This window comes from Garra rufa, chromosome 16 (assembly GCF_049309525.1).
Source record: "Garra rufa chromosome 16, GarRuf1.0, whole genome shotgun sequence".
Lineage (NCBI taxonomy): Eukaryota > Metazoa > Chordata > Actinopteri > Cypriniformes > Cyprinidae > Garra > Garra rufa.
This window is the reverse complement of record NC_133376.1, coordinates 37,255,709-37,318,475: the sequence shown is the minus strand read 5'-3', so window position 1 is coordinate 37,318,475 and position 62,767 is coordinate 37,255,709. Positions and strand designations below refer to the sequence as shown.

At 33.9% G+C, this 62,767-nt stretch overlaps 3 protein-coding genes across 3 annotated transcripts; 2 read left to right on the top strand and 1 right to left on the bottom strand.

Annotated features, from left to right (window-relative positions):
* Positions 1 to 20,994: 20,994 nt before the first annotated feature.
* On the bottom strand, positions 20,995 to 22,099 carry neurog1 (neurogenin 1). Its single transcript, XM_073821227.1, has one exon. The coding sequence runs from the start codon at positions 22,097 to 22,099 to the stop codon at positions 21,473 to 21,475; it is 627 nt and encodes a 208-aa protein (XP_073677328.1). The 3' UTR covers positions 20,995 to 21,472.
* A 12,665-nt stretch (positions 22,100 to 34,764) lies between these two features.
* On the top strand, positions 34,765 to 38,354 carry polr2g (RNA polymerase II subunit G). The gene is made up of 8 exons (XM_073820939.1): positions 34,765 to 34,884; positions 35,156 to 35,265; positions 35,351 to 35,510; positions 36,323 to 36,373; positions 36,461 to 36,526; positions 36,606 to 36,677; positions 37,676 to 37,709; positions 37,901 to 38,354. Exons 1-8 carry the CDS (start codon positions 34,873 to 34,875, stop codon positions 37,912 to 37,914), a joined length of 519 nt encoding a protein of 172 aa, XP_073677040.1. The 5' UTR covers positions 34,765 to 34,872; the 3' UTR covers positions 37,915 to 38,354.
* A 5,860-nt stretch (positions 38,355 to 44,214) lies between these two features.
* Positions 44,215 to 58,886, top strand: eef1g (eukaryotic translation elongation factor 1 gamma). Its single transcript, XM_073820838.1, has 10 exons — positions 44,215 to 44,276; positions 45,647 to 45,805; positions 45,911 to 45,974; positions 47,746 to 47,888; positions 47,972 to 48,115; positions 51,422 to 51,551; positions 52,185 to 52,419; positions 52,502 to 52,674; positions 52,823 to 52,947; positions 58,601 to 58,886. Exons 1-10 carry the CDS (start codon positions 44,265 to 44,267, stop codon positions 58,757 to 58,759), a joined length of 1,344 nt encoding a protein of 447 aa, XP_073676939.1. The 5' UTR covers positions 44,215 to 44,264; the 3' UTR covers positions 58,760 to 58,886.
* Positions 58,887 to 62,767: the final 3,881 nt, after the last annotated feature.

Below are 62,767 nucleotides of genomic sequence, written 5' to 3'. Positions count from 1 at the left end.
TGTTTACAAATTTTATACATGTATTTTTCATATTTATCTGTATATATTAATATTAATTATTAACTACTTAAAACTAATTAATTATTTATCAATTAGTTGTATACAGTTTGTGTGTGTGTTTACCTAAATATATATAATTATTTTTATAGGCCTATGCACACACACACACACACACACACACACACACATACTGTATATACACACATCTACAGATATATACATTCTATTTACAATTTTTTTATATATTGTATTATATAGTGCATTATTATACATGTATATATTTATCATGTATTATATGATTTTTTTTAATTCTTAATTATTTATTATTACTATAAATTACTATTGTATTATATATATCTATATATATATATATATATATATATATATATATATATATATATACTGTATTCAACCATACTGTACTCATTTTCTATACATTTATTATATTTGTTAATTATTTATTAGTTATTATTATTAGTTGTTATTATTATTATTATTTAGTATTAAATTTTTATATTTATGTGTATATATTTAACTGATTTTACACACACGCGCACACACACACACACACACACACACACACACACACACACACACACACACACACACACACACACACACACACCACACACACACACACACACACACACACACACACACACACACACACACACACACACACACACACACACATGTTGGGTTTACATGTTTTATGGGGACATTCCATAGGCGTAATGGTTTTTATACTGTACAAACCGTACTTTCTATTGCCCTACACCTACCCTACACCTAAACCTAGCCCTCACAGGAGATTGTGCACACTTTTACTTCATCAAAAAAACTCATTGTACATGATTTATAAGCCTGTTTCCTCATGGGGACCTGAGAAATGTCCCCACAAGGTCAAAATTTACTGGTATTCCTATCCTTGTGGGGACATTTGGTCCCCACAACGTGATGAATACCAGGTACACACATACACACACACACACACACACACACACACACACACATATATATATATATATATATATATATATATATATATATATCAATGTATATTAGTATAAATGTCTGTTTTTTTATATATTTCTTTTAATTATTCATTAATTGTTAGTATAATGTATAAATATTATTAATAATAGTATAAATATTAATTAGTATAAATTATACTAATTATTATTTATTTTATATATGTATTATATTTACCAGTATATATTAGTATTAAATTTGTATATTTATGTGTATATATTCAACTAATCACACACACACACACACACACACACACACACACACACACACACACACACACACACACACACACACACACACACACACACACACACACAAACATATATATATATAATTTAATAATATAATAATATATAAAATAATAATAATATAAAATTGGTTAATTATGATTTTTTATTAATTATAAGTATGTAATTACTATATATATATATATATATATATACATACATAAACACTGTTTATTTTTTATATATTTTATTAAAAGTATTTATTAGTTTATATATATATATATATATATATATATATATATATATATACATACACACACACACACACACACACACACACACACACACACATAGAATTAACATATGCATATGTTCATATGTTACATGATTTCATTGGTTTGTCATATGGTAGTAAATAATGTTTTTTTTTTTTTAAAGATTGTGAGGATAATGGACAAGTCAAGTTTTTATAGAAGCCTATAACCTTGAATTTGAATTGTTTCTGAGTGCTATTATAGTCACCAGTGCTTGCTGAATGGCATTAGTCACAACCGACAAGTGATATGATCAAAATAGCCTGTTGCCACCAAATTGATTAATTGGATAGTTATCAGCGATTCCAGGTCAGCAGAGAGCAGAGTGAGACATCAGTCTTACGGTGGCATAGCGTTGGTGCAGGTGCAGGGTCACGGAGAGATGGAGGACGGGGGGAGAGGTTATCTTGCGTAGCGCTGAGAGGGGAAAAAATCACATCTGTTTATCCAAAGCTGTGGCTTGGATTGAATTTCCCTGATTTTTATCTGGCGTCTCGGAGGAGCTGCCTCTCCAGTGGGAGTGGGGTGAAAAAGCCATCTATTTAGCAGGGAATCAAAGTTTGCGTTGGAGCAGCTGCATGGCTTCCCTTTTGATTGACACTTTCCTGTCGCCGCGGGCTCCGGGGCATCGGGTTGTTCCTCCTTGCCCTGGAGGAGGATAGAGGGGGCAGGTGAGGCGCAGGTGACAGTGCGTGGCGATACTGGCGAGAGCTGCTCCTCCTCTACCGGTGACTCTGCTCTCACAGGCACTCCAGTCTAATCAGACAGCACTTAACACAGTCTGCGCCACTTGTAACCTGCTGCCCTCCACTTTAAAGCCACTTTGAGATGCATCCGTTTCAAGCACGCTGCTAGTGTATTGGCAAAGAGGACATATTATGATAAGATCATAGGACTGATAGCTAAAACGAGACTGCCGTTGTTGTGAAGTGAATCATTTTAAATGAGTGGAAATGCATCATTTATATTTATATATTTAGATTATACACTGCTCTTCAAAAGTTTGGGGTCAGAAAGATTATTATTCGGAAAGGATACATTATTTTCTACTTTTTATTTAAAGATTTATTTTTCAAATAAATAGTGTTCTTTTCAACTTTGTTGCACAAAAATGTATCAAGGTTGATTGATGATAATCAGAAAAGTTTCTTGAACAGCAGATCAGAATATTAGAGTGATTTCTAAAGGATCATGTGACACTGAAGACTGGAGTAATTATGCTAAAAATGTAGGTTTGATCACGGGAATAAATTACATTTTATGTAATTATTAACATTATTATTTTATTATTTATAAAATGTAATAATTTAAATTGCAATAATATTTCATATTGCTGTTTTAATTATATTGCAATCAAAAAAAAAATGCAGCTTTGGTGAACATGAGATTTTTTATTTATTTATTCAAAAGTCAACATTAAAACAATTTATAAACTGGGTCCATAAGCATCCAAATTTAATACATGCATTTTACAATATACATTTTTTTTTATTTTAAATTTGTATTTCAGAGGTATGTTAAATTAGTGGAAATGCATTATTTAGAAAATTTATGAGATTTTACAATACTGTTCAAAAGTTTGGTGTCATGATTTTTTTTCATCAAGGATGCATTATTTGAGCTTTTTATTTATTTATTTATTTTTTCATTTAAAGATAATTTTTTTAAAGAAATGGTGTTCTTTTCAACTTTGTTGAAAAAAAAAAAATAACGTATTGAGGTTTCCAGCAACAACTGTTTCCAACATTGATGATAATCAGAAAAGTTTCTTGAGGAGCAGAGTTAGATTAGAATGATTTCTAAAGGATCATGTGACAATGAAGACTGGAGTAATGATGCTGAAATTTCAGCCTTGATCACAGGAATAAATTACATTTTAAAATTGGCCAATATTACTAAATAAATAAAAAGTATTATTAATAAAATGTAATCATTTAAATTGCAATAATATTTAACTTGGCTGTTTTTATGATATTGCAATCAAATAAATGCAGCCTTGGTAGACATGAGATTTTTTTTTATTTATTTAAAAGTCAACATTAAAAAAATTATAAAATGGGTCCAAAAGCACATATGCAAATTTTATATATACATATGTTTTTATTTTAAATTTGTATTTTAGATGTTGAATGAGAGTTGAAAAATTTATATAAACGTACTATTTTATTGTATGTTGTTTAAATAATGTTTTATATTTAAATAAAATATATATTGTTGATGTTACTACATATAAAACCATATAAAAAATCATCATGTTGATATTATTAACATTTAAATACCGATTTTACTATGGGGATTTTATAGTTTTAAAAAACCTATATGTTCATCTACTTAGAGAATGTGCATGTGTGAAAAATACATACAGTTGAAGTCAAAAGTTTACATACACCTTGCAATACATTTGCAAAATGTTAATGTTTTTACCAAAATAAGAGGGCTCATACAAAATGCATGTTGTTTTTTATTTAGTACTACTACTGACCTGAATTAGATTTCAGGCCTTTTTATTTCACATAAAAGACGTTTACTTATAGTCCACAAGAGAAAACAATAGTTGAATTTATGAAAAATGACTCTGTTCAAAAGTTTACATAGGCCTACATTTGATTTTTATCCAGAAGGAGAAACAATGCATTAAGAGCAGGGGATGAAAACTTTTGAAATTTGAAGATCAGGGTAAATTTAACTTATTTTGTCTTCTGGGAAACATGTAGGTATCTTCTGTAGCTTCTGAAGGGCAGTACTTAATGAAAAAAAATATGATATTTAGGCAAAATAAGAAAAATGTACACAAAATCATTCTGTTCAAAAGTTTTCACCCCGGCTGTTAATGCATTGTTTTTTCTTTCTTAAGCATCAGTGAGTGTTTGAACCTTCTTTTTCTAGAGAAACACGAGTTATTCGACAAATTTCAGTCTGGTTTTCGCAAAAAACATTCCACAGAAACGGCGTTACTTAAAGTTTCAAATGATATTATGATGTCAGCTGACTCTAAAAAATATTCAGTGTTGGTCCTATTGGACCTCTCATCAGCTTTTGACACAGTTGATCATAATATTATGATTAATAGACTTCGTGATCTGTTTGGTATATCGGGATCAGTTTTAAAATGGTTTTCATCCTACCTGTCTGGTAGAAGTTTTAGTGTTAATATGAATCAGATTATGTCTGAAACTGCAGAGTTGTCGTGTGGGGTACCTCAAGGTTCTGTCTTGGGTCCTATCTTGTTCCTCTTGTATATATTTCCTCTCGGTCAGGTTATTAGTCAGTTTAGCGACATATCTTACCACCTATATGCGGATGACATCCAACTGTATTGTTCCTTTAAGGAAACTGAGTTGTCTAAATTGTCTTCTTTAGTTAACTGTCTGACCAGTATTAAACAGTGGTTATGTGAGAACTTTTTGCTTCTGAATTCTGACAAAACAGAAACACTAATCATCGCCCCTGAAAGTAAAATCCCAAAGATTATACAATATATTGGTGACTTAGGCTCGTCTGTCCAACCGAGCCTCAGGAATTTAGGTGTTGTCTTCGAGTCAGCTATGTCCTTGGAGCTTCATTCTAAACAATTAGTTAGAAACTGCTTTTTTCAACTGAGGAACATTTCCAAATTAAGATCATTTGTGACCAAAGGTGAGTTAGAGATGATTATTCATGCGTTCATCTCCTCACGTTTAGACTACTGTAACAGTCTTTTTACGTGTTTGAGTAAGAAGGAGCTTCATCGTCTCCAGGCTGTTCAGAACTCTGCTGCAAGGCTTTTAACTCACATTAAGAAAAGAGAACACATCACACCTGTTTTAGCATCGCTTCACTGGTTACCAGTTCAGTACAGAATTCATTTTAAAATCCTGGTTCTTACCTTTAGAGCCTTGCATGGCCAAGTCCCTACCTACATCACTGACCTGATACAGCTTCACAATCCTACCCGGAGTCTCAGGTCTTTAGATCAGATGCTATTAGTTGTTCCCCGCACTCATTTTAAAACTAGAGGTGACCAGGCATTCCAGGCAGTTGCCCCCAGGCTGTGGAATGCTTTGCCCCTTGTTCTATGTTGCGCGAACTCAGTTGATTCTTTTAAAAAAGAACTGAAGACTTTGCTCTTCAAGCAGGCTTTTGGTTAGTCGAGGGGTTTTTTATGGCTGTTTGTTGTGTTTGCTGTTTGTTTTTTGTGGAATGTATTTAAATTGTTCTAGTATTACATTTTACTGTGAAGCACTTTGTGATGTCTATCTGTGAAAAGTGCTATAGAAATAAATTTTACTTACTTACTTACTTACTTCTGTAATAGTTGCATACGAGTCCCTCAGTTGTCCTCAGTGTGAAAAGTTGTATCTCAAAATCACGCAGTCATTGCTGGAAAGGGTTCAAATACACAAAAATGCTGAAAAACCAAAGAATTTGTGGGACCTGAAGGAGACAGTTTAACTGTTCAGGACAAACAAGGGACTCATGAACAACTATCACTAAATAAAAAAAAAACACAGCTGTGGATCATTCAGGTAACAACACTATAAGAATCAAGTGTATGTAAACTTTTGAACAGGGTCATTTTTATAAATTCAACTATTATTTTCTCTTGTGGATTATATGTAAACATCTTTTATGTGAAATATCTTATTCAGGTCAGTACTAAATAAAAAAAATTTTTTTTTGGTAAAATAACTATGTATGTAAACCTTTGACTTGTAGGTAACATATATGGCAATATCGTTTTTGTGGTTTGGTCACACGTGAAAAAGTCTTCACAAAGGTACAAACGAGCATGTATGCGAGCATGTGTGTTTAGAGGCGGAGGCAGGAGTGTAGGTGTGTGTTGGCGGCTTTCCATTACAAATGAAGACAAGATATCTTTACATACTGCGGTCAGCCGCTTGGAACCGGCAGCCCTGGGGCAAGGGCCCTCTGTGTCTTTGTCCGCCTCTCGTTCTAAAGTGGCCTCCTCAAGCCCTAAACCAGAGGGATGGCCTCTTCCTCAGGTTATGGGTGACATATGCCTAATCTACCATAGAGGAACATCTGCACTCGCTGCCTCAGTACAGGTGTAGGTGCTTCTCAAATGACTGAACCAATGAGGCGACCACTGCGCCAATGCATTACGGTGTCGCCGGAGCACTAGATACACAAAATACAATCACTTTGCATTCGTGAGTGCTCACTTAAGACATAAGAGGCCAGCTGCTTGGAAAGTTTAGCCGTATTTTTACAATTGAACTCTTTGAAACCTAATTAGTAGATTAGATTTATGTACTTTCTGAATATAAATCTGAGTTTGGTAAGAGTTTTTAAAAGAAATAGTTTTTGAGTACCAAGCCTGAATAAAAATGTGGTGAAAACAGTACAATTTTGAAATATTGTTGCAATTTAAAAATAACGGTTGTCTATTTGAATATATTTTAAAATGTAATTTATTCCCGTGATGCAAAGCTGAATTTTCAGCATCATTACTCCAGACTTTAGTGTCACATGATCCCACAGAAATCATTCTAATATGCTGCTCAAGAAGCATTTCTTATTATTATCAATGTTGAAGACAAAAAAAGTAGTTGTGTATGAACAAATTAAATATTATAAAGATATACAGAACCTTAAAAAAAATCGAAATATTTTACCATTTACCCTTCTGAAATTATAACTATTTAAATATGTTCTCCCATTATTTAGAGATAGATAGATAGATAGATAGATAGATAGATAGATAGATGATAGATGATAGATAGATAGATAGATAGATAGATAGATAGATAGATAGATAGATAGATAGATAGATAGAACAAAAGTAAGGTAAAATGGTAAAAATTCTAAATATTGCAATTTAAAACAACTTTTCTTTTTGAATATATTTTAAAATGTAATTTATTTCTTTGATGCAAAACTGAATTATTATCAGTGTTGAAAACAAATGTGCTGCTTAATATTCTGGTGGAAACCATTATACATATTTGATAACATTATAAATTTCTTTATTGTCACTTTTGCTCAATTTAATCCTTGAATATAAGTGTTAATTTCTTTAAAAAAGTAGTTGTGTGTCTGAAAAAAGAAGATATTCAGAACTTTTATTTAATTTTATTCCTGAATATTTTACCATTTACCCTTCTGATATTACAATTATTTAAATATTTTCCTCCATTATATAGATAGATAGATAGATAGATAGATAGATAGATAGATAGATAGATAGATAGATAGATAGATAGATAGATAGATTTAATATTTTCTGAATATAAATTTGGGCTTGGTAAGGTTTTTAAAATGTTTTTTTTATTCTCTTATGCTTACTAATGCTGCAATTATTTGACGAAAATAAGGTAAAAACAGAAAAAATGTGAAATATTGCGATTTTAAAAAAACTTAATTAATTCATGTGATCAAATTCGAATTTTTTGCATCATTACTCCAGTCTTCAGTGTATTTAATAACATTATAAATGTCTTTACTCTCACTTTTCATCAGTTTAATGCATCCTTGAATAAAAGTATTAATTTCTGAAATATGAAAATATTAAATATTTTAAAAGATTTTACAATTGTTTTTATTTAAATATTTTCTTCAACCATTTTAAAGTGATTCATTTGGACATTTCCTTCCAATTAATCTATTTTAATGCAATTAAATGTAATTTATTATTTTTTTATTATTAAATCAAATAATATAGAAAAGTTATGTCCATCTGTCAAATTGATAAATCATGATTACTTGCGTCCAAAATAAAAGTTTTTGTTTAGATAATATATGTGTGTATGCTGTGTATATTTATTATGTATATATAAATGCACACACATACAGTATATATTTTGAAAATATTTACATGTACATATTTATGTTCATATAATTGATATTATATACACAACCAATCAAAGGTTTTTGAGCAATAAGATTTTTACATCAAAATATCCTGAACAAAATGTACTCAAATAATAATAATAATAATAATAATAAATGTTTTTTGAACAGAAAATCAGCATATGTGACCCTGGACCACAAAATTCTTCAGTCTTAAGTAGCACGGTTATATTTGTAGCAGAAGCCAAAAATACATAGTATGGGTCAAAATGATCTTTTTTTTTATTTATGCCAAAAATCATTAGGATATTAAATATAGGTCATGTTCCAAGAAGATATTTTGTAAATTTCCTACGACAAATACATTAAAACTTAATTTTTTGATTGGTAATATGCATTGTTAAGAACTTAATTTAGACAACTTTAAAGGCGTTTTTCTCAATATTTGATTTTTTTTACACCCTCAGAATCCAGATTTTCAAATAGTTGTTTCTCGGCCAAATATTGTCCTGTCCTAACAAACCATACATCAATGGAAAGCTTATTCATTCATTTAAAATTGAAATTTTTGACTGGTTTTGTGGTCCAGGTTTACATATTATGATTTCTGAAGGATCATGTGACACTGAAGACTGGAGTAATGATACTGAAAATGCAGCTTTGATCACAGAAATAAATTACATTTTATAATATATTCAAATAGAAAACAGTTATTAAGTTATAAAATATATTTTTTTAAAAATCTTCTTTAAAAAAAACTTAAAAATCTTACTGTTCAGAAACTTTTGACTGGTAGTTTTGACTGGCATAATAATACCTCACATTTCTCACAATATGAATTGCACTTCTCAGTGTTTGTCAAAGCACCAGGTCAATTTCTTCTGCATTTGCAAATCAAAGCGATGACCTGCTGGCATTAGCATCCCAAAACATGAGTGTTGATTTGAGGAAAGGTTTGTATGCTTAAGGCTAAATTCGCCATTATGATACATCCATGAGAAAGCAGCTCTTGCTCCTAGCAAGAAATAAAGCACTAATGGACTCATTTCCACCTTCATAAAGTTCAGGGGAAAGCACAAAGAGAGGATGCTCAAAGAGTATGGCAGCCTGTGGCAGAATACAGTCAGCTGGGATTGAATCCTCTGTCATCACACTGAGGAAGGCCAAGAGGTCCTTTGACTTTTGCCATTACGGGCACTTGGTGGTTCCACTTCGCGGACAAGAGAGGACAAAACAAAGGTTGAACTGTCGTAAAACTGACTGTAGGAGGATTCAGAGGGAGGGTCTGGAGAAGTGGGGCTTTAGTTCGAACAGACAAAGCATATAAAGTGGGTTTACAAATTGAGAACAATGTTCAGGAATTTACAGTGAGATCAATACTATCCCATTGTCCCCGCTCAAAGGAGCGACTGAAAGCCCAATTTCGATGCTGTAGTGCATCCCTAAAGTGTTTTAACTGGAATGTGCTTGCGTTAAATCTACCTGTTGATATATAATGTACTCAAAACTCTAAAAGATTATGCACTATTAAAGGAGTGGTTCACTTTCAGAACAAAAATGTACAGATAATGTACTCAGCCCCTTGTCATCCAAGATGTTCATGTCTTTCTTCAGTCGTAAAGAAATTATGTTTTTGAGGAAAACATTTCAGGATTTCTCTCCATATAATGGACTTCTATGGTGCCCCAGAATTTCATCTTCCAAAACGCAGCTTCAAAAGGCTCTAAATGATCCCAGCCGAGGAAAAAAGGGTCTTATCTAGCAAAACAATGGGTTATTTTCTAAAAACATTTACAGTTTATATACATTTTAACCTCAAATGCTCGTCTTGTCTAGCTCTTTGTGTACTCTGTGTAGAGATTAAAAAGTATATAAATTGTGAATGTTTTTAGAAAATAACCCATCGTTAGATAAGACCCTTCTTTCCTTGGCTGTGAGCGTTTAGAGCCCTTTGAAGCTGCATTTTGGAAGTTCAAACTCGGGGGCACCATAGAAATCCATTATATTGAGATAAATCCTGAAATGTTTTCCTCAAAAACATAATTTCTTTATGACTGAAGAAAGAAAGACATGAACATCTTTGATGACAAGGGGGTGAGTACATTATCTGTACATTTTTGTTCTGAAAGTGAACTAAGCCTTTAAACAGGCGTGGGAATCTCGATCCGATCCGATTCCAATTCTGGAGGTCACAATCCGATTCCAAAACGATTCTTGATCTACATTTTTTCCCCCAGTTAATTCTTCTGCTGTGCAAATACATCTTTACAACTTTACAATTTAACAAAAAGGAAAATTGCAGTTTCTATGCTTTTTGTTTATAGCTGGAATCTCTGTGTGTCAGTACTTAAAAGTAGTAAATCTTCACAATCTTCTTAATTACGATTTTCATTATCAACTAAATATCACGATTCGTCATATTCTCAGTTTTCAATATTATTGCTACATTTTCATATACATTTTATATCAAATCTATTTTGTGCAGAATTTACTTTATTTTTAATATATTTTTATATATTCTTATTTTTTATATATATATTTATTTATTATATGAGCAGACTTTTTAAAACAATTACTTATATAAAATAAGTGTTCTTTAAAGGAGAACAGATATTTACTGATAATGTAACCCCCTTGTCATCCAAGATGTCTTTCTTTTCTTCAGTCATAAAGAAATGGTGTTTTTTGAGGAAAACATTTCAGGATTTATCTCAATATAATGGAGTTCTATGGTGCCCCCGAGTTTGAACTTCCAAAATGCAGCTTCAAAGGGCTCTAAATGATTCCAACCAAGGAAGAAGGGTCTTATTTAGCGAAATGATGGGTTATTGTTTAAAAAACACTTACAACTTATCAGGGTTGAGGCCATTCATGAATTGAATTGAGAATGAATGGTAAATTCCAATTCACTTCCTGGAATGGAATTGGAATTGGAATTGCATGCAGCTGACAGGAAATGGAATTGGAATTGAATTGGAATGTCAGGAAACAGAATTGAAATCAAATAAATTCCTCTAAATTCCACTTGAGTTGCTAAATAAAATAATTTGACTTGATTTGCTTAATAGTTTATAGTACATTAAATATTGTAAATCACATAAACAACAAACATATAAAAGAAATACAAAGTACTGTATGTTTAGTATGTTAAGCATGATCATTTCATATGCCAAATTTCAGGAAAATGATGATAATTTGATGCAATAAAAAATGAATGAAATACATGAATGAACATGACTCATTTTTGTGAGTTGAGACATCCAGAAACGTATCACCACTGTCATTCAATTCTTAATTCATAATGTACAGTTCTCATTTTTATTTACTTGCATTTGATCAACTCTATTTCATACATGATATTTGTAAAGCATCATAAATAAAGTTCAAATGTATGTCTCTAAATGCAATCACAAATAAATGCTCAGAAACAGCAATAAACAGAATTCAGTGGAATTTCCCCGAATTGAATTCCACTTCCTGTAATTCCAATTCAATTCCAACTCTGTTTCCTGTAATTGTTGTTAAATTCCAATTCCAATTCCATTTCCTTCTTTGAATTGGAATTGTTGAGTTCATTCCTGAATTGACCCCAACCCTGCAACTTATATACTTTTTAATCTCAAACGCTCCTCTTGCCGAGCAAGCCAAGATGAGCATTTGAGGTTAAAAAGTATATAAATTGTAATCTTTTTAAGAAAATAACCCATTGTTTTGTTCTTTCCTCGGCTGTGATCGTTTAGAGCCATTTGAATCTGCATTTTGGAAGTTCAAACTCGGGGGCACCATAGAAGTCCATTATATGGAGAGAAATCCTGAAATATTTTCCTTAAAAAACATAATTTCCTTACGACTGAAGAAAGAAAGACTTGAACATCTTGGATGACAAGGGGGTGAGTACATTATCTGTACATTTTTGTTCTGAAACTGAACCACTCCTTTAATAGTGAAAAGTTTACAGACAATAGTTATTGTTTTTTTCTTTTTTCCTCAGCATTATTGCCATTTGATTATTACTGATGAGATTGGCAGCTCTATTTCACAGATCTATTTCAGATGTTGTCCTACTCTGAAAAGGTAGGACAAAAGGTACTCTGCAGCCGCAATCGAGCTTAAGGGTGAACAAACACAAAGTGCACATGAAAGTCTGTCAGTGCGCGAGTTTGGTGCATCTTAGTACTTCATTCCAAATGTCATCAATAAAAGCATGTCTGAAGTAAAACACGACGGGTGGAAGCACACACTGCCCATGTGTCTCACAGTGCAAATTCTGTGCAATGAAGCCCACCGCGTCTCTAGCACGCGAAAAAAAAAAAAAAAACAAGCTTAGAATCGATTCTGAAATATTTAGAATCATTTCAGAATCATTGAAGAGAGAATTGCGATGAATCGTTTTTTTCTCCCACCCTACTATTCAATCAGATCAGGATCTTCTTTGCTATTTTGGGTGTAGATGGTCAGCAAAGAGCTGTTTTTGACACCTGTCTCTTCAGTCTGACTTAAAATAATCCTCTATTTTCCAAACAAACCATTAGCTTCCCTAATGATCCTGTGCTGCTGTTCTCAGTGACTCTTTGGCTCCATCTGAGCACAGGGTGTGAAGGTTTCTGTTTAGGTGCTAAAGGGAAGGATTGCACTGATCTAAAGGTGAGTTTTGTGGAGGGCAGGACTATGGCATTTTCAGCACTCATCTGCTAATCTCTGTTTAGGATAAGGCCCCAAACAGAATTAGTCACAGATCTTCAGGGTTCAGGAGAGCAGCCTACAACCCAAAACAAGCAATCAGGGGTTTCTGAGGTTTCTGCTGCTCCTGAAGCTATGGCTTATCCATCGGTCGGCTTGGAAATTATGAATGATGTTAGATTTTTTAACCTATTATTATTAAAAGCAATGATTTTCGGAATGTACAATTCAATATGAAGAATACAAGTAAACAAAAAAAGATTTTAATATTTTTTAAAGACATCTTTTCTGCTCATCAAGGCTGTTTATTTGATTAAAAATACAGAAAAAAACTGTAATATTGTGAAATATTGTTGTAATTTAAAATAGTGGTTTTCTAATTTAATATACTTTAAATGTAATTTATTTTAGTGATGCAAAGCTGAATTTCCATCAGCAATTACTCCAGTATTCAGTGTCACATGATCCTTTAGAAATCATTCTAATATGCTGATTTATTATCAATCTTGGAAACATGTTGCTTAATATTTTTCAGGATTCTTTGATGAATAGAAAGTTAAAAAAAACAGCATTTATTCAAATAGAAATCTTTTCTTACAATATAAGTCGATTTAACAAATTCTTGCTTAAACAAACTATTAATTTCTGTCAAAGAAAGAAGGAAAGAAAAAAATTAACGACCCCAAACTTTGATGGTAGTGTATTGTTACAAAAGATTTCTATTTTAAATAAATGCTGTTCATTTTAAAGTTTTATTAATCAAATAATCCTGAAAAAGTATCACAGGTTCCAAAAAATATTAAGCAGCACAACTGTTTCCAACACTGATCATAAATCAGCATGATTTCTGTAGGGTCATGTGACACTGAAAACTGGAGTAAGACTGCTAAAAATTCAGCTTTGCATCACAGAAATAAATTTAATGTTTAAGTAGAATAAAATAGAAGACCACTATTTTAAATTGCAATAATATTTCACAATATTGCTGTTTTTTCTTTATTTCTAATCAAATAAACACAGCCTTGATGAGCAGAAAAGGCTTCTCTAAAAAAAATGCATTTTTAATTGTTGCTTTTCAGTAAAGGCATATTGTATGTATTATATTACATGTTATAAAGATTTTTAATCATTCAAATTTTTAAAATATTTTATTCTTTTTTATTTTATATTAATATTGAATAATATAATATCATAATAATAATATAATGCTGTATATTTTTTGTATGTATCTATCTTATTAATTATATCTAATTATAAATGTTGTCACATTTGCTCATGAAGTTAACCTTTTCAAAGCCAGTCATTGTAAATCGGTAAAAAAACGAAAACAATGCTTTGCTCAATGTGTCACGATGAGAGTAAGGGAGGTCTGGGTCCAAATGCAGGTGAAGAAATGATTTTAATATAATTAAACACAAATAAACAAACAAATCAAAACCAAAAGGCCAACACGGCACAACACGACATAAACTGAAATACTAAATAAACAAAACCAAGAACACGATCAGGAGATCCAGGAGCCAGAAACACAGAGACACACATACGAAGACAATGCAGCCAGGATGAGTAGTGGGAAATGAGTGTTCTTATAGACCAGATGTGATTGTGAACAGGTGTGCGTGTAATCAGTGATAACAACTAGACAGGAGTGTACAATTAGGGATGTGTGTGCAGGGAAGGGAAAACAGCGACCTCAGGTGGCTGAGGGGAGCCCCACAGCCCAGATCATGACACTACCCCCTCCCCACGGAACGGCTCCCAGACGTTCCACAAGTCTGGAGGGTGGAGGAACGGGGGAAGGCAAATCAGGGGGAGGGACGGCGGGCCAGGTCCGTGCAGCGCAGTCACCGCCGCGTCAGGAACAGAAAGCACGGTCGCCGCAGTGTCAGGAACAGAGATTGCGGTCTCCGGCGCGTCAGGCACGGAGATAGCGTTCACTGCCGCGTCCGGAGCAGAGAGAGCGGTCAACGCCGCGTCAGGAGCAGAGAGAGCGGTCAACGCCGCGTCAGGAGCAGAGAGAGCGGTCAACGCCGCGTCAGGAGCAGAGAGAGCGGTCAACGCCGCGTCAGGAGCAGAGAGAGCGGTCAACGCCGCGTCAGGAGCAGAGAGAGCGGTCAACGCCGCGTCAGGAGCAGAGAGAGCGGTCACCGCCGCGTCCGGAGCAGAGAGAGCGGTCACCACCGCGTCCGGAGCAGAGAGAGCGGTCACCGCCGCGTCCGGAGCAGAGAGAGCGGTCAACGCCGCGTCCGGAGCAGAGAGAGCGGTCACCGCCGCGTCCGGAGCAGAGAGAGCGGTCACCGCCGCGTCCGGAGCAGAGAGAGCGGTCGCTGCATCAGGCACAGCGAGAGCGGTCACCGCCGCGTCTGGAACAGAGAGAGAGGTCACTGCCGCGTCCGGAACAGAGAGAGCGGTCACCGCCGCGTCCGGAACAGAGAGAGCGGTCACCGCCGCATCCGGAACAGCGGTCTCCACCCCCTCCGCAAAGCAGGGGCGCTTCCGCACAGCCTCGGCACTGCGGGTGTCCATCGCCGCCAGGCAGGCGTAGATGAATTCGAACCTCTTGGCCGACGCCGCCTCGAACGACATCCCCGCCGTGTCGGGAACAAAGCTGGTGGTCGCTGCCCCCAGGCGGGGGAACGCCGCCTCCTCAAAAAAAAATTTCCTCCCTGCTGGACCCATTAGTGCTGGCTGCATTCTGTCACGATGAGAGTAAGGGAGGTCTGGGTCCAAATGCAGGTGAAGAAATGATTTTAATATAATTAAACACAAATAAACAAACAAATCAAAACCAAAAGGCCAACACGGCACAACACGACATAAACTGAAATACTAAATAAACAAAACCAAGAACACGATCAGGAGATCCAGGAGCCAGAAACACAGAGACACACATACGAAGACAATGCAGCCAGGATGAGTAGTGGGAAATGAGTGTTCTTATAGACCAGATGTGATTGTGAACAGGTGTGCGTGTAATCAGTGATAACAACTAGACAGGAGTGTACAATTAGGGATGTGTGTGCAGGGAAGGGAAAACAGCGACCTCAGGTGGCTGAGGGGAGCCCCACAGCCCAGATCATGACACAATGTATAAATATGAACAAAGAATTATGATTGCATAAAAACAAAGAAAATTGAATATAAAATAAATATAATAAAACAACATAAATATAAATAAAATAAGTTATTTATAAAACAAATGACTTTAAATTAAAAACAAATGAACAGCAACTAGTCTTCTTATGTTAGGAAGAATTTATTAATATACACACACACACACACACACTCGTCAGAGCTCAAATGTCTTGATTTAAATATCTCCTCCCATCTTATCAAATGCAATTCATTTGCTGCCCTTTTTATTAAAAATATCGCATTTCCTATAATCTAATATTTCCATCACGTTTTATGATATGATCATGATCTTTTCAGTCTTGTATCCCTAGGCTGTCTCTAATCTTTTCCACCTTCTGTTTGTCATTAACTGGCAGTTATAGTTTAATTGGCCCTTGCTTTGAGCTTTTTGTGCCTTCCTATGACTCTCTGGGGTCTCTGGTTAAGTTTCCACTGAAGAGCCTCGTCCATCTTCTGCCCATTCTTTCTCCTCCTGCCGAGTTGGGCCGATTTTCTCCTCTTAGTGATGCTTCCTCAGTCTTGAGCTTTACAGACAAGACAGATGCTGCACACTACTCTCCAAAACACTGAAGCACTCTTTATAAATACTTATAGCAGATTAAATCCGTGGCATACACTACCAGTCAAAAGTTTTTGAACAGCAAGATTTTTAATGTTTTTAAAAAAAAGTCTCTTCTGCTCACCAAGCCTGCATTTATATGATCCAAAGTACAGCAAAAGCTGTAAATATTTTTACTATTTAAAATAACTGTTTTTTATTTAAATATATTTAAAAAAATATTTGAAAATAATATCTTCCTGTGATTTCAAAGCTGAATTTTTAGCATCATTACGTCATTAAATCATTCTAATATACTGATTTGCTGCTCAAAACAAAAACCATTTATTATTATTATTAACTTGAAAATAGCTGAGTAGAATTTTGTCAGGTTTCTTTGATGAATAGAAAGTTCAGAAGAACAGCATTTAGCTGAAATAGAAATCTTTTTTAACATTACAAATGTCTTTTGCATGAACAAAAAGCCATAAAAACTACTCAAAAAATGGCTAAAAGCTAAAGAGGTTTTATTGTTTAACTTCAATGCATGTATGATGGAATCTGTTGAGGCCGTGCATCCGGGCCAGCTTTTTCCCTTTCATGACGTTCCCAGCTAAAGTACCTCTCCATCATTTCAATCACTTTTCACTGAAGTGATACAAGTGATATTTCTGACAGAAGTGAGGTCAAGTATATGTTCCTCCCAAGGCATAATGTCTTGTCTCTGAAGGGCTGCGATATGTAGCTGTGTGCAAATGGCTGTACAAACATGAAGGCTGTTTTGATGTTTTTGTGCTCGTTGACATGGGAGGCCATCTCCTTGGGAGGTGAGGGGTCTCCTGCCCTTGAGTGACCTGTGACCCGAGTGAGCCCTTCTGCACTGATACAGGCTTTCAGCCCTAAGGGAAGGAAGGGGGAGAGAGAGGAATAGCATCTCATCTCATCTGTAAGCCTCAGTCGCAGGCTTTTCTTTTATCTTTGATAGATTCTCAGAGTTGAGAATATGGAACATGTCTTTAAATAGAAATATATGCAGCTATAAACCAATTAAACCTTCAAGAAATTTTTAAATCACAATAGGGTTTAACTGTCTTTTGTCTTTTAGTACTGCTTGCTAATAGAGTTGAGGTCAAAAGTGTGCATACACCTTGCAGAATCTCCAAAGATGTTAATTATTTGACCAAAATAAGAGGGATCATATAAAATGCATGTTATTTTTTATTTAGTATTGACCTGAATAAGATATTAAAGACATTTGCATATAGTCCACAAGAGAAAATAATAATTGAATTTATAAAAATGACCCTGTTCAAAAGTTTACATACGCTTGATTCTTAATACTATTGCTACCAGAATGATCCACAGCTGTGTTTTTTTGTTTTGTTTTTTTGTTTAGTGATAGTTGTTCATGAGTCCCTTGTTTGTCCTGAACAGTTAAACTGCCCGCTGTTCTTTAGAAAAATCCTTCAGGTCCCACAAATTCTTTGGTTTCTCAGCACTTCTGTGTATTTGAACCTTTTCCAGCAATGACTGTATGATTTTAAGATCCATCTTTTTACACTGAGGACAACTGAGAGACTCAACTATTACAGAATGTTCAAACGCTCACCAATGCTTCAGAAGGAAACACAATGCATTAAGAGCCGGGAGTGAAAACTTTTGGAATTTGAAGATCAGATTAACTGTTAACTTATTTAGTCTTCTGGGAAACATAAGTATCTTCTGTAGCTTCTGAAGGGCAGTACTAAATGAAAAAAAGATATTTAGGCAAAATAAGAAAAATTGTACACATCTATATTCTGTTCAAATGTTTTCACCCCCTGGTTCTTAATGAATCGCGTTTCCTTCTAGAGCATCAGTGAGTGTTTGAACCTTCTGTAATAGTTGCATATGAGTCCCTCAGTTGTCCTCAGTGTGAAAAGATGCATCTCAAAATCATACAGTCATTGTTGGAAAGGGTTCAAATACAGAAAAATGCTGAAAAACCAAAGAATTTGTTGAACCTGAAGGTTTTTTCTGAAGAACAGCGGCTAGTTTAACTGTTCAGGACAAACAAGGGACTCATTACAACTATCACAAAAAAAAACAGCTGTGGATCATTCAAGTAACAACACAGTATCGATAATCAAGTTTATGTAAACTTATGAAAGGGGTCATTTTCATAAATTCAGCTATTATTTTCTCTTGTGGACTATATGTAAACATTTATGTGAAAGCTTATTCAGGTCAATACTAAATAAAAAATAGCATGCATTTTGCATGATTCCTCTTATTTTGGTCAAATAGCCTAGTTATCATTTTTGCAGATTCTGCTAAACTTTTGACCTCAACTATATATTAAAATGCATTTTGTATGTAGTTGTGAACTACTTTAGTCTGCTGAATGGTGTTTTGAAGAATATAGTAAAGAGAATACCGCAGGTGCATTTCTGAGGGCAGCAGTTTAAAATGCCGCTGTGATTGAGAACAAAGAAAAGTAGTCATAATGTCAATGCGGACATAAATTTTTGGAGGAAACAGCGCTGTACTTTGAAGTCCATTGCAGATTATTACTTTTGTGAATGAGCCACACGACTCCGAATGGATGTTTGATGTGCGCTGAAGGTCTGTAAAATGAACTTCTTGAGAGGGTGATAAACATCATGTCTGTGCCCCTTTTTTTCGTTTCAGCTGGCATGCGCCCTTCCCTAAGGCTTTCAGCAAGCGCTATTATACTTTTCTATCCCCGACACGTGCAGATACAAGAGCCTTGGCCGGACCTCATGCGGAACTCCCAAATAGAGGATTTAACCTGAACCCCTTCAGAAGTCAACTGATCCACACATACACAACATGCACGGAATAAAAACTCCCATCAAGCCATTCAAGTTCGCGAAAAAGTTAACAGATTTGTATAATTCTAGAATATTTAGAATTATGTTTGTAATTTCAAATTGTGGAACGTTCTATTATCTGAACGCGCAGAATAGCGTAAATGAACTGGCGTTTTAGGAATGAAAGTTGATGTAAACTTACAAAAGATAAAAGCTTATTGATTTGCTGTTAAGTTATCGTGCCATTTACTAGCCTATTGTGAGAAACGGTATTTTAAAAGACAACAAATGTAGCTTCAAGCGTGATTTTACAAAATAAAATCGTATGAATTATAAAATATTTAACAAAGAAGTTATCGTTTTAAAGTAATAAGGTTAGGCTATATAATAATTTTATTATTTTTTGGTCACAGTTGCTCTGAGGCCGATTTTCATTAATTTTACATCAGCATGTTGCTTTATTTAAAAAAATGCATTCAAACTGTTTTAAATATTGATAATAATAATGTTTCTTGAACAACAAATCAGCATTAGAATGAGTTCTGAAGGACCATGTGACACTAAAGCCTGAATAAATATGCTTAAAATCTAGCTTTGATCGCAGGAATAAATTACATTTTAAAATATATTCAAATAGAAACAGTTATTTTAAATAGTAAAAATATTTTTAAAAAGTGTTTGCTGTACTTACGATCAAATAAATGCATGCTTGGTGATTTACAATTAAATTGCATTATAAAATATTTTACAACAGTTATCATTTTATGGTAATAAGGTTATTTATGGCATAAGGTTAAAGTAATTGCCTTTTTATGCTTATAGAGTTGTTTTAGTACCGTTATTGCATTATTTTGTTCTTTTTTTGGTTGCTTTGAGTCTAATTTTGTTGAACTTTACTTCAGCATGTGGCTTCGAATAGGTTGTTGAATTGCAAAAAATTTCATATAATCTTCAGATAACTTTAACATACACGCCCACTAAAATTGCACCACGTGCATTTGTAACAATATTTACAATGTGCATTTTAGAGAATTCGCGTTTTAGCTTAGAGATCTTAATGATTAAAACTCATCCTAAGGGTTTGATATAATCAAGCGCAATCGTGTGTAAAATGTGCATAAGCAGTTTAGTCGATGCGTCGACTGTATATCTCCAATCTTTATCCATGCACCTGCTGCAACCGTTATTTTATGCGCTTTGACCCAGAGTGACGCTTCAATGGCTGTGCTCATTACAATGATGCCCATTATGTTGGCAGACATTGCTATGAGTTGTTTATGCATATCAGAATCATATTATGTAGCAAACAAGCAAGCACAGAGTGTGTTTTTGTAGAAAACGTTATATTTATTCGTACAAAACATGTTTGCACCAGATTTATATTCTGAGGTAAATACATAATAGAATAAATCTCTTTATATACAATAAAAATACAATAGCAACAGGTTAAATAAATAAAACAAAAAGAAAGTGGTGGGAAAGCAGTGGTGAGAGCTAGTTAACTGTACTCTGCCGGGGATCAGCCAGACAGGAGAGGTTTCTTCGGGTCAAAATACATAATGCATAAGGCCAGATCTTTGTCTTGTCCATTCAGACTATTGTCACAGCGTTGAAACGGAATTTTCACGCTCGTTTTTCTGCTTTATCGCTCTACAAATTGTAATATTGACTTTTCACCTTGGACTGCAAAGGCCAATCTGTCTTGCTTTAAATTATCATTTTCTCAACAGGCGTTTAAGGTCATGCAAAAAAAGTGCAAAGATATTGGAAAAGGCATCAATGTCGGTAACAAAACGTACAAAAAACATTCTCATCTGTGAACTGTCGTTAAGGCAAACAGTGAATACCTAAATGTTGTGCTCTTGGTTCTATATAGAAAAGTAACAGCAAAGTCACTACACATATCTGCAGACTCTATACAGACTTGAGAATGCTTTAGTCGCGTTAATAGATGCCAGGCACGAAGTTGCGGTAGCTGTAAACTACATCAGTTTGCAAGTATCCAAAATCGTCCATGGCTGCGGGGCTGCCCGGGTCTGAATTGGAGTAAGACGGGGATGAAGACGAGGAGGATGCGCCTGACGGCCAGGAGCAAGAGTCACTGCCGGGGCTGGGCGCATCTCCCATGCGGCTTAGTCCGGAGAGCAGCAGCGGAGCTTCTCTGGACTTGTTCTGCCGCTGGTCGGCTATCCGGATGGTTTCGGAAAGCGCCCAGATGTAGTTGTGGGCGAAGCGCAGAGTCTCGATTTTGGTCAGCTTCGTGTCGTCGGGAAAGGCAGGCAGCACGCTTCTCAAAGCGTCCAAGGCGTCGTTGAGGTTGTGCATTCTGTTCCTCTCGCGGTCGTTGGCCTTCAGCCTGCGGTTCTTCTTCACGACGTGCACGGTGGCTTCGTTCCTTGCGCGCCCCCTGCGCCTCTTCTTCTGCTGGAGCTCGGCTGGAGACGCAGGTGGCTGGCCGCAGGAGGACGCGGGGGACGCGGGGTGGAGGCTGCTGCGTGAGTCCTCATCATCCGTGTGCGTGAAGGAGTAGTCACAGCTTGAGGTGTCCATGTCGGAGTAGACAGTCTCCATTGTTGATAAACCTGGAGAAATAGCAAAAACAAGTTAGGGATATGCCAAAAAAACAAGCCATTCCAAGTTCTCTGCGTGCAGCGCTGAGGATGTTTGCTCCTGCCAATAAGCACCTTACGGTATGTGGGCTGGGAGATGAAACAGGGTCTTGCAGAGTCCTGCAGATAGTTTGTGTGGAAGTTTAAGGCACGCGTCTGTCTTGCTCTTACCCCTCAATCAGCTCGTGTGAGCTTGTGAGCTTGGCACACGACTGGCCTCACCTACCTTATATACCCTGATGAGACAATGGACGTACCCCCCTCGCTTTGGCATTTTTGTGAAGGATGAATGAATGGTTTGCATCAGGTCTGCCCCGTGCCGCACGACCATCTCATTAGCATAATTTATGCCTGTTGTTTGTTCGCCCTCTGAAGCGTGCCTGTAATCACCGCTGGCCAATCAGAGAGCCGGAGAGCCGGCCAGCCACGCGAGCAGAGCTGTTGCTATCTGTCCAGCATGCACCAAGCCCACTTTAACTTAAATCTGAGGAGGAAATTGAAAAGAAGAGACATCACAAAGTGGCCCGAGGCTACGAGACAAGTTGTTTCACATTTATCTATTGCGTTTTGTGCGCTAAGCACATCATAGCGCATTGCAGTGCTATTTTATACACAATTGTTTTGGTTTGATGCAAAGATACAAGGTCAAACGTGCTATTATTATTAGTAGCTTGTATTTTGATTTACAATTCGATATACAAACTTTTTTGCAGTTTGCAAAAGATGTTTTTTAAGTGTAGCTACTTGTCATTAAATGATTACATATTCGAGTTTTAAAAATCTATATATGTACAGAATATAAGAAAGGTCATTAATGTTAGGTTTTTCAGAATTTGCCTCTGTACAGTTTTACGCACACAAATAAATAATGCAAACTAAACAATATGATGCAACACAAAATATGTACACAAGAACAGAAGATTGCATATATGCAATTTGTCTTAAGTAGGACATTTTGGGGTATTTTGTAGCAATAGCCAAAAATACATTATATGGGTCAAAATCATCGATTTTAAATAAAGATCATGTTCGGACAACTTTAAAGGCGATTTTCTGAATATTTAGATTTTTTTGCACCCAAATATTGTCCTAAGCCACATTTTATTATAAAGGTGTGCATTGCATAATGTACAATTTTTACTTTTAAAACTTTTTCATCACATTTGACATTAAAAGTTTTTTTTTTAATGACACAATGTTATTCTTTAACAGATATACTAAGCCAAATGACAACATTTACCCGTTAAAATAACGTTTTATGGTGTATTTGGATTTATTGCCCCCTGCCAGCAGCGTTCATCTTGAGTTATAACTCACAAGGTGAAAGATGCAGTTCAATCAAACTGCTCCACTGTGCATAGCGCCTTAAGTTTTATTTAAAGACATCTTTATGAGACAGCCATACAATTGTTCATTAATTATTCAATTTATTCAATTGCAAGCAACTCGGCCCCTCTTTGGAAAAAAAAATGAAGGGGCACTATTTAGAAATAGTTTGGGGAGAGACCTGCGGCGCCTTTCTCCGTGCGGTATTATGGCGATAGGGGCACAGTCATTTATAAATAATTACACAATGTTTAGAGTCTTCAGGCATGTATGATATATCAAAGCGATTATAAGGTGAATTGTTCCATTGTGCGCCTCTCCTCTCTCTTCTTTTCAGCTCTATACGGCTTGTCCCCCGTCCAAATTCTGCGCCTCTGAGCTTTTGTCACTCATTTTTCTCGGCCTGCGACACTCCAATAGCATTATTCTTATTCAAATAGTCCCAGCGTGAACAAAAACACCCCGCTTCTGAAGCACGTTTGTGCTTTCGCTGGCATGAAGTGGACTAGATGCACAAGTTTAGACGCATAAACACATATGGAGACCTCATTGGAACGTGTTTTGATTGTAGAACATGCGGGTTTTAAAGTCCCGTTTACGCTTTTATGGCGAATGCATTGCCTTTAAAGCCCCTCTGATGGAGGTCCAGACTGGGGTGATGGGGGGAGATCGATTTTACTATTACAACACCAACCTGTCAGTAATAACTTCAAAGAGGCAAAACAGCTTTTGCTTCCAGTCGGAGCATTAGCGATCGGGTCTGGACCTGGCACTTATTGCTCTTATAAAGTCATAAAAAAGTTATTGTTTTACAATGTTACTTAACATTACTTATACTTCCACAGAAGTGATGGATGTGTCAGGGGTTTTCTCCCTGGAAAAAAGGGGCGGTGGGGAGGAAGAAGGGGTTTTGCCCACAGCTGAGAGATGTTGCCAAGGAGATTTTGACAGGATTAGGCACAAGTGCACGAGACCTGATTGCATTTCAATAGCAGAAACACGTGAGAAAATGAAACAACTGAATTACTTAAAGAGGGTCTGATCTGGACAACAATCGTGCACGCTGCACTTTTTTAAAAAGAAAGCGAAGCAACGCACGTGGTTGAGAGTCTGTCTGCTGCGAGTAAACTCAGAATAGAAGTGATATTTCAATGCACAATGGCTATAGCAACATTAAAAAGAGAGCAGCATTAAAATGGCAGGTGTGGAAAGGTGCATTGCTCTTGTTGGACCTGTGCGCACTCGGATTGGCGTGTGACGCTCTCTTTATTCTCCGGGAGAATGGTCTTTTAATTTATTTTATATCTATTTATGCAATTCGAATTAAAATTCAATTTTGCATTGGACCCAGCATTAATCCCCGGGTATTAACGCGATTACTGTTCGCAAAAGATCTTTGAGTCAGAAAGTCTGATAGAAGTTTTCACATGGTAATCCCCGGAATAATCCTTTCCCCTGGCGCTGCGGCAGGATCGGGGCCAGAGGACCTTTTCTCCTTGTTCAGAATTCAAGCAGGGCAGAATAGGGCCATTACTTTTGAATGATAATTAATTCCTTACTCCAGTGCTTCAATTGTACGGGGATACCACACCCCAAATCAGAAAATCACCCCCACGGCCTCGGCCTTAAGAGACTGGAAATCAATTTTTACAATGTTTAAAGACAGCGCCAACTTTGGCACTCCCTGTTCTAATAGTTTTGGAGATTTAATAAGATCTCCATTTTATCCTGTGTTTTAATTATCTGCAAATAAAATATCATTATGTTGCATTACATCTTTTCTTTAAATATTCCTAAAATCTTTCTTTTTCTTTTTATTGCTTTCTTTTTTGGAGTAGTTTTCAATAACTGGGCTGTTAGTGACTGTATTTTGTGAAAATGAAATAAAAAATTGATACTGACGCTGAATTAGTAATAATACTAATACTAATACTAATACTACTAATAATAATCATCATTTTATACATTTAATGTTATTATTACCATTAGATACACTACCAGTCAAAAGGATTTTGGACAGTAAGATTTTTTATATTTTTTAAGAAAACTCTCTTCTGCTCACCAAGCCTCCATTTATTTGATCTAAAATACAACAAAAGCAGTAATATTGTGAAATATTTTTACTATTTAAAATAACTGCTTTCTATTTGAATATATTTAAAGATTGAATTTATTTCTGCGATCAAAGCTACATTGTCAGCATCATTACACCAGTCTTCAGTGTCACATGATCCTTCAGAAATCATTCTAATATGCTAATTTGCTGTTCAAGAAACATTTTTTATTATTATTATCAATATTTAAAACAGTTGAGTAGATTTTTAGGATTCTATGATGAATGAAAAGATCCAAAGATCAGCATTTATCTGAAATCAAAAGCTTTTGTAACATTTTATAAACCATTATAAAGTTTAGAGTAAGTATAATGTTTTATATATAAATGGATACTTTTATTTAGCAAGGATGCTTTAAGCAGATCAAAAGTGATGATAAAGACATTTATAATGTTACAAAAGATTTCTATTTCAGATAAACACTGTTTATCTGAACTTTCCATTCATCAAAGAAACCTGAAAATTTTTTACTCAGCTGTTTCTAACATAATAATAATAAATGTTTTTGAGCAGCAAATCAGAATATTAGAATGATTTCTGAAGGCTCAAACAACTGGAGTAATGATGCTAAAAAATCAGCTTTGAAATCACAGGAATAAATTACATTTTAAAACATATTCAAATAGAAAGCAGATATTTTAAAAACGAAAAATAGTTCGAAATTTGACTCGTTTTGCTCTACTTTGAATCAAATAAATGCACGCTCAGTGAGCAAAAGAGGCTTCTTTAAAAAACATTAAAAATCTACTCTCTGCTAGTGCATTTAATAAACATTTAACTGTATCTAAATGAGCCTATTTGTATACCTGTAACATATTTTTTGTGTATATTTGCACGATTTCAGAACAGGTGCTATTATCAAAATGCAATGGAATCTCATTACAAGCGACGTGAATGTAAATTCTGCTCTCTCTTTGTGAGTCAGACACATAATGTACCAGTTCGTGAACCTAGTACTATCAATCAGATGTCCAAGTCTAAATGCAAACCCTACGGTGGGGCATTCACTTGTCTTGGTGTGTTTGTGCAAGTGCATAATTTACCTCTAGTTTACCCTGCATCAGCGCTAACAATGAGAGCTGTGTCTCTAAAGACTTTATATTTGAAAGTAACCAGGGCAACTCTTTGCTAAAATGAGAAGAAGCTTTGCACAAGCTACATCAGCGTAAAAGGGAGGAAGTATACAGCCATTCCCTGACTAATGATAAGTTCATACACCTGACCCCAGCAGACTTTTCGCCTTGGCGGACCAACGGTCTTTCTTTTTTCTTCTTCTTATCAACGCATATAAAAAATGCCACCCTGAAACACTGGTTGAGTTGATGGCATCACTTGTAGGTGTTCAAATCAGCCATATGGTTTTGAGTGCAATAACTTGAATCTCTAGCCAACAATGGAGTAATTGAGAAGGGAAAGAAGTCTGAGCTTGACTCGACAAAGCTGCAAAAACTCCTTCTTTCACTCTAATGAAGCTGTTGTCTAGAGATTCTGTGTGGGGTTGGGAGGGTGGTGGTGGACGTGATTTGTCATACAATCTGAATCTTTAGGAGGGCTGGAGAAAGACCTCCTCTCCATATGTCTGCTTATTTTGCATCTGAAAGCTACCTTTGGCGAGAGCAGGGGGAGAGGGGGAAGGAAAGTGGTGCGCTGGAGCTCAGGAACAGGGCTTTCTTTCTAGCAGCTCTGAGAGCACTCAGATCAACACTGGAGACGCTGGGGCTTTGCTCTCAAAAAACAAAAGCGCCACAAGAGAAGTATATCTCTAAACAGTGTGTTGGTCGAAAAAAGACAACCGTGTTAGGTTTGCTTACAGATGTTTTGTTTCTTTCACATAGTTGTTAAAAACACCTAAAATAGTAACATCTAAGTCAAAAATAGTATTATTGCTGAATCAACTTAAATACATTACTTTATATCGACAAAACAACATTTTATGGGTTAAGTCAGGTAGATTTATTAAAAAAAGCTCTTTTTTTACAGTGTATAATATTTTTTATGTATAAAATCAGTCACAGAAAAAAGCAAAAGAGTTATATGGGAGTTATGCATTATTTATATCTGCTGTTAACAGAATTATTCCTTTTATAAAAGAATTATTCATTGTGTATTTGTTTACTTTGGAAGCAGAATTTACTATACATTTACAATTATTTGCTGATGTGTTTATAAAATTATATATTATATAATATATATTATAATATAGTGACAATTTTATAATTATATATTTAGTTTCATTTTAAAGCAGAATTTACTTCTGTGTTGCATAAAGTGATTTAATTAATTAACTATAATAATATATTTTATAATTTATTTATTATTATTATATATTTATTTATTCATTATGTATTTGTTCTGTTTGAAAGCAGAATTTATTATACATTTACAATGATGTGTTTATAAAATTAATAATTACAATTTTATATTTATTTATTTTAATAATGAAAGCAGAATTTACTTCTGTGTGGCATAAAGTAATTAAATTAATTAGCTAAAATAATATATTTTATAAAATTCTGTATTATTTATTTATTTATTCATTCTGTATTTGTTTAGTTTGAAAGCAGAATTTGCTATACATTTACAATGATTTGTTGATGTGTTTATAAAATTAATAATTACAATTTTATAATTATAATTATTTATTTAGTTTCCTTTGAAAGCCGAATTTATTTCTGTGTTGCATAAAGTGATTAAATTAATTAACTATAATAATTTATTTTATAAAATAATTTATTATTTATTTATTCATTATGTATTTGTTTCCTTTGAAAGTTATAATTATATATTTCATACATTTATTTAGTTAGTTTCCTTTGCATAAAATGACTAAATTAATTAACTATAACAATATATTTTATAAAATAAATATTTATTTATTATGTTTTTTTCCTATACATTTAGAATGATTTGTTGATGTGTTTGTAAAATTAATAATTACAATTTCATAATTAATTTGATATATTTCATACATTTATTTATTTAGTTTCATTTTAAAGCAGAATTTACTTCTGTTGCATAGATTGATTAAATTAACAATATATTTCATGAGATAATGCATTATTTATTTATTTATTATGTATTTGTTTCCTTTGAAAGCATATTTTACTATATATTTACAATGATTTGTCATGTTTATAAAATAATAATTACAATTGCATAATTATAATTACATATTTCATACATTATTTACTTATTTTCCTTTGAAAGCAGAATTAACTTCTGTGTTGCATAAAGTGAATTAAATTAACTACAATAATATATTTGATCAAATAACGTATTATTTATTAATTCATTCATTTATTCATTCATTATGTATTTGTTTCCTGTAAAAGTAGAATTTACTATACATTTACAATGACTTGTTGATGTTTATAAATTAATATAATTAATTAATAACTATACGTTTACAATTTGTTGATGTGTTTATTAAATTTATAATTGCATTTCTAAAATTATAATTACATATTATATACTTTTATTTATTTATTTCCCTTTGAAAGCAGAATGTACTTCTGTGTTGCATAAAGTGATTAAATTAATTAACTATAATAATATATTTGATAAAATTCTGTATTATTTATTTATTTATTTATTCATTATGTATTTGTTTCCTTTGAAAACAGAATTTATTTACATTTACATTTACAAAGATTTGTTGATGTGTTTATGAAATTAATAATTACAGTTTTATAGTTATTTATTTATTCATTTATTTTATTAATGAAAGCAGAATTTACTTCTGTGTTGCATTAAGTGAATAAATTAATTAACTATATAATATATTTGATACAATTAGGTATTATTTATTTATTCATTGTGTATTTGTTTCCTTTGACAGCAGAATTTATTACACATTTACAATGATTTGTTGATGTGTTTATAAATGTAATATATTTTATAATTATAATTATAGATTTCGTACATTTATTTATTTATTTAGTTTAGAAGTCTGTGTTGCATGAAGTAATTAAATGAATTAACTATAATATTTTTTAATAAATTAATTTATTATTTATTTATTTACTTATTAATTTTATTTGTACTTATTTAGCAAAAGCGTTATATGGGAGTTATGCATTATGTATTATGTATTTACCTATGTATTATAAATGTACTTACTGTATGTGTTGCATAAAATGATTAAAATAATTAATTATAATAATATATTTGATAAAATAATGTATATTTATTTAGTTATTTATGCATTATGTATTTGTTTCCTTTAAAAGCATTTACAATAATTTGACGTTTTTATAAAATGAATGATTACAATTTCACAATTATAATTTCATACATTTGTTTATTTATTTATTTATTTTTCTTTTGAAATCAGAATTTACTTCTGTGTTGCATAATGTGATTAAATTAATTAATTAATTATAATAATATTTTATAAAATAATGTATATTTATTTATTTATACATTATGAAAGCAGAACTTACTATACATTTACAATAATTTGTTGATGTTTATAAAATTAATCATTACAGTTTTATAATTATAATTATATATTTCCATACATTTATTTATTTACTTGCCTTTGAAAGCAGAATTTACTTCTGTTTTGCAGAAAATTCTTAAATTAATTATAATAATACATATAAATAATGTATTAATTAATGCAATAATGATATTATTATAATATAATATTAATATAATATAATATAATATAATATATAATATTATTTACCTTTGTATTATAATGTACTTATGTGTTGCATAAAGTGATTAAATTAATTAATTATAATAATATATTTTATAAAATAGTTTATTTATTTATTATTTATGCATATGTATTTGGTTGATTTGTTGATGTATTGCTAAAAGTAATAAATATTATTCACTTATTTAATTACTTATTTTATTTGTACTTATTTAGCAAAAGCATTACATGGGAGTTATGCATTATGTATTATGTATTTACCTATGTATTATAAATGTACTTATTTGTTGCATAAAGTGATTAAAATAATTATTTATATTGTATTGTGTATTTATTTATTTATGCATTATGTATTTGTTTCCTTTGAAAGCAGAATTTACTTCTGTTTTGCAGAAAATTATTAAATTAACTATAATAATATATTAAAATAATGTATTAATTAATGCAATAATTATATTATTATAATATAATATTAATATATAATATATAATATAATATAATATATAATATTATTTGCCTGTGTATTATGAATTTACTTATGTGTTGCATAAAGTGATTCAATTAATTAATTATAATAATATATTTTATAAAATAATGTATATTTATTTATTATTTATGCATATTTGGTTGATTTGTTGATGTATTGCTAAAAGCAATAATTACAAATGTATAATATATTATTAATTAATTAAATTATTATTTTTAAAAAAAGCAGAAATGACTTCTCTGTTGCAGAAAGTGATTAAATTAAGCAATTATAATAACATATTTTATAAAAAATAATGTGTTTTGCTCATTTATTATTTATGCATAGACAGCAATTTGATTCTTTAAAAAGCTGAATTAACTTCTGTGTTACCTAAAGTGATTAAACACAACATGAGTGTTATTCTTCAGCAATGTACTTCAATATAATATGCCATAAATACCTTAAACAATTCTCAGCATTGATGCATTTTGCTGTTACCTTATGCAATATAGAGAAAATTGCATTTCTAATGCCATATCTCACAGCACAATTGTTATATTTCTTTGCACTGGAATTATAATGGACACTTAGCACAGCATGGCCTTGTGCTTTTATATACAACTAATATTTGATATTTAAGTATGCTTTCACAGCTTTGGTCAGAATGAATATTTTTTTGTGCTCCAGACAGTATTTGCACTTCAAAGCACCAATTTGATGAATTGCTATTTGAGCTGAATATATAGGAATGCAAAAGTCCACAGAAATAGAAAAGAGGGACTATAAGAACTTTGATTAAATGAAGGCACTGCTCCACAACACGAAGGCCATGAACTTGTGACTGTGAGGACATCTGCAGCCCTTTTATAATATCAAGGTTAATGCGATCAGTGCCAGCTCTCTGCAAGAATGTGACGCGGACAAAATGAAGAAGTCCCCAAGGACCGTCCTCGATTTGGACTATGCATGATGCAAACCCCATCCGGCATGCTCAGATATTTGTGGACATCTGCCCGTGCTCATCAACATGCATGGCTTTAGTCCTCGGGTATCTGACCTGCCTCAGCAACAATGGTGAGACAGTCTGATCTATAGCACTCCACTGCATTTGCTTTTATTTGCTTGTGAAAAGAAGCTTTTAAAACTCGCTATTAAAGCTAAACAGCAACAAAACTGGAAGGATACCATTCAGGGATAAATACAAGCTTTATTTGTCATGTAACATTTAATGCAAGTGACCTCTTTTCACATGTTTCATTGCTGGCTTATTAGTTGCATTATAGTAATTATTACAATTTTGTAGCCTAATAATGCTATTTTATTAAATGTTTTACATATTTTATGTTTGTTTACTGATTTATTATTTCTTAAGGCAAGACACTGCAGGTGAATAGGGTAAAAAAAAAATCAACTAATAGTTATCACCTTACTTTCCCAGATGATTGATTACACTGATAATTGCAAACATTTTTTGTATTAGTTTTCTAAAATGTTAGGTTTAAATATGCAAATGAGGCATTATTTAATGAAATATGTGCTAATTTGCATTTCTTTTTTTTTTACATACACTGCCGGTCAAAAGTTTGGGGTCAGTAAATTTTTCTTCTTCTTTTTTTTTTTGTTGTTGAAAGAAATTAATACTTTTATTCACCAAAGGTGTGTTAAATTGATAAAAAGTGATAGCAAATACTTACATTGTTAGAAAATATTTATATTTTGAATAAATGCTGTTCTTTTGAGCTTTTTATTCATCAAAGAATCCTGAAAAAATATCACAATTTCTAAATAAATACTTTGCAGGGCAACTGTTGCAATATATAATCCAATATAGATCCAATATAGATCATTCTAATAATAAATCAGTATATTAGAATGATTTCTGAAGGATCATGTGACACTTAAGACTAAAGTAATGGTTGATGAAAATTCAGCTTTGCATCACAGGAATAAATTACATTTTAAAGTATATTATAATAGAAACCATTATTTTATATTGTAATAACATTTTGCAATATAGTAGTGTATTAGAGTCAAAAGTTTTTACTGAGGGAATTTTGTGTATCTCATTTAGTCACAATTCAGAAAAAGCTTTGAACAGCCAGGAAACACTATATATTTTTTTAAGCATTTTTTGGGGGAATAAAATGCTGTATAAAATCAAGCAAATTATATATGAACAAATCCCTCTATAAAAACCTTCAGGATATAGACAGGAATAAAGTTTGGTGTGTGTAAGTGCTACTAAAGTGGAGATTTATGGCTCAGCGTAGAAGAAAAAACTCACAGCCTTTAAGAATATGCATTGTAATTGAAATCTATCGACATAGACAATAAAGTGCTATAAAAGAAACACTTAACAGTGTTTTTTGGGTGTTTTCTTTCCATTAGTCTGAAAAAACACTTTATGAAAAACCAAAAAGCCCAAAATCTCGAACTTGATAGGTGCATCAAAAAACAGCATTTCCCCCTTAATCGCAGGTTTTTAGCAAACCTAGTCCAATTAATAAACCTAATCCATTAGTATTTGGTGATTTAATAAGGACTCTGTAGCCTGACATGGCAACATGAAGAACATGAAAAGCCAGAAATGTTTCGCTTGGCACAATTTTCGCTCTAGTTTCACTTTAGGAGACAATTAATTCAAGTTTATGGGTAAATATGTATTTCCTTTCAACATCTTTGTATCCAAAAGCATTGAAACTGCGTTCTGTGGCCTCATAGCAAGTATTGTAATAAAAGCCAGAGACTAAACTGCTTGTTCTGTAAGAAGAGCTTCAAAGGTCCTATTGCGTAACTTTAGAATTGCAGTGACCTCTTGTGGTTATGTTTGGCTTTGCATTCTGACAAAAAGTAGTAATTTTACAATTGGTCGAGTAAAAATCTTAAAGTGGAAACAACAATATTACTGTTTACTTACTATTAAATTCAATTACCATATGTTAAGATGCTATTAGAATGATGATTATTACTGTGAAAACAATAATAAATAACATTTATTATTAATATTTCGCAAACGTCACTTCCATGTTTTGTAATATCTCCCCGTTACTTTTTTAGGGTTGCAATCCTGAAGAAAAAAAGTGTTGCCGTGAGATCTATCAAATATGTTTTTAAAAAGACTGAACGATGCATAAAATTAACCTACATTTATAAAGATTTGTTGATGAGTTTATTAAATTAATAATTACAATTGTATCATTACACTTACATATATGCATTATATATTTCATACATTAATTTATTTCGTTTCCTTTGAAAGCTGAATTTAGATTTATAAATTATTTTATAATTTTATAAATTAATGTATTAGTTATTTATTTTGTACTTGTTTAGCAAAAGTGTTATATCGGAGTTATGCATTATGTATTATGTATTTACCTATGTATTATGAATTTACTTATGTGTTGCGTAAAGTGATTAATTAATTAATTATAATAATATACTTTATAAAATAATGTTTATTTATTTATTTATGCATTATGTAGGCGTATTTGTTTCCTTTTCAATAATTTGTTGATGTTTTTATAAAATGAATAATTACAATTTCATAATTCTAATTATATTTCATACATTTATTTAGTTTCCTTTGAAAGCAGAATTTACTTCTGTTTTGTAGAAAATGATTAAATTAATTATAATAAAATAATGCATTTAAGTCACTTATTATATATGCATATGTATTTGGTTGATTAATTTGTTATTTCTAAAAGTAATTACAATTTTCTAATAAAATTATTATGATTTATTTATTTATTCATTTGTTGTTTCCTTTGGGCCATTTATAGAGCAAGGCAGAAAGGCATTTAAATAAACTTAAATGTTTATTGCTGGAAAATTACAAAATCTCATAATTCACATTTAAAATCCAAAAAAAAAATCCTAATTTTTAATAGCTAAACAAATATTTAATAAAATAATTTAAATACATAGTTGTTTAATAAAACAAATAGCTTAAGAAATGTTTGACTCGACGTTGAGCCTTTTTTATGCTTACTGTATATTGTGGGAAATGTCTTGTAGGAAATAGTATGACTTTTAATTTGAAATGCGACCCGGAAACACTCTTGTAGTTGGATTTGTGCTTTTGAGTGTCGGCTCCTGAACACGCAGAAATCGATACTCGCGGCTTTTACATATAAAATCAAGACAAAAACTTTCAAGAGATGTTTTATCACGTAAGTTCGTAATTATTTCGGTTTTGCGTGTAAAGTATCAGTACATCAGCGTTAAGTATTCTATATATTCGGCTTGTGTATTCATTGATGCTCTTTGGTATCAGTTATTCGCACACTCACTCGTTTTTGAAAGAGTGGGTGGATATATATAGCTAGCTAACGTTAGTCAAATCTAGTTATTTTGGATTGATTGCTATTTTGTTGATATGCTTATTTGCCTTCGTAAAATCTTGTCATTTATTGTTTATTTTGTCAATAACCATCACAATAGATCTCTTTGGAGCATGAGATTCTCCTGCATCCACGATACTTTGGCCCGAACCTTTTGAACACAGTCAAACAGAAGCTGTTCACTGAGGTGGAGGGAACATGTACGGGAAAGTAAGTCCAACAAAGTTAGAGATCTGACTTTTTTCAATGAATGTAATGACATATGGATCTCTAATGTGTCTTATTTGTTTCACAGGTATGGCTTTGTTATTGCAGTAACCACAATCGATAATATCGGAGCAGGTGTTATCCAGCCTGGCAGAGGATTTGTTCTGTATCCCGTCAAATACAAAGCCATCGTGTTCCGTCCCTTCAAAGGTGAAGTTGTGGATGCTGTCGTCACCCAGGTTAACAAAGTACGGGTCAATTTTATTCTCTGTTAGTGCTCTTATTTTCATTCTTGGTTCGTTGAGCATGACTTAAAGGAGTAGATTCACTTTCAGAACCCAAATTTGCAGATAACGTACTCACCCCCTTGTCATCCAAAATGTTCATGTCTTTCTTCAGTCGTACAGAAATGATGTTTTTTGAGGAAAACATTTCAGGATTTCTCTCCATATAGTGGACTTATATGGTGCCCCCGAGTTTGAACTTCCAAAATGCAGTTTAAATGCAGCTTCAAAGGGCTCTAAATGATCCCAGCCGAGGAAGAAGGGTCTTATCTAGCGAAACGATTGGTTATTTTCTAAAAACTTTTAGAATTGATATACTTTTTAATCTCTACACAGAGTACACACAGAGCTGGACAAGCATTTGAGGTTAAAAAAAAATTTTTTTTTTTAGAAAATAACCCATCGTTTTGCTAGATAAGACCCTTCTTTCCTCGCCTGTGATCTTTTAGAGCCCTTTAAAGCTGCATTTTGGAAGTTCAAACTTAGGGGAATCATAGAAGTCCATTATATGTAGAGAAATCCTGAAATATTTTCCTCAAAATCATAATTTCCTTACAACTGAAGAAAGAAAGACATGTGCATCTTACATTATCTGTAAATTTTGGTTCTGAAAGTGAGCTACTCCTTTAATGTCAAGATTGAATACAACATTCAGGAGCTCTTGTATAAAAACTTACTTCCACAATGATATTTTATACAGATTTGATAAAACTTACTGTCCCTGCTGCTGATTTTTCAGACCTCAGTACAATGTTTTTCTCTCATTCTTTTCCCAGGTTGGACTCTTTACCGAAATTGGCCCCATGTCTTGTTTCATTTCTCGTCATGTATGTATTATTTACATATAATTGTCTTAATAGTCAGAAATACTTGTAATTGATTTGTGATCAGTTGTGTATCTGTCATATGTCTAGTCTATTCCCTCTGAGATGGAGTTTGACCCAAACTCAAATCCTCCGTGCTATAAGACAGTCGATGAGGTACGATTCAATAAATCACCTTTAGGAAATGTTTTATCAAAGACAATCTTTTGACGTTTCAGTTTGTTTTCTTCAACAGGACGTAGTGATCCAACAAGACGATGAAATTCGACTAAAGATTGTGGGAACTCGAGTGGATAAGAATGATATTGTAAGTCCCTGGCACTTTTGTTGAATATGCTAAATAATATTTAGAAATATTCTGTTATGTTTGGATATACACTACCAGTCTCTTCTGCACAACAAGCCTGCATTTATTTGATCTAAAGTACAGCAAAAACTGTAAAAGTGTGAAATATTTTTACTATTTAAAATGACTGTTTTCTATTTAAATATTTTTTTTTAAAATGTAATTTATTCATGTGATTTCAAAGCTGACATTTTTGCATTATTACTCCAGTCACATGATCCCCCAGAAATCATTCTAATATTCTGATTTGCTGCTGAAAAACATTTTTTATTATTATGTTGAAAACAGCTGAGTAAAAAATTTTTCAAGTTTTTTTGATGAATAGAAAGTTCAGGAGAACAGCATTGATCTGAAATAGAAATCTTTTGTAACATTATAAATGTCTGTAACATCATCTTTTATCAATTTAAAGCATCCTAGCTAAATGTAAGTATTAGTTTCTATAATTTCCATAAACTATCTTGTATAATTTATCATTTTAAACAATATAATTTATTTTTAAATTATACTGGCTCCAAACTTTTGAATTATATAATGTATAATGTTACAAAAGATTTCTATTTCAAATAAATGCTGATCTTTGGGTCTTTCTATTCATCAAAGAATCCTGGAAAAAAATGTATGAGTGTTTTAAATATTGACAATAATAATAATACAAAATGTTTCTTGATCAGCAAATCAGCATATTAGAATGATTTCTGAAGGAATATTTTGCTTTGAAATCACAGAAATAAATTACATTTGAAAATATATTCAAATAGAAAGCAGTTTTTTTAAATAGTAAAACAATTTTACTGTTTTGGCTGTATTTTGGATCAAATAAATGCAGGCTTGGTGAGCAAAAGAGATTTCTTTAAAAAAAAAAAAGTACTGTTCAAAAACTTTTGACTGGTAGTGTAACCACCAAGTTTTTAATTATTCAATTACTTATTTCTTGTTTATTTTTATTTTTTTATTAGTTTGCGATTGGATCTCTCATGGATGATTACCTGGGTATGTATTTCCTGACGAAAATGTTTTCTGTCAGAGCTGTATTGCTAAAAATAATGTATATATAAAATATCAAAATGGATTTTCATTTCTTTCAAATGTTGTTTTTATCCAATAATATAATTGTTATTCTTTGTATAATGTATGTTGTGCTCTCCAACTATTGTCTAAGAGTTTTATTCTTGTTCTTCTAGGTCTTGTGAGCTGATTCTTCTGCCAAGAATATGGAAAATGTGAAACTTGATGCTCTGGTGATGCTAAATAGTTTATGTATATACTGTAATTATTACCCCATTCATTTGAAGTCATGTCTTTTTTCTTTATTTTTTTTATTGTCATTTTATCCCAATGTTAGTATATCCATAGTTTCCCCATGGCAGCAGTTCAATTGTGGAACATCATCAAGACAAATGGGAACTAAATGTAGCTCAGCAGTGGCTCTGTGTGATGGAAAGACTTATAGTGAGGCAGCAGAGAGAATGGTAGATATCATCAGTAAGGCTAGTGAAATATTGAAAGATCCTGTAAGTAAAACATCTCATTATTATATAAGGTGATTTTTTAAAAATATTTTTGTAAATCCCAGCCAGCCTGTACTTCGACTGAATATATTTCTCTTTTGTAATACAGCACTCACAAAATTTGGAACATGTGTCTGTCTGGTTTTCTTGTTTTAGTTATTGCTTGTCCTATTGTAAGAAATCCTTAATGAATAGTACTCATTGAGCATTGCTGATTTTTTGCCAATATGAATCCTGCCTATAAACAATATTATCATTGTAACAGCTTTGGCAGGAAAATGTTCATAAATGAAACTTAATTTCATGCCAGTCACACAGTAGCCCACTGCCTACTGAAACATTTAAAGGAGAAGTTCATCCAAAAAATTATGCTGAAAAAAGCAAAACATTGGCTGAAAACTAACTCACTTTTGTGCCATCTAAAATTTAGATGAGTTTGTTTCTTCATCAGAAGAGATTTAGCATGGCATCACTCATCAATAGATCTTCTGGAGTGAATTGGTGCTGTCAAAATGTGAGACAAAACAGCTGATAAAAACAAAACTGTAATCCACACCACTCCAATCCGTCAATTAACGTCTTGTCTTGTGAAGTGATAAGCTGTGTGATTATAATAAATCGATCATGATGTTATAAGTTTTAAACCATTGCTTCTGGGTAAAATACAAGCCCATAAATGAAAAAAGTCCTAAATCAAAAGATTCACAAACCCGCATCAATCCTGATCTGAAAAGCATTTGCGCCCCAAGTTATGTATGCTATCTGAAGCTCCGATCTAAATCACATCCCGATCCGCAAAGTTCCGATCTAAATAAAACTATTTGCAATCCGCGCTTCGAAGTTCCAATCTTAATAAAAAGGTTGGCGAGCCCGCTCCAAAGTTCTGATCTAAATCAAATGATTAGCGAACCTGCTCCAAAGTTCTGATCTGAATCGAAAGATTCAAAACCCTGCTCCGAAGTTCCCATCTGAATCAAATGATTCGCGATATGCAAAGTTCCGATTCAAATCAAATGATTTGAAGTCCTGATCTGAATCAAATGATTTATGAACCCGCATCAAAATACTGACCGGAATCAAATGATTTGCGACCCATGCTCCTAAGTTCCGATCTAAATCAAAAGGTTCACGAACATGCTCTGAAGCGCCAATCTAAATCACATCCTGATCTGTGAAGTTCTGATCTAAATCAAACGATTTGTGATCCGCGGTCCGAAGTTCCGATCTTAATAAAAAGATTGGCGAGCTCACTCCAAAGTTCTGATCTAAATCAAATGATTAGCAAACCTGCTCCGAAGTTCCGATCTGAATCAAATGATTCGTGATACGCAAATTTCCGATTCAAATCAAATTATTTAAAGTACCGGCCTGAATCAAATCATTTGTGATCCACACTCCGAAGTCCCGATCTGAATCAATTGATTCATGAGCCTGCTGCAGCATCAAACAGGGTTTCCGCGGGGTCTTAAAAAGTCTAAAATTTAAAAATCTAAATTTTAGGCCTTAAAAAGTCTTAAATTCGCTGTTCTAGGTCTTAAATAATTTTACACAGGTCTTATTTTTCCGATGTCCATGTAACACTACCTCTAAAGCTCATTTAAATTATCTTTTTGTTGTTTCCGTGGTGTTGTAGTTCTTTATTTCACTATTCCAAATATAATTTGCTGTATTTAAACTACAAATGAGACCAGCATGCAATAGCCAATCAGCTTTCTGTTATTGGCGCGAGTCTCTCTCGGATTGTACCGCAGAAGTAAAATGGATTTAACTTTTTAGCTATGGGGAAGTGCAAGTTCAGCGATACTTAGCTTGAAAAAACTGAATATAGGGCTTGGCTAAGGCCAGTTGCTAACAACTGTAGATTTTTTTTTCCTCCCTCTGTGGAAGTAACTGCGTCTTCAGACAGAATCACAGCAGCAGAATACAGGTCAAACTACCTTTTTCTGTATATAATGTTCTCAATAATAATAATAATAATAATAATAAATATAGGTCAAGCTAGCTGACCGCCAGCCTTCGAGATACTTTTACATTTTTTTTTTTTTTTACTTGCCCGACCGAACAAACCACCTGATTAAAACTGAAGTGACAAAAACAACTAGCGAAGCATCGAAAGGCAAGAAAGATTTATATTTTAATACATTCAACGTAAACAGAAATTGATAATGGATAGTGTATTTCTGGTCTAGTGACATACTTTAAAACAAATGAATGTAACGTTAACAGCACTCTAAAGAAACACACTGAGGTAAAAATTTAAAATGTATAACGTTAGTTTATTTATAACATGATATAGTTCAGTAATATATCAAGTGAGCTTTTTGCTGAATATTCTGACAATTATAAATGTTACATTGATTTTAGTTCAATAAACAAGTAGTTAGTCTAGTAGTTACTTACATATTAGACAAAATATTTTCACTGTTTTGTTCTGTTTCATCAACGAAAATAGTTCCAAGCAAGGATCGCAGCAGAAGTATTCTCCTAGCAACGTTCTGCTATGATTCAGCGTTTTGCTCGAAACAGTTGAAATAACTCGCTCATGAAGTGACTTACCGCCACCTGCTGGTAGTTGAGTGTGTTTAAAAGTATGCCTCCACACCCAACATTTCTAATTTATATATTTATAAATCAATAAATGTATTTAAAACATTAATCTCACTTTTAATTTTGCAGTGTAAATTGTGTAATCTCACTGCTAACAGCCATTTAGAATTTATTAATATAATATAATTCATAAAATAAATTTCAAAGGTAATGCATACATTTCAAAAGAAAAAAAAGGCCTTTATAAAGGTAAATCAAATATGCAGATTTAAGATGTAAAAGCTAATAGAGCACTGATGAATTTTATTTTTTTTTTTACATCAGATATTTCTAGTGGTACTTTTATGGGGATATTTTGTGTGGAATAGTATCTGCTGATATGAAAAGTTCACTGTATATCACAGTAATAAATTTAATTTATGACAGCCATGAAATTGTTTACTTTTTACATTAAACACATTAAATATTACATATGCATGTAATATAATATCTATTTCCATTACAGGTTTCAGTCTTAAATTTCATATAAGGTGGTATTAAAAAGGTCTTAAAAAGTCTTAAATTTCACTTGTTCATATCTGCAGAAACCCTGATCAAAGTACTGACCTGAATCAAATGATTTGCGACCCATGCTCATAAGTTCCGATCTGAATTAAAAAGATTCATGAACACACTCCAAAGCGCCGATCTAAATCACATTCGATCTGCGAATTTCCGATCTAAATAAAACGATTTGCGATCTGTGCTCCGAAGTTCCTATTTTAATAAAAAGATTGGCAAGCCCGCTTCAAAGTTCTGATTTAAATCAAATGATTAGCGAACCTGCTCCAAAGTTCTGATCTGAATCAAAAGATTCACAAACCTGCTCCGAAGTTCCCGTCTGAATCAAATGATTTGTGATACGCAAAGTTCCGATTCAAATGAAATGATTTGAAGTACTGACCTGAATCAAATTATTTGCACTCCACGCTCCGAAAGTCCCGATCTGAATCAAATGATTCATGAATCGGCATTAAAGTACTGACCTGAATAAAATAATTCATGAACTCGCTGCAGCATCAAAGTACTGACCTGAATCAAATGATTTGAGACCTCAGTTCCAATCTGAATCAAAAGGTTCACAAACCCGCTCTGAAGTGCCAATCTAAATCACATCCCAATCTGTGTTCTAATCTAAATCAAACGATTTGCGATCCGCACCCCTAAGGTCTCGATCTTAATAAAAATATTGGCGAGCCCGCTCCAAAGTTCTGATCTAAATAAAATTATTAGCGAACCTGCTCCGAAGTTCGGATCTGAATCAAAAGATTCACAAACCCGCGAATGATTCACGATACGTAAAGTTCGGATTTGAATCAAATTATTTGAAGTACCAACCTGAATTAAATGATTTGCAATCCGTGCTCCAAAGTCACGTTCTGAATCAAATGATTTGTGATCCGCGCTCCGAAATCCTGATCTGAATCAAATGATTCATGACTCCGCATCAAAGTACTGACCTGAATCAACATGGGACCCATGCTCCTAAATTCTGATCTGAATCAAAAGATTCATGAACCTGCTCTGAAGTCCCAATCTGAATTATGTGATTTGTGAACCTGCTCTCAAGTTACGATCTGAATCATTCATGAACCTGCTCCAAAGTCCCAATTTGAATCAAATGATTTGCGAACCTGCTCCTGTTCAAATCTACATGAAATGATTCGCGAACCTGCTCCAAAATTCCGATCTGAGTCAAAAGATTAACGAAGCTGCTTCAAAGTTTCATTCCATATGAAACGATTTCGCGAACCCGCTCCGAAGTTCCGATTTAAATTTGCCATACGTGCTTTGAATACCAGATCTGCATCAAATGACTCGCGATCCGATTGGAGCGCTTCGAAACATTGAATCGTTTTGCGATGTAATGGTTCAAGATCAATTTTGAAAAGCTCCCTTTCACACTATATGTGCTTTTTATAATCATTACAATCAGTGTCTTGATCTGGGGTTTGCTACTGAATTGCTTGAACTAAATTTTCGAAGTCACAAGTTTTAATCAATCGGAGCGGTTGACATTATGATGGAATTGCAGTTCAGTTGGTGACAGTTCAATAGGAAAATAGTTGAAACCATCCAGTCATCTCAAACTATTGAAGTGTTAAATGTATCAGTATATGTTGTAATAAATATATCTGAGAAATTATGTATCTTATTTATTAGTCTATATTGTGTGTTTTATGGTGCATGTGTTCACTACTCACTGCTGTTTGTGTGAATATGGATGGGTTAAAGGAGTAGTTCACTTTCAGAACAAAAATTTACAGATAATGTATTCACCCCCTTGTCATCCAAGATGTTCATGTTTTTCTTTCTTCGGTCATAAAGAAATTATGTTTTTTGAGGAAAACATTTCAGGATTTCTCTCCATATAATGGACTTCTATGGTGCGCCGAGTTTGAACTTTCAAAATGCAGCTTCAAAGGGCTCTAAATGATCTCAGCTGAGGAAGAAGGGTCTTATCTAACGAAACGATCAGTTATTTTCTAAAAACATTTACAATTTATATACTTTTTAATCTCTACACAGAGTAAACAGAGCAAGACAAGACAAGCATTTAAGGGTTAAAATGTATATAAATTGTATTTTTTTTTAGAAAATTACCGATCGCTTTGCTGGATAAGACCCTTCTTTCCTCGGCTGTGATCGTTTAGAGCCATTTAAACTGCATTTTGGAAGTTCAAACTCAGGGGCACCATAGACGTCTATTATATGGGGAGAAATCCTGAAATGTTTTCCTCAAAAAACATAATTTCCTTACGACTGAAGAAAGAAAGACATGAACATCTTGGATGACTAAGGGGGTGAGTACATTATCTGCACATTTTTGTTCTGAAAGTGAACTACTCCTTTAAATGGAAATTCTGAATTTGGGACACATAGCCTACTTAGATACACAAGTCAATGTAAAAAGAGCAAATAGGAGAAGCAGATAAACACAAAACAGCATAGTTTTAAAGAGGGTAATATCAGTGATGACCAATTTCAGATGTGGCCGAAATACAACAATGGTTACATACACATATATTTAATTGCCATTTAATCGAATTATTGCTAGCGTCCCTATTAAATATTAAAAAGCAATCCAGAGATTCTCGACGATGTTAAACAATGTACAAAATGAGTACAGTTCGATACATCTCACAACATGTGTTAAAAAAGGAATTTAAAAAAATAAGTTGTGGAAAAGAGGTATAATTATATTTGAGTGCACGTATCTTCCTTAATTGTTTGTTTCTAATGACATTCAGTGCAGATCCATATAATTTAATTTCGTTTGTAAAATGTTTAAAAGATCGCTTATTTTATTTTCTCACACGAATAGGATCCTTTCCAAATAAAATAAATTGAATTAAGATTTTTTACGCCCTTATTACGTATTATTTCTGCGACAGGACAGGCCTATACGTCAGCACCGCGCGGCTCGTTCCTCCTTTCTCTCGTCCTGAAGATGGCGGCAGGGGTGAGTAAGATGGGAGAAAACCCTTTGACGCCGTATTACAGCACATCTCCATTCACAATCAGCCCATAATCGCGCCAATCCTTATATCTTTACACGTTGTTATCATATCGTATTGTTTTAAAGTGTCATTTAAAGCTGGTGTGATGATTATTTTAGCTGTAAATATTCCCCACACCCCTTTATAAGGTGGTTAGAGTGATGACGGACAAAAGCACAGCGCTGCGCTCCTTTGTGCCACGTTTACCTTACTTTCCCATTCACGCTTTTCATTCTCCTCTTCCAACATTTAGTGTTTACCTGAATGTCACGTTAGTTGTAGTTTCACGTTAAATTATTGAAAGTGAAACGCGTATGTTAACAGTGTTCGCTGGTGTAAAAGCATAGCAGATTGAGAAGCATTCATTGTGTGCTCATCAAGACAACTCAAAGCGTTTTCTAAACTGTTAACATCCTGGTATTTAAAAAAAGACTTTAAAAATCCTATTCAGAGGTTTTAATGCTTACCAACACCATATTGTTTAAACTAGCTCTATTGCAACAATGTTCACTTTAGAAGTTATGCTACTGTTAGCTATCTATTTGTATATGCAGACATTGTTTATAGGATATGAGGTAATTTATTGCAGGGAATTGACTCGTCAGCTGTGTACACCTCGGGGAAAGTGCTGTGTAATGCTCTATGAGTTGTCTTAAAGGAGTAGTTCACTTTCTGAACAAAAATTTAGAGATAATGCAATCACCCCCTTGTCATTCAAGATGTGCATGTCTTTCTTCAGTTGTAAAAAAATGTTTTTTGAGGAAAACATTTCAGGATTTCTCTCCATATAATGGACTTCTATGGTGCCCCCGAGTTTGAACTTTCAAAATGCAGTTTAAATGCAGCTTCAAATGATCCCAGCCAAGGAAGAAGGGTCTTATCTAACAAAACAATCGGCTATTTATTTTCTAAAAAACCATTTACAATTATTTTAGTTTTTAATCTCTACACGGAGTACACACGGAGCTAGACAAGATGCGCAAATTATATAAATTGTAATATATTTTAGAAAATGACCAATCGTTTTGCTTTATAAGACCCTTCTTTCTTCGGCTGTGATCGTTTAGAGCCCTCTGAAGATGCATTTTGGAAGTTCAAACTCAGGGGCACCATAGAAGTCCATCATATGGAGAGAAATCCTGAAATGTTTTCCTCAAAAAAAAAAAATATTTTCGACTGAAGAAAGAAGGACGTGAACATATTGGATGGCAAGGGGGTGAGTACATTATCTGTGAAGTTTTGTTCTGAAAGTGAACTACTCCTTTAATGAAGGGGAGTCTGAACAAGCAGCATCAGTTTCAGCAATGTGATCTCAAACCTTGTGTTTCCACAGACTCTCTACACATACCCAGAGAACTGGAGGGCCTTTAAGGCTCAGATCGCTGCCCAGTACAGTGGGGCTCGTCTGAAGATTGCGAGCGCCCCCCCTGCCTTCACCTTTGGGCAGACGAACCGATCCCCTGCTTTCCTCAGCAACTTTCCCTTGGGCAAGGTCAGTATCCTCTTGCCTCTCTCTTTTTTTTTTTTTTTTCTTCTTTCTCTGCATATGTTGTTGTAGTATGAATTTGCTAATGTTGCTTCCATCCGTACCATTTAGGTTCCTGCTTACCAGGGTGATGATGGCTTCTGTCTGTTTGAGAGCAATGCCATTGCTCACTTCTGTAAGTACGCTTTATAGGGCCTGTTTTATGCTTGGTCACTTGGATTTCCTTTGATTAGATGGTGATTTGTTAAAACTGTTCCATTTACTTCTGTTCAAAGCTAAACAAATATAAATCTTTAATTCTTGTGATATATGCCAATTACAGGCGTTTTGTTCATCTAATATCAAAATTAAAGGTTGGTGAGATAAACTAATTTTACTGAAGATGACTGTTTTGAGTTACAGGATGTAATGCCGAACATTGAGTTTTCCAAAATGGATCCTAAATTCTGTGGATTTTATCTTACGCCACCAGGCAAAAGTTTTTGAACAGTAAGATTTTTAATGTGTGTTTTTTTTTTTTTTTTTTTTTTTTTTTTTAAGTCTCTTCTGCTCACCAAGCCTGCATTTATTTAATCCAAAGTGAAGCAAAAACAGTAAAATTTAGAAATATTTTTACTATTTAAAATAATTGTTTTCTATTTGAATATATTTTAAAATGTAATTTATTCCTGTGATTTCAAAGCTGATTTTTTTTTTTTAGCATCATTACTCCAGTCTTCTGTTACATTATCCTTCTGAAATCCTTCTAATATGCTGATTTGTTGCTCAAGAAACCACTTAAGTACAGCATTTATCTGAAATGGAAATCTTTTGCAACATTATAAATGTCTTTGTCATCACTTTTGATCAATTTAAAGCTACCTTGCTATATAAAAGTATTAATTTATATAATCCTCCCCCCTCACACAAAAAAAATTAATTATACTGACTCCAAGCTTTTAAAGGGTTTAGTGTGTAATGTTACAAAAGCTTTTTATTTCAGATAAGTGCTGATCTTTGGCTCCTTCTATTCGTCAAAGAATCTTACACATTTAGCCCCGTTTTAAATATTGTTGATGAGGATAATAATAGTAATGTTTCTTGAGCAGCATATCGGCATAATCTAATGATTTCTGAAGGATCATGTGACTGGAGTAATGATGCTGAAAATTTAGCTTTGATCACAGGAATAAATTACATTTTAAAATGTATTCAAATGAAAAGGTTGTTTAAAATATTTTTAGTATTTAAAATGTACTACTTTTGATGTATTTTGGATCAAATAAATACAGGCTTGGTAAGCAGAAGAGACTTCTTTAAAAAAAAAAAAACCCTACTCTTCAAAAACTTTTGTATTTTATAGGTGGAGTTGATGCACTTTAACATTGCACTTGAATTTAATATGAACTTCAGTTTATAAATGCATTAGGAACTTTTTGTGCATTCGGATGTTGTAATTTTGTACCTGTCACATGTTCAAATTTTAGGATTATTTGCGAGTGTTTTCACGACACGTCATCAATCGGTCATATTAATGTCACTGAATGTAAACCATGCCAATAAACTGAAAAAAAGGCAAATTTTGCTGATTATTGCTGCTTAAAATGGTCAATTATTGTCAAGTTTTGGCCTGTACTAATTGGTCAGACTGAAAAAAAAAAACTACAGACTACCAAACATTCTAACAAATCAAGGAGAAGAATGCAAAAACTGTCTAAGAAACGAAAGGCGTTTGTGGTTGGCCAGACTGAACCTGGATTTCCAGGGCAAGAATCTTGACAACATTCACATTTGTTACTACTTTAATTACTTATTGCCTCTAAGCCTCTATAAGGTTCCTGGTTCACAATCTGAGGAAATGTCTGAAGTGGCCAAGTTTAAATAGGCTCGTACATGAACTATTGTGATGTTTAAAAACGTTTAGTGGTTTATTACACTCCATTAATGGCAATGTTTCCTCCTGACAGTGAGCAATGATGCCCTTCGTGGCAGCACTCCCCAGGCCAGTGCCCAGGTGCTGCAGTGGGTCAGTTTCGCTGACTCTGAGATCGTTCCTCCAGCTAGTGCCTGGGTGTTCCCCACCTTGGGTATCATGCAGTTCAACAAACAGGTTAGCTTTGCATATGTTTGTGTAATGGCTTTACCTGTCAGGTGTTGAATGGCTTTTTTAAAGCTGTACTCTCTCTTATGCAGGCTACAGAACAGGCTAAGGAGGAGGTGAAACGCGTCCTTACCATCCTGAATCAGCACTTAAACACTCGCACTTTCCTGGTTGGGGAGAGAGTCAGTCTGGCTGACATCACTGTTGCCTGCTCTCTGCTCTGGCTCTACAAACAGGTTAGTCTGCAGGGTGCCATGGAAATCGAAGCTGTGAGCTTTTATTTAGGGGTGTGGAAGCGCAAAACGGGCCCGTATTCATCTGTTGTCATCGTGGTTAATCTCATACTAGGGATTTGTAATTTTCCGAATTTTCTGTATTGAATATTTACCATTTCTAGCTATTTTAGATTACTAAAGAGGCATGCGGTATGTTATTAACCTTATTATAGAAGTGTATTTACGGCTATAGTATTTTTTTTGGTAACTCTTTACTAAAAGGTACCATTAGTTAATATATTAACTAACATGATTGAACAATGTGCAATACATTTATTACAGTATTTATTAATCTTTGTTAATGTTGGTTAATAAATGCATTTGTTCATTGTTAGTTCACATTGCATCAGCTAATGTTAACAAGCACAACTTTAGATTTTAATAATGCATTAGTAAATGTTGAACATTACCATCAATATTAATAAATGCTGTACAAGTATTGTTTATTTTTAGTTCGTTAACTATAGGGCTGGACCAGAATATTCGTTTGGTGGGTTGACATACGATTTTAAATTGAGATTCGAATATTCGTTTTTTTTCATACACCTTGCATCCCCCGCGAAACGGTTCTCATTCATGCTTAAATATGAATGAAGAAGATCAGACTGCTGCGCCACTAACACAGAGATAGCAAAAAAAAAGAGAGAGACATTGAGTAATTTTTGAGAGAAACTATAAAGTACAGTCATGCCCACTTGAATGGTGGAAGCAAAACTATGGCTGTGACTGTCGCAATGACAACCGCGCTTCCGCGTTTAAATGCACGCATTAGGCTAAAGCTGACCGCAAAGCCCCAGCAAAAATAATTACCATGAATGTGTCGATAGCACACTTTTATCTAGGTTAAACGATTCAACTAATTGTGATATGCTTTTAAGTTTTTTTTTTTATATATACATCTATGGATTTTAATTGAAATCATGATGACTTGAGAGGGCTAAATTGATCTGTCTGCCGCAGCTTGGTCGTTACTTTAAAAAACAAAAACCTAAATTTAACAAATAAAAAGTGTTCCAAATATATTTCTAAATTAACTTTATAACCTAAATAAACGAAAATAAATGAAATCACTTTGCTATTAAAAACAGCAGCTGTGCAATGGGGAAGAGAAAGAGAAAAAAGACCGGTTTCAGTCGGACTCGGGACAGTAATTCTGATGAGCTGTCGGACGAGGTCCGGGCGAGGTTTTAGGAATTTTTGCAACGAATGTTTATTGAATAGCCTATTTAACATTCTTATTGAGGCTAGTTTCATATTTAAATGTATTTATTTGATTTATTTTAGCGTTTTGTAGGCTGCTTGTTCACTGACGGAAGTGCTCAAATAAATACTTATAGCCTACGTTTGCTAATAATGTTTGAGCCTCATTTATTTTGGGTTTCAAAATAATATACATATGTATTTTATATACAGGCTTATATACACAAACATTATATATGTATATTTATTTATAAATTTAGATATAAATTTATTTATATAAACACCGCCAGTTTTTCGTTCTTTTATTTAAATAGCCTACCCTTTACGGTGTCAGTAATTAATGTGCTGCTAATTTCTGATTTGGGAGTGATTTGTTTGTTAAATGTTAGGCTACCTTATTAAAAGTATTGCTCTTAACAGACCTGTGTGTGTTGTATCATTAGCACAGTGTCCGTTCTCGACGCATATTAGCTCTGCCTGCGTGAGGCGCGCCGCTTCCAACTCGAAATGTTCTATTACAATTTATTAATTCTGAACGTGTTATGTGTCCATATTGCACCAAAATGCAACACTGCACTCCCTTGGGTCCACAGCAGAAATCGTTTGGATGAGCTGTTCTCGACATAATAAAATGCAAACAGAAAGACATACAGAGATTCACGCCTTTATTAGAGAGAAGAATATGTTCAGCCCCTCCCACCGAAGCTTCGAATATTCGGTGTGGATTATACCGAAGCTTCGAATATTCGGTGTGGATTATACCGAAGCTTCGAATATTCGGTGTGGATTATACCGAAGCTTCGAATATTCGGTGTGGATTATACCGAAGCTTCGAATATTCGGTGTGGATTATACCGAAGCTTCGAAGCTCAAAAAATGATATTCGGATCAGCCCTAGTTAACTAATGTAAATGGGATAGTTCACCAAAAAAAATTAAAATTCTGTCATTAATCAATCACCCTCAAGTCGTTCCAAACCCGTAAGATATTTTTGATGAAACCCAAGAGCTTTCTGACCCTCTGTAGACGGCAAGTGTATTCTTGTAATGTTCTTGCACCGTCATGAAATTACGGTTAAACCACTTATGTCACATGAACTCTTGTCAATGTTCTTGGTACCTTTCTGGGCCTTGAACGTGGTTGGAGGGTCAGAAAGCTCTCAGATTTAATAAAAATATCTTAATTTGTGTTCCGAAGATGAACTAAGGTCTTGGGGGTTTGGAACGACATGAGGGTGGGTATTTTTGATATTTTTTTTATTTTCTTTATTTGCTTTTTGGTCTACTGTTGAATCTCATCTGTTCCTCACCCATGAACTTGTTGAACTTTTAATGATTAATGTGCAATAAATATGCTTGATAAAGCTCTAAGGTATTAAACGGCCAATGCCTATATTAAATAACTTAATAATCAGTTGCATAATTAGGGATAGTTTATCCAAAAGTGAAAATTAAGTCATTTACTCACTTGTTGTTCTAATGCCATATGCCCTTTTTCGGACCGCAATATATATATATATATATATATATATATATTAGGGCTGGGACACGATTAATCGCGATTAATCGCATCCAAAATAAAAGTTTATGTTAACATACTAAATGTGTGTTTACTGTGTATATATAATGTATGTATAAATACACACACAAACATGTATATTAAAGAAAACTGAAAATAAAAATTAAATTAAAATAAATAAAATATTTATAATTCTATATATAATCTAAATTAAATACAAATATAACTATCCACACATAGAAGTATTTTTTAAAGGCTTTACATGTATGTGTGTGTATTTATATATACATAATAAATATACACAGTAAACACACATTTAGTATGTTAACATAAACTTTTATTTTGGATGCGATTAATCGTGTCCCAGCCCTAATATATATATATATATATATATATATGTATATATTTTTATTATTTTTATATGAACTGTTCCTTAATATTTATATTCAATTTCAGTTTGAAATTGGTACTTCAATGTTTTGTTAAATGTTTATTTGATCCAGATTTAATCTTTGCTGATATTATATTGCATGTCTTTTACCTTCCTAGGTTCTTGAGCCTGCTTTCCGTCAGCCCTACCCCAATGTTACCCGTTGGTTTTTGACCTGTGTCAACCAGCCTCAGTTTAAGACCATTTTGGGTGAGGTCAAGCTCTGTGAGAAGATGGCTCAGTTTGATGGTACGTTTCTCAAACCTTTTTGCTGCATAGTTTTTGAGCTTCAGCTTGATCCAAAGATGTTTCCTAAATCCATAGCTTTTACTTAATCGTATTCTATTGTGGTGACAGATACTGTGAATCACTGTGGAACGTTCTTTAGGCTTAAAATATTAACAAACCCTAAAAAAAATTACATAATGTATATTCTAAAACGGGGGTGCACAATCCTGTTCCTAGAGATCTACCATCCTACAGTTTTCAGCTCCAACCCTAATCAAACACACCTGAACCAGCTAATTAATCTCTTAGGTAGCACTTTATAATTACAGACAGCTGTGTTGGAGCAGGGCTGGAACTAAAGTCTGCGGGTAGGTAGATTTCCAGGAACAGGTTTGGGCACCCCTGTTCTAAAAGCTACCACAGCGTTTTAGTGCCATGTTAAAAAAAAAAATCTAACCTTATGAGTTTAAACTTGTAATATTTTGAGAATAAAGTCAAAATGTTTAGAGAATTAAATTGTAGCAATTAAAGTTATATTTGAGATATTTTGTCTTCTAAAAGCATGAACAATAGTGCCTCACTTCTTGCTGTTTTAATATCTTTTTAATGTTGAGTGCGAGTATAAGTGTGTTTTAATTAAAATCATTTCTCCAGCTAAGAAGTTTGCTGAGATGCAGCCAAAGAAAGAAGCTCCTGCCAAGAAGGAGAAGGGTGGTAAGGAAGGAGGCAAGCAGCAGCAGCAGCAGCAACAACAACAGCAGCAGGAGAAAAAAGAGAAGAAAAAGGAGGAAAAGAAAGCCGCCCCTGCTGAAGAGGAGATGGACGAATGCGAGGCTGCGTTGGCTTCTGAGCCAAAAACCAAGGACCCATTTGCTCACCTTCCAAAAAGGTACTTGATACACCTTCACTTTAGAGATAGCTGCTGTCTAAGAGTTTGTCCATTCAGTTTGCATTTGTCCTTTTATCTCTAGTTCTTTTGTCATGGATGAGTTCAAGAGGAAATACTCCAACGAGGACACCATGAGCGTGGCATTGCCTTACTTCTGGGATCACTTTGATCGTGAGGGCTTCTCAATCTGGTATGCCGAGTACCGCTTCCCCGAAGAGCTGACCATGGCCTTCATGAGCTGTAATCTTATCACAGGTACAGTCGGGTCACATTGACTTTGTCTCTTTAAACAAAGAGCCAGGAATGTTACTACTTGTGAGTTCAGCATGTACTACTTGCGCAAGAGTGTAGCATTGCATATTTTTCACAGTATGTACAAGTACTTTCTTGCTTTTCTCTTCAGGAATGTTCCAGCGACTCGACAAACTGCGTAAAAATGCATTTGCCAGTGTCATCCTCTTTGGCGCAAACAATGACAGCTGCATCTCTGGTATCTGGGTCTTCAGAGGCCAGGAGCTTGCATTTCCTGTGAGTGATTTACATGTGATTTACATACATCCTTTATGTATGATTATAGATAGATTTGGGGACAAGCCCTTTATTTAAAATGTTTAAGGTATTCTAAGGATTACAGATGCCAGATTGTGTTGTGTTTTCCAATCTATTTAAGTGCTCTCAAAACACCATCAGTGGGACTTGTGTACCTCTTTATCAACTAGGGTTGGGTCGATAGACGATGTCATCGTCCATCGCCGATGGCCGATAGACATCACGATGCTGAACAAGCATCGCGATACCTCGCCCTTTCCTCAAGCAGCAGCAACCCGCTTGCGAAAAACACACAATCACACTATATAGCCTGATGAAATGCGTGCTTACAATTTCCGCATCTTTACTTATTTTATTATTATTATGAGGAAATAATAACAAGGAAGTTGTTAGCGATCACAATATAAATTACAGTGAACTCCAAACGAATTACATGAACTAGTTCGTTTACATTAATAAATGAGGCATACAAAAACAGCAGAAAAAATTCAAAATAATTTTAATTAAATTAGATTAAATAAATTACTAGAGGTCGACCGATATTGGTTTTTGCCGATACCGATAGCTAGGTTGGACCACACAGGCCGATACCGATTAATTAACCGATAGTTTTTGAAAATGTATACTGAACGGTATTTAAAAAAAAATATACTAAACCATACTTTGTAAATAAATAAAAAATATTAATATTAATTATATATTGATCATTAAAGTTATTTCATAGTTCATTAATGTTAACAAAATAAACTTCAAAATGTAACAATATTACAGTAAATGTTGAAATTAACAGACTCTAACAAGGAACAACACTTCTATTCTACAGCTTTCATCAATCTTAGTTGATGTTAATGGGCTCATTTTAAAGGGGTGTGAATCTTTACATTTTAACAATATGTAAAATTGCAGGTTTTATGCCTTTTGTTTATATTTGGAATCTCTGTATGTCAGTAGGCCTACTGCCATCTTAAAATTAAGATTCAATTTAATTACGATTTTCAATATCAACTAAATATAACCATGCGTCACATTCTCAGTTTTCAATATTTCTGCAAATGGCTACATTTTCATTTACATTTTATATCAAATTGATTTTTCCATTATATAAGCAGGCTACTTTTTTAAACAATTACTTATTTAAAATAAGTGTTCTTTTTTCTTTATCATTTATTACTGATGAGATCGTAGACAGTAGCTTCTTTAACAGGCTGCATTAAAACGAATGCACAGATCTATTTCGATATATCAAATGTTTTGTCATGCTCTAAAAACATAACTGACTGTGTGTACTGTACATCAGTTTCGTATAAAAGTATTCGAAAATGCAAGTGCATTTAATCGCATCCGCAATCGAGCTTTTTAGGATGAACAAACCCAAAGCACAAGTGAAAGTCTGTCAGTGCACGAGTTTTGTGCATCTAATACTGCATTACAAACGGCAGAAATGAAGGCATTTGTAAAGAAAACTGCGGTTGAAAGTTCACACTGTCAAACAATGCACATGTAGCTCACAGTGCAAATCCTGTGCAATGAAGCCGCCGCGTCTCTAGCGCGCGCACGTGCCATATGCGGGGAAAACACAAGCTCATTGAAGAGAGGATTGAGATGCATCCGAGAATCCTTTTTTTTGCCCACCCTTAATGAAACCGGACAAAAGTGCAGCGCTGCGTTAACGGATAACTTGCAGGTATCAAACACACAGAGGACACGTTGTGTAGTTCAAGCAGAAATCTAAAACAGTTTATTTAATCACCAAACGGGCAAATGTTTACTTCAAGAATGATCAAAAAAGCGGCAAAGGTTAGATTAAAGAACAAATCAAACGGAAAGAGAAAGTGCGATCTATATCGTTAATTGCAGCCATTTGAGAAACAATTTATTTTCTGTTATACATTTATGTTTAAATATTATTTGTTTTGTTTCAGTTTAATATGTTAATTACGAAAGAAGTTTGTGTAATTTGTAAATGTCATAAAGGACGTGGTATGAATTGGACGGCAATACGCCGGGAGAATTAGGGTCAGACACAATTTTTGACCACTTCGTACGTTTTTATTTGTGGAAAATACCTTATTAAACGAATTTCGTTTTGTATAATTTTTATCTTAATTTTTAATATTTTTGTTGATTTATTAAAATAAAATAAGAACAGGAAAATGGCATTGTAAAATAAAGTGCGTAACTACCATGCTTCCGCTGCCTGACGAAAAGGCTAAAACAAATTATAGCTTTATATCAAGCATACAGACATTATTGGAGCTACAGAAATAAAAAAAATATTTTGCTTAAATGCACAATACTCAATCTTCCAGCCCAGGGTCAAGTCTTTATCAAAATTAACAATGATTTGGGACAGATCTGTAATCTGTAAAACTATGGCGCGCTGTGATTCGGCAGGATTCTGTCGGCTGAATGAACACAGTTTGCTTTCTCACATCACATCTTTAAATCTGCAACTTTGCTGGCTAAGAATATCACCAGCTGGATATAAATCAATACAAATATATGGTAACAATCCTGACATTTAACATTGGTCTGGGGCTTAACCTCTCATACTCTATGACAGCGGAGCAGAGCGTGCGCTTCAGCAAAGAACGCAACCCGGAAAAACTATCGGCAAGGATTTTTGCCGATAACTGATAGGTCGGCCAATCAACTATCGGTGCCGATTAATCGGCAAAACCGATACATCGGTCGACCTCTATAAATTACACCAAATATGCCTTTTTCATGGTTTTACCATAACGAACCGAGCTTGGAACAAAAAACAAGAGAATATATTTTTTTTCCCCCATCAAAATACAAACGTACAATACAAAGCCTATACATTATAAATAACACTTTATCATTCAAATGCATTGGGAATATGGAAACACTTGGATTTGTGCCAAATTACAGAGGTGCGTGAGCCCAACACCTGATATTTTTAGTTTCGCTTTGTTTTGGATTCTTAACTTTATATATTTTGTTTCATTCCTGTTCTGTTCTGAATACCGTTACATTTAGATGAATTTTTTTTTTTTTTTTTTGACAGGGTAACTAACTTACAGCTATGTTTATAGTGTTAATACATAATAATATTTCGCTTGATTTGGTATTATTTCTGATATTACACTTTCTCTCTAAACATTCCGCTGCTCATTAAATGCGTTTGGAGAGAGTGGGTTAAGCAGTAAGCAATCAATGAGAGCAATTTTAAACTTAAAGCTGACTGACCGTAAATATGTTAAGGACCAACACATATCCTCCAAATACATCTACATAAACCCGGGCTTGCTCTGTCTTGTACGCACGCACGCACTGTCACGATCTAATGCACTTGTTAATGCCGCATCTTTAAATCTGGCTCCGACAATTAATTAATTCGTTATGAATTAATTATTTAACAACAACCATCCCGCCCTCTCCCCGCCCCCTGCGGACAATGCCATCGTCCATCGTGATGTTTCACGTTAGACATCGTACGATGCCAAATTGGTCGACATCGCCCAACCCTATAATCATCAACAAAGCAAAGATGTTGTCTTCAGTGTACTGTAGTGGTTTGCTTTTAAACAAACATTGATACTGTGGGTGAAAACCAAAACCTCCTCTAGCTTTGAGAGACCGGAGATTGTGTTTCACAAGTTTTGACAGTTTTGGTAGTGATTTGTGTCTGGTGTTGCATTATTGTAAAAAGAGATGTGTAAAAGATATGTAAACGTTTTACTATCCATGCTTATTCATTCTTTTAGATTTTCAAACCCAATCTAAGCAATTTGATGCATTTTTTTAATGCAGTACATTTCTTGTGCTGTGTATGTTTCTGGATTGCTAAAACTAATATAACGACAGATTTAAATTATAAATCAAATTTCTTTAACATTTTTGGTTTGTTCAGAAAAAAAGGAAATTAAATCATAAGCATGGATGGTAAAACTTGCGCATCCCTTTTACACTTCTCTTTTCACAATAATGCAACACCAGATACAAATCGCTACCAAAACTTGACTAGATTGGGTTTTAAAAACCTAAAACTTGCCACCTTAAAAGCTTTTATTTTAGAGTGCGTGGTAAAAGCTTGAACTCCTGTGCCTTGTGTCATATTTGCACAAAGCAACTGAGTAAAAGGAACATTAGCTGCTTTGAGTTTTGGCCAAAGGTGACCAATAACCAAACAATCTTTCCATCTCAAAACAGCTGTAGTGATTATAAACCCTGCTGCTTTTCATGCAGCTTTTATTTCTGAGTAAACAGCCTGGAAGTCTTGACTGTTTCATATGATCTAATGTAGGTACATAACCAGCATATCATAGAAACGTGTTTTCTCTGATATGGTAAACATTTCCTGTATCTTTTGTTGATACTGATTCTAGTCGAGTTTTGTGGTAGAAGTTTGCCAAAGTAGGCAGATGCCAACTTGAACATGTTGCTTCCTCTAACCACGAACATGAAGTCTACATTTCACTATGGCTTCAGTGTCAAAATGGCATGATGTCTGTGAATATTAAATGGCAAAAGCCTATTTAAATGTAAACAAATGGCATACATGTGAACGAACTGATATAAATTCTCCATAGAAGTATTTTATTGCTTTACATTTGTTTTTTTGCTTTAGTTTGACTTTTTTTGTCATGCATCTTGAGCCCTGTTTGGGTTTGTGGTATGTGCCACATAATTCTTAGAATTGCTCTGAAAGTCCCTTCGTTGGCATTTTATAGTTTCTTTTGAGAAAAATCAAAACTACCGTCATATCATATGTGACTCTGGACCACAGAACCAGTCTTAAGTAGCATGGGTGTATTTGTAGCAATCGACAAAAATACATTGTATGGGTCAAAATTATCGATTTTTCCTTTTCCTTAAAATAAAACATTATTTTATTGATATTTACCAGACAAAACAAAACTAGAATTTATCAGAAAAATGTAAATACACAACAGTAATTCTGAGGGAAAAGTTTCTTTAAGAAATAAAATCAAATATTTGGAGCATTTGATTATTTTAATTTAATAATACTGTTAAATTGGAATAAAAAATATAATGGAAAACACAATGTTGTAGAAATATAACTTTATGGCCTTAATGTTTAAGCTTTTAATAAATTGCTGTTGTGCAAGTTTCATTATTTTAATTGATTAGACATGCTTTATTGATCAAGTTTAATGTAACCATTAGAAATAGTCTAGAAAAAATAATATGGAATTTAGAAAAATTTAAACTGAGTTTGGGAGGGGAAAAAAAGCGTAATATAGGAAAAAATAACATCAATTTCATAGGGCCATACACGTTGCCAGACAGTGCCCTTGATGTCCAATGTGAAATACGGATGCTAAAGCAAAACTAGTTCACTGTTCATAACATTTGATAACATTACATTAAGGTTTTACCCTATGCCATGCTTTTGATTTGTTAAAGTAGATACAAATGTTAGTAGTAGTAAAAAGCAGAAGGGTTTTTTTTGGAAACTGGTGAACCGTTAATATTTTGATATGGTTGGCATGTTTTGATTTAAAGTTGGTGGTGCAAATCAGTTTTGTTTGCAGTTATTAGCATGTATCTACAACAAAATCAAACATTACTGGCATTTCAAATACAAATATTGAGCTTTTTTTCTTTAGGAAAATGATTTAATGCCCTTTTCATTTCTCCTCAGCTGAGTGACGATTGGCAGATCGACTATGAGTCATACACTTGGCGCAAGCTGGACGTGGACAGCGAGGAGTGCAAGACCATGGTGAAGGAGTACTTTGCATGGGAGGGTGAATTCAAACATGTAGGCAAACCTTTCAACCAGGGCAAGATTTTCAAGTGAGAACATCCCGCGCCTAATATTTATCAATGACATCAATGGACATGACATTTGAGAATCCCATGTATAAGGCTTTGAACTGGTGAACAGAGCGTTTGAGTTGAAAAAAATAAAACTTTTTTTTCCACAATCCCACTTTGAATGTGTTCTTTCATTTGTGAAGTGTTTAAGAGACTGTTTTTTCTTCACAAATCATGTTTTCCTAAATGCTTATGCAAGTCACATTGCTCTTTAGCCAGATGCGCAGTCATATTGGCAATACTCTGATGTAAACAACGGCATGGATTGCACAGTTAATGTACTACTAAATATGTTCTGCTCATTCATGCTTCAATCATTTAGAGAAGGACTCTGTAAACAGGAAAGGGTGCAATATTTGGACAAACTAACGTTAATAGGTGGTAAAGATACATATGAGCAGTATTAAATTATTAGACTAATATTTCACCAACCTGACTGGAAATGAGAATGAACACAAATGTGACCCTGGACCACAAAACCAGTCATAAGGTTAAATTTTACAAAGCTTAGATGTATACATATGAAAGTTCAACAAATAAGCTTTCTATTGATGTATGGTTTGTTAGGATAGGACAATATTTGGCCGAGATACAACTATTTGAAAATCTGGAATCTAAGGGTGCAAAAAAAATCTAAATACTGAGAAAATCACCTTTAAAGTTGTCCAAATTAAGTTCTTAACAATGCATATTACTAATCAAAAATTACATTTTGATATGTTTACAGTAGGAATTTTACAAAAAATCTTCATGGAACATGATCTTTACTTCATTTCCTAATGATTTTTGGCATAAAAGAAAAATCAATAATTTTGACCCATACTATGTATTTTTGGCTATTGCTACAAATACACCCCAGCGACTTAAGCCTGGTTTTGTGGTCCAGGGTCACAAATGTCGTCAATGTTCCTGACCTGGAATTCCTGATTTAGTTTAGCCAACCACAAACACCTTTTGTTCCTCAGACAGTTTTTGGCACTCCTCTTGCTTTGTTATAACTTTTGGGAGTTTGTAGTACTCCTACCCCCGATTTCACAGGCAAGGCTTAAGCCTAGTCCTAGACTAAAATGTAAGTCTGAGCTGTTTCAACTAAAAGAAACTTGCACTGACTCATCTTAAAATATATCATTGCCTTTGTTTTGTCTCAAGATGCACATCAGTAATGTTGTTTTCGAAGGCATGTTAATAAAAATGACTTAAATGTCCTAGTTGAACTATGGCCTAATCCTGGTTTAGTCTAAGCTCTCTGTGAAACTGGGCCCTAATGTTTTTCCTGGTCTGACGGATTAGTGCAGCACAAAACATGACAGTCATTGGCTGTTTTCTGCAGGAAAATATGCAAGTTTAGTTGCGTCGTTCAGTGACGCCAATATGGCTGCATCACGAAAACATTCTATAGCAGTTGTAAAATGTTTTATTAATCTTAACGGCACTGTTTTGCAAGCTTTGAACAAGGTTGAAAGTGTAAGTAGTGCTGGTTTAATGTTCCTAGGAAGGCTTTTTCCACAGAGTCTGATGCTCCCCTGGGATCGCAGATTGTGAAAGCCTATAAATTTTGATGCTCCCCTCGAATCTGGAAATCATTGAAACTCTGGAAACAAAATGGCGTCTCAGCCGTTTAATTAAGGGAATGTTTGCAAATTTTGACTCGCGTTTGGGATAAACGATTAACCATAATCCACCAGAGGGCGCCTCAGGTCATGTATCCCATGAATGTGCTTCAATGCCCCAATATGGACCTAACAAAATCCTGTGGAAAATTAAGGGTAATTCAATTCTGTTTTTCTCTCTGAAACGTTTAATGGCAAAGCTTTAATCCATTATGCACCCTGAAGTGTTCATGCAAAATACATTGTTTATTTAATTCCTTTTCAAAGTCACATAAACTATTTATTTTAAAATTAAGGGGATTCCCTGCAGTCAAAAACTGTTTTTCATGCAAGTTTTTGGTGTTTCATATAGTGTTTTATTTTTCAGACCAGTGGAAGGGAATCACCCAAAAGACACCAGTGTTTCTTTTATAGCACTTTGTCAATAGATTTAAAGTACAATCCATATTTTTAAAGGCTGTTTTCTCAAAATATTTTTTTTCCTCCTACACTGAGCCATAAATCTCCACTAACACTTTACGTTTTATTACTTTCTATAGTCTGAAGGTTTTTACATAGGGATTTATTCATATATAATTAGCTTGATTTTATACGATGTTTTATTCCCCGCAAAAATGGTAAAAAATACATTGTTTTCTGTCTTTTCACAGGTTTTTTTGAATTATGGAGTGACAGAGATGCCCAAAATCCCCTCTGTAAAAACATTTGACATTTTGAAACTGGCTTCATCTACCCCCGGTTTCACAGACAAGGCTTAAGCCTAGTCCTAGACTAAAATGTAAGTCTGAGCTGTTTCAACTGAAACAAAATTGCACTGATTGATCTTAAAATATATCAGTGCCTTTGTTTTGTCTCAAGATGCACACCTGTAATGTTTTTTTCCAAGCATGTTTATAAAAATGACTTAAATGTCCTAATTGAACTATGGCCTAATCCTGGCTTAGTCTAAGCCCTGTCTGTGAAACCGGGCCCCAGTGTTTAGCTTTTAAATATAAGAATTAGTGCATGTTTCATTAAATAATGCCTCATTTGCATATTTAAACCTAACATCCCTGGTGAAAAAAAAAACAGCTAAAACCAGCCTAGGCTGGTTGGCTGGTTTTAGTTGGTCATAGCTGGTCAGCAGGCTGGTTTTAGAGGGGTTTTGACCACTTTTCCAGCCTGGCTAGTATTAGTACTTCCAGCTTAAACCAGCCAACCAGCCTAGGCTGGTATTAGCTGTTTTTTTCAGCAGGGTTTTTAGAAAACGTATAATACAAAAAAAAAAGTTTGCAATTATTAATGTAATCAATTAACTGGGTAAGTAAAGTGATAACTATTAGTTAATTCGTTTGACCCTATTCACCTACAGTGTCTCGCCTTGACTTTAAATCCATGAAATGCATCCTGATCTGCATCTAAGGAACTTACGTACAGGTATGTTTACATAAATGCATTGCATAGTACATTACATAAAGTATCTGATCAGAAATCTAATCAATGCATACAAGTCTTCATTTCAGATATATGAAATCTCACTTGTTACCACGGCTATTTATTTGCAAGCATCTATTGCCTTAGGCTAGGCTTTGTGTTACGAAATTGCCTTAACTAAGGAAAATGATTGCAAGCCTAAGCTGTTCAAACATGTCTTTCTGCTATGCACTGATACTGCAGTTTTTCATCTTGTGACGGGATGAGAATTTACATTTGCTAATGTCCGAGAACACACTTTTTATGTTGGTATAGGAGTATGCTGGATGACACACCTGATGTAAGACTGTGTAAACTTCAGAAAAAAAAAGAGCCACACCTTGCCTACGGGCGTAACTGGTAACATATCCTTCATTTTGTTTTCAACGCTTCACTGATTTAATGTGCTTGAATCTTGTTACTAATCCTCTGTGTTTCGTATTTGGAAAAGGAAAGGAATACAACCCTGATCCGTGTGGGAGAGGTAAATACCATGGCCTGAAATGAGCTGTAAGTACATTAAACACACACATGGGGGAGCAACTCAATCAAATCTGCGGGTGATTGATGGCTGTTAAGTAAATAACTCGTCAAGAACAGTAGGTCTACTTTAGATGAGTACAAAAGATGTGATCGCTTTAGTGCTGAAGAGTTAGACTGATAAAATTCCGTACAAGTTGCTCAATGGTGAGCACACACATTCACAGGGTGTGGCCTGGGCTTCAGTGTGTCAATAGTGCTTTACTCACTCAGTGTACTGCCCTCACTTAACCCCATACCTCTATGAGTGTGTTAGCAGGACCGTGTCACACATTGATCGCTGATTCACTTGCACGCCTTTGAAAAGTACAGGCATTGATTAATCAGATAAAAGCTGTTCTGTGAGATCTCACCAGAAGTTTGGCATCACATGATGGCTAACTGATTTA

What these genes read in the sequence shown, in the direction of transcription:
- neurog1 (XM_073821227.1), bottom strand. Translation starts at nt 22,099, where the DNA reads ATGGAGACTGTCTACTCCGACATGGACACCTCAAGCTGTGACTACTCC.
- polr2g (XM_073820939.1), top strand. An exon ending in TCGTCACCCAGGTTAACAAA is followed by an intron (nt 35,511 to 36,322) that starts GTACGGGTCAAT and finishes TTCTTTTCCCAG; the next exon opens with GTTGGACTCTTTACCGAAAT. An exon ending in GAGTGGATAAGAATGATATT is followed by an intron (nt 36,678 to 37,675) that starts GTAAGTCCCTGG and finishes TTTTTTTATTAG; the next exon opens with TTTGCGATTGGATCTCTCAT.
- eef1g (XM_073820838.1), top strand. An exon ending in GCAACTTTCCCTTGGGCAAG is followed by an intron (nt 45,806 to 45,910) that starts GTCAGTATCCTC and finishes CGTACCATTTAG; the next exon opens with GTTCCTGCTTACCAGGGTGA. An exon ending in TCATGCAGTTCAACAAACAG is followed by an intron (nt 47,889 to 47,971) that starts GTTAGCTTTGCA and finishes TCTCTTATGCAG; the next exon opens with GCTACAGAACAGGCTAAGGA.